Genomic DNA, 72,089 nt, shown 5'->3' with positions numbered 1-72,089 from the left:
ATGTTTATGTAAATTTACTCATAAACAAAAAGAAAATTTTATCTCATCTACTCACGACCACGTACAACTACACTATATTATATGGAAACCCACTCACGAGGACCTGTTGGGAATGCCATAAAACTCATAACATTCAAAAATTACACTAAGAAATATTGCAAGAGTTATCAACCGTCTAAAATATAGGTGGGCAAATAAACGGTTAATCGAACCAACCCGAAAATTGAACCGAAACCGAACCGGTTTGAAACCGATTATGTAGAAACCAGTTTGGAACCGACTGAAACCGTAGGTTCGGAACCGGCTTGTAATTTTCTCCACCAAAACTGGTTCTAAACCGGTTAACTGAACCGAAACCGGCAAAAACCGGTCAAAACCCGAACCAAAACCGATCAAAATCCAAATCGAAACCGATCGTAACTTGGTCAAGAAACCGGTTTCAACTCGAACCGAAACTATCATAAACCAGTTTTGATTTTGTTAACCAAACTAAACCGATTTCAACCCAAACCAGTTTTGAGTTTTAAACCGATTTGTGCACCTCTAGTCTAAAATAGGGATGAGCAAATTCCGGACCGGTACCAAAATCGGTACCAAAGTTTTGAGTTTCGAGATTGGTACGGTACCGGTATTTTCCAAACTTTTACCTTCAATACATGTACCGTCCCGGTACGTACCGAACATTTCAGTACCGATGCCGGTACCAAAATTTTGTGATTTTCATAATCGGTACCGTACCGGGCTCATTACTGGTCTAAAATGATGTTTGTAAGAAAATGGAAATTATATGCATTACCCTTATCTAAGAGCACTCTCAACCCATCCCCTATAATTTTGAAAGGGGAATTTGTAAATTATAGGGTATGGCTGTAAACGAACCGAACGAACACGAACAAGGTCTTGTTCATGTTCGTTCGTTAAGTAAATAATGTGTTCACGAATGGTTCACGAACACTTACCGAACGAGATTTTATGTTCGTGTTCGTTCATTAAGGAAATTAATATGTTCACGAACGGTTCACGAACACAAATAAAATCGGCAGAGCCTAGAGATTGAGACCGATGTATTCATCAATGTGAATAATAAAAGCCTGTAAACGAATTGAATGAACACGAACAAGGGCATGCTCGTGTTCGTTCATTTAACTTTAAAAAAACACTGACACTTAATCGAATAAATATTTATGTTCATGTTCTTAGTGGACATTTGTGTTCGCTTGTTTAAAATCAAAACTAACATAACTGAATAAAGATAAACGAACATGTATGAACAAACGTAAATGAACACAAATATAAACGAACTTAAATGAAAAAACTCTTAAATGAACACAAATTAACAAATATAAAACCTTTAAGAAAATCACCTATCCAGATAATATTTAATTATTTTCTATTAATTATTAATATTAATACATAAATGAACATAAATAAACAGAAATAAACGAACATAAACGAACGTTCATGAACATAAATGAACGAATGGAACATGTGTTCACGTTCGTTCGTTTAATTAAACGAACACAAATTTTTTGTTCATATTCGTTCGTTTATTAAATAAACGACCATAAACGAACTTCCTGCCGAACGGTTCACGATAGTTCACCGAACGTTCGGTTCGTTTACAGGCCTATTATAGGGTGGGGTTATGAGTGGTTGTGAGAGTAAATTATAGGGTGGAGAGAGAAAAGATAGTGGTTTTTTGTAAATTTGGGGGAAATGTAGTGATTTTTTGTAAATTATAGGGTAGAGAGAGAAAATTGTAATTATAAAAGTATAAAAAAAATACTATTTAATTAAACTTTATAGAGAGATATGTTGTTATATAGTGTAATTATAGAGATGAGGATAGAGGACGGTATGGGAATGCTCTAAATCAACATTAACAATAATGAAAGTGGGAGCTTTATTTAAATACTATTTATATTATTAATTGTTAAACAAATCCACGTGTGTGGTTCACATGACCGGCTCAGGTGGCCGCTAAATGTAGAACATATCTCAATAGTCTCCAATCTCCCACGTCACTGCTGATCCAAATCCCCTCATTTCCCACTCCAAAAGCCACAACTCACATGGGCTTTCTCGTCATTCCACCATTATCACTTTTTTTTTAACTACGTTAGAAACTAACCCAGTATTCGAGTCCGTCTCCCTAAAACAAGATAACAATCGTTAATACTGATTAGACCTGAGTCATCCATAAACATTATACCGGTACAAGAAAACTCCCTGAATACACGTTTCGAACCCGGTCCATAATAGCATTCTCAACCCATTTTCTATCATATCATATAATTACATTAAAATTTATTATTTTTATTATATTTTTTTAATTATATGCATTTATCATTACTTTTTCTCAATCCACTTTAAAAAAATATTAAAAATTTTTACGGTGTGAACAGTAAAATGTCAAATTTAACATTCTCATGTAATATTTTGTTTCATCTACTCGCAACCACTTATAACTATAAAATATAATTTATAAAATTCACTTACATATATATAAAAAACGGGCTGAAAATGTTCTAAGGCCACAAACCTTGACTATCATCGTAGTATGTAGGGATGAACTCGGTACCGTATCGATATGGTACCGATATTGAAGGTAAAAATTCAGAAAATACCGGTACCAATATCATACCAATCTCGAAACTTAAAACTTTGTCGATACCGAATCGATACTGATTTTGATACCCGTACCAATCGGTAGCAATACCAAATTTGCTCATCTCTAATAACATGTCATTGAACCAGAAGACTAATTATGTTTATCATCATAACCTTTGATACGCGTTCCAATACTACCCCTCCCCCCCCCCACCCCACCATTATCCACCACTTCTTCACAAACCTTTTTTTATTATTAGTAATATTATTATTACTCAATTATTCTCTCTCTAAATACACACCTTTTGTTCTCTTGTTATCTCTCTCTCTAAACACGCCACTTTCGCTTTCCGGTCGCCAGAAAATCAACGCTCGTATTCATATGGCTCAAAATAGAGACAAAGAGGAGACGGAGCTCAAGGTTCCCGAAACATTAACGTTGCGCACGCCTTCAATTTCGGCAACCACATCGAATATCTCCGGCGCTGATGAGCTCAGATCGTCGCCAGAGATATCCGATACGAAGATTCCGGCAACCACATCGAAAAACTCCGGCGCCAATGAGCTCAGATCGTCTCCGGAGTTTTTTGATACGTCGCTGGAGTTTTTCGATACGGAAATTCCGTCTACCACATCAAAAAACCCCGGAGCCGATGAGCTCAGTTCGTCGCCGGAGTTTTCCGATGTAAAGATTCCGGCAACCACATCAAAAAACTACAGTGCCGGTGAGCTCAGATTGTCGCCGGAGATATCCGATACGAAGACTCCGGCAACCGCATCGAATAACTCGGGCGCCGATGAGCTCAGATCGTCGCCGGAGTTATCCGATACGAACAAGCTGAAGAAGCGCGAGATTAACCGGTGCTCCGGCTGCCGGAAAAAGGTCGGATTAACCGGATTCCGGTGCCGGTGCGGCGAGATGTTCTGCTCCGATCACCGGTACTCCGATCGGCATGACTGCAGCTACGATTACAAGGCTGCCGGACGAGAAGCAATCGCTCGTGAGAATCCGGTGGTTCGAGCTGCGAAGATACTTAAGGTTTGAAGAAAATGAAGAAACATAAATCGATCCGGTTCGGATATAAGTAAATGTTAATTCCGACTGAAGAAACATAAATCGATCCGGGTCGAATATGAGTAAATGCTCTTTCTGTTAATCAATCAATTAATTAATTAATCAATCAATCATCTTCTTCTTGTTGCGGTTAAATATGGCGCCAAGGGAAAAAAAGGTTGCTTACGTCACGTATTTGACTAGTGTTTGTTAGGTTTGGTTTAATTTCCGGTGGGGATGAATGGTATGATTTGTGGAAATTGATAAAACGGTTAAGGGTATTGTTGTCAATTTGATCAATGATGGTAGTGACACTTTTTTTTTTTTTTTAATATTTTCTATTTTGGTGTGCTTTCTTTGTTATTTTTATATTCATTAGAGAAATGTGCTTAAATAGTACCTATAGTTTGATGATATTGTAAATTTGGTCCGTAGATTTTAATATTAACAAATTTAGTTGAAAGATTTGGTTACACATTTAGTCACCACGGTTAATTATTGTTGGTTTTTAATGGAAAAGTGACGTAATGTACCATTCATGAGGCGGTGATTATGCCTTTACTCTGGAACTAAAGTCGATTTCAACATCTTTAACCAGTGCAAAGTTCAAAGGTTTAGTGCAGGATTAAAGGTGATAGGGTTGATGTTAGGAGTTCAAAAGTTTGAAAGTTTTCCTTTTAAGTAGAATTCAAAGGTTTAGTGCATAATTCAAAGGCCTAATACAGAACTAGTACAGAATTAAAGTCTAGTACAAAATTAAAGGTGACGAGGTCGATGTTAGGAGTTTTAAAATTTGAAAGTTTATTGCTTTAGTGCAGAATTGAAGGTGATGAGGTCAATGTTAGGAGTATTAGGAGTTATACTCCTAACGTTGATTTCATCACCTTCAATCATTGCAAAGTTCAAAGGTTTAGTGTAGAATTGAAGGTAATGAGGTCAGTGTTAGGAGTTATAAAGTTTGAAAGTTTATCGGTTTAGTGCAGAATTGAAGGTGATGAGGTCGATGTTAGGAGTTCTAAAGTTTAAAAGTTTATCTTATCAGAGTTTCAATATTAAAAGACACAGTTATCCTCACAACATTGAAAGACACAGTTATCCTCATGTTAATAACACATTTACATCAATTATATTAAAACTAAAGGATAAGCCATGAGGACTAAACGTGCAACACTATCATAAACGCATAAACATATAAATGTTTGGACTAAGTTTGCTATTTTAAAAACTCAAGGATTAAACTTGCAACATATAGACAATTCACATGGACATATTTATGTGACTTTCTCTATTCTTTATTTCGCTTTCATTTCCAGGGTGGCAGGTACAAGAAAATGGAAAAAGATATAAAATACATGCAAAAAATAAAAGTAAATAAAGAGCGAATAATATCGTAATATTCGATGGAAATTATGGGGTGGGATTTCAGTACACGTAGTGGCCCATGTGAACATCACATGCGGTCACGTAGCAATTCTTAAATTTCGGTTTGTATTATTTAAATAAATTAAATAAATCTCTTTTAAATGTTTGTTGAAATGATGTAATAGTTGATTGATATACTAACGGTGTAAATTTGTCACCTATATGGACAACATAATGTATAATATATTTGGTATTGAACATGTATAAGATTATGTCAAACTTGTTTATCATTTAATAAACAATTACAACATAAGAGTTTAGATTCACAGTCAAAGCGGTAAAGAATAGACGCTCAAGCTAAATTAAAGACAATAAAAGAAAAAAAAACATGAACAAAGAATAATGTTTAAAGAAAAATAACGAATATTAAACTCAGTTCTTAACATGTCCAAAGTTCCGTCAAAATCCACAATCTTGTTGTGGATCAGGCTGCGTTGAAGGTTGAATTGGGCGAAGTTGTTAAACAATTTTTAACTTGTTTAGAGAATCAACACGTGTTTCTCCCATTCCCATTGCTTTTGATACATTTAATTTTCTGCCCCCTGAAGGCTGTGAATTTTCTGAATAGGTTTCAGCGTGTCGTGCATGGTGCCAAACCTTCGTTTTTAATAGGATTCTTTGCTACTTAAAAGAGGGTTCTGGCACAGCTTGTTGCACGTTTGTCTGTCACTTGTAATCATTTTGTATTAATGAGAAATCTTTATTACTAAAAAAAATAACCATGTTGTTCAATGTTAGTGATCATATACTTCCAAAATTGACATGATCGGCTTGCCACTATTTATGGATTTACACTTTTACAGGAGACAAAAGAAGGTCCAAATAGGGCAATCACCAATCTGAATAGTGTACTATTAACAAATATTGGGCTTAATAAAAGAAAATTAAAGTTAGCCCGATTGTTGTCAAAGGCCCAAAGTGTACCAGACCAAATTCGAAGACTTCCCAAGGCCCAGCCCTAGCAACTCTCCAATAGTCCAGTCCATTTACTCGTTTTCTTGCCCAAGAGGGAAGATTACAGTTTTTTTTTTTCCGAATAGTGTTTAGAACTACCTCCAAATCTCCAATACCTTAGTAAGTTTTCATAAGATAGATGTCAATCATCCATACTGATTTTGATGATTCATGCCTGACTCATCCAAGAACGCAATCAAGAAGGAAACCTATCCATACTGATTTTGACGCTTCAGGTCTGACTCATCCAAGGACACAATTAAGAAGGAAACCCACCGTTGTAGGAAAACCCTTGAGTCAGGTTTCTAGCTTGACACCTCAAGGATCCCAAAATTGCATATTTGTATTGCTTTTAAAAGGTGTTTGTGATGGAATGCCCAAATAACTTGCGTCTTGTAGCTCATTTGAAAAAAATACTCGTTTGAAATTGACTTGATTTGTAAGTGAATTGTGCAGAGCTGACTCGGTTTATAAACAAGCTAAGCATAAGTCAAGGCTGACTCGCTCATTCTAACTTTATACCATAAGTTTTGCGTAAATTTCGATGACAAAATTTACTTTTTCATAAATCGTTATTCGTTTTACTTCCTAACTCCGTCCAATACCGAATTCTATTTTTAAATTTTGGTTATAAATTGTAGGTATATTGGATTTTAATAATCCAAACTTTGGCCTATTGGCCGATATTAATCTCAACTTAAGAAATTCCCTATATTAATCCCAACTTGCACTCTATTGGCCTCCACTGAGCCTTTTTCTAGCGGGAACTAACTCGGTTAGTTTTAGAGCAAAATATATCATTTATCTAAGTTGAAGGAGATAAATAAAAAATATAATTTAACTTAATAACTCACACCCACGACCGCCGCCGCCGCCACCACCACCACCACTACCGCCGCCGCCACCACCACGATTGCCGCCACCACATCCGTCTCCGCCACCACCTTTTTCTCCAAAGTTGAGGGAGAAACGAAAAATGTAATTCAACTTAAAAACTCACCACAACGGCCGTCGCCGCCACCACCACCAACACCCCATTTTCAAACCCTCCCTTTAGAGGTGGTGGCGGCGGAGACAAAGGTGGTGGTGGTGTCGACAGCGGTGCGGTGTCGGCGATGGCGGTGTCGACGGTAGTGCGGTGCAGGCGATGGCGGTGGTGGTGTCGGCGATGGCGGTGGCTATGGTGGTGAGTGTTTAAGTTAAATTGCATTTTTCATTTATCTCTCTTAACTTAGAAAAATGACATATTTTGCTCTAAAACTAACCGGGTTAGTTTTCGTTAAGAAAAGACTCAGTGGAGGCCAATAGAGTGCAAGTTGGGATTAATGTAGGGAATTTCTTAAGTTGGAATTAATATCGGCCAATAGGCCAAAGCTTGGATTATTAAAATCCAATATAATTAAATTGTATGATCAGATGTTATAAACTGTGTAAATGTACATCAAATTCATTAATACATGGTAATTGGTAAATGTATGACTTTATATTGGCACATCACAATTATGATGTTTATTTTATTACATATAATGAACGATAATGGAAAATTATTTGACGCTTTTCTGAAAAAGAAATCATATACTATTTCTATTATAGTAACACATGAACATCCACATAACTTTTGGCTTAAATATATGTTAAAAAGGAATAAAGTTACTTTTTTATTTACTCTTTTAAAATATTATTCCAATGTTTTCTTAATACGTAAAATTAGGTCATAAATTTATGTAACTTATTTTCCTCTAGCCTATATTAGAGTGAAATGTGTTAATTTTTTAGCCTAAAAATGGAACTTTTGCACAAATGAATCCTTGATGTTTAAATTTGATTGCGGTTATGGCTTCTTAAACTAACTCCATCCATTATCTCCTGGTTATGACAAAATTACCGCACAAAAAGAAAAGAAAAAAAAGTGTTTAAAAGGCAATTTACTCTCATATTTTTTTTTTATTTTCCTTTTTGCTATTTTATTTACTTTTATTTATTTATTCTGTTTTTATTCCTCTTTAAATTAACTCACATATTTAACTAACCAATTAACCAAGCAGGCCATATATTTTGAAGTTGTTTTTAGTTTGGTATCCACAGTAACGTTGTGTAGCGTGAGTTTGTACGTTGCGCTAAATAATACAAAAACATGAAACGAACATGTTTTGATACCTTTATGCTTACACTACGACTATACTTTTGAGTTTTATCTTTTGTTTGCATAGCGAAAATGTCAAAACAAAAAATCTATACACCCGTCGCAACGCGCGTGTTTGATATCGCTAGTTTATATTATAACTAAATTATAATAATAAAAAAAACTCCATGAATGGGCTATGAGATAAAGTTTAGAAGATACTTCTGAGCTTAAAAATCTACTTACGAGCCGAATCGAGCTTGGCTCGGCTCGTTTGCACCCATTAAAACGATTGGTAAGGGTTTTAGAGGAAACCTTATCAATCAACAATGGTTATGAAACTTTGTCCTAAAATATTAAAACACTTCTTTTTTAATTTTATTAAAACCAACTGGTTCATTTGTGTCGTACGAGTCTAAGAGATCATCCAAATTTATAATAATGATTAAGCAAAGTGCTATACTGTTATTTGTTAAAATATATGAAGTGGTGAAACGATGGCCGACAGAAACATCATCAAATTGTTCATAACTTTTACCTTTTAACATTTCATTCAACTCCTAACTTAAATTTTTTAATCCTTGGACCACTTATGGTATCACATGTATCAATTCTCTACATATATTTTAAAAAAATAGTTTATGGATAAATAAATTCATTTAGATTTAGTTTTCATATGTTTTGAATAAGGGTGTGTTTGTTTGATATCTGAATGAGTTTGAAAGTCTGATTCGCTCAGCTCTCTGACTGTTTGTTTCATTCCAAGATCACATCTGAATGCTGAATGGGCCTCTTACCCATTCAGTTTTAAAACACCGCTGAATGAGAACTGAATGAGAAGATGACCTAATTGCCCACACATTCGTTCATTCTTTCTTTTCCTCTGGGTGATCGACCAACGCACACCACCACCATAATCGCTCTATTTCTGCCTGCTTTCAATCACAACCAGGTACGATTTCTGTCTCCCTACACTCTTCGATTTTTGTTTCCTGGCCTCTTCGGTTATCGATATGGTTCGAACGGCTAGGCATAGAAGCTAGGGTTTAGTTCAATTTATGGTAAATCCCATCAATATATTCGTTTGCTTTTGTCTTGAAAATATATGCTAATTGATATTCAGGTTATGCCAATTGATTTTTATTCAGATTTATAGAGTAATTGGTCAATTAGGGTTAAAAATTGAAACACTTTTGTGCTAGAAATCTGGTTCAGGTTTTGGAGTTATTGTGATTACTATTTAAGATTAGTTGGTTCTTCTTTCCATTTGAGACTTCTTTTGAATTTCTTGATTGTGTACAAAGCTTTTGAGTTTTCATATTAAGGGACTTTACATGATTAGTATGTAGATGAGTGTGTAATCTGTGCATTTTGCAATATGTGTAATCTCTTATATTTTAAATTGTCTATTAGTTAGAAACTGTGATTGATGAGTGTGCAATTTGTGCATCATGTTGAAATATGCGTTATAGCAAGAAATATGTGATTGATGAGTGTGCAATTTGTGCATCGCGAACTTCTCGTTGCAGTTTCTATGTCATTTTGTATTTGTTTTTGTAAGTTATCTTTTTTTTTGTTCTCTTTGTACTTTTGGACGTCTCGTTACTTGCTTGAGGTTCCCTTTCTTGGTTTTTTATAAAAGTTTGGCCTTTAAAAAAAAACAAACTGATACAAAAAAGACTTGAAAGATGCACCTGCATTGACCTGCACATATTTAGCTATTAACGAATGTTATTTCCTGATATAATGGTTTTATGAACGCGTACAAGTGGTTAATTTTTCTAAAAAAAACTTGTTTATGAGGATAAAGAGATTCAAATGGGTAGATTCTTTATAAATATCTTAAAAGGATAAAAGGTTACATGGAAACTTTGCTTATTATTAGCGCTCAAAGCCTCAAAGGGCCTAAGAAATGCATAAATAGTATGTTCTACTGTTGATTTGCTGCTCCTAATTTGACTTCTCGAGAGATATTTGTTGCAATCTTGGAATAGCTTCATCCTTCCGGTACCAATTAGTCCGGCTTCTTACAATGTGTTCCCAAATTGCATCACATTAGTTGGGCCTTTCATATTTGATCAAGCCTTTTAAGACTACCTGTTGACCACCTTATGACTTTTTGGTTAGCTTTGACAATCCAAAAGTTAACCACATCTTAACAATCAAAAGTTAACTAAAAATTCATCTTTGACTACCAATTATGCGTTGACCAAAACTTGCAGCATGTAGACCATGATGCACTTTAATGTAAAAACCGTTACTAACGGTTTGGTTCACGGTTTTTTTTACTTAATTTACTTAATGACAAATGGATACAACAACTTATTACTTGCTATATTTGATCAGTACACAATAACACAAATGACCAACACAACTGCATGTTTTATCAATGACAGTAAAAAGTTAGAAACTTACATAGAAATCCATTTGATACATGTATATACTTTTAGCTTTTAAGTGTTGTATTGTTCATATTCCTCATTTGGCCCGTTAATTATGTTCATTTTTGTGCTTGTAATATCCCATAAGTTGTTGGTTGTTCATTTTTAGAAATGGCCCAAAAAGAAATGACACAAAAAAAGGGTAGGACCCGTTGGAGTTACGAGGGTATTGACAAAACATTTCTTGAAGCATGTCTTCATGAAATAACACTCCATGGAGTTCAAGGAAGTAGCCTTAAACCAACATCATGGAAGAATGTAGCGGAGAAACTGAAAATAGAACACAACTTTATTGTGGATAAAAAACAAATGAAGAATCATTATGATTATTTTAAATCAAAATTTGTTGCTTGGTCAAAGTTAAAAAACAAAACCGGCAACGTTTATGATCCCGTAACAACCAGTTTTAACTTGTCGGAAGAAGAATGGCAAATTGAGAAAAAGGTATTTCCTTTGTATAAATAATAATTATTATTACATTTCTATTAATCTTAACTTTTTATAATATTTTTCACACAGACCAACAAAGTCGTAGAATCGTTGAGAAGTGTGCCACTTCTTTATCCCGAGCTTTGTATTCAGTTGTTTGAGGGCTCTACTTCAAATGGCTTTGACAGTTGGGGGCCATCTTCTACACTTCCTCGTCCTTCTTAGGAAGTGTCTAACCAAAATTTAAATGATCTTGAGGATTTCGAATTCACTCAAATGGAACCCCCGACTCAAGGTGTTAGTGAGGAGTCATCCGGTCGGTCTAGGGAAAAACGTAAAGTTAAGGAAACATTTAATTCAAAGCTAATAGAAGTTGGGGACCATATTACCAAGGTGGAAAAGATGTTGATTGAAAAGCACAATCTTTCTAATGACATGGATGCATGCATGGAGAAGTTGGAGACATTGGGATGGGGAGAGCTTGATGCCAAATATCAAACGGCGCTTTTGCTTTTTGGTGAAAGTGCTGATTTGAGGAAAGTGTGGCTACGAATTCCTCCACATGTTTGTGAGCTATGGGTTAAGAATGCGGGATCAAAGCATGGATTGTTTTAATTTCATGTGTCATGGACGGGCTTTTTTTTGGATGTTTTTGTGGAATTTATGTTATGTGTGATTTTCTTTGGATGTTATGTCATGTAATTTAGGATTTTCTTTGGATATTATGTCATATTATGTAGGATTTTCTTTGGATGTTATAGCATGTTATGTAGGATTTTGTAATGTGATGTTGATGTTATGTTTGGATTATTTAGATGTTATCTTATGGATTTCACGCAAATGTTGGTAATTTTTATGACAGGTTGCTTTATGGATTCGGACGATGAGATTATGGTGTTCATATTCCTTTGTTGGCAATGGCTAGGGTTAGCTTCAAGAAAAATTGAAAGGATAAGAGACCTGAATTCGGCATTGACCGGTCATGCATACACACAAGAATTGTTGCATGGATCTTCTACACAATGTTATGAGATGATGCGTCTTTCACGTGATGCATTTGTACTATTGTGCAATCATTTTAAGCAAAGAAATTGATTGCAACATAGTAGGTCAATAAGTTTGGAAGAAAAGGTGGCTATGTTTTTGATGGTTATAGGACATAATGAGCGTTTTCGAGTGGTTAACGAAGGTTTCAACACTCAACGGAAACGATCCATAGATGTTTTCATGAAGTCCTAAATGCAATGATGAATTTCGCAAGAGAAGTTATAATCCCAACATCTTCTAATGAATTCGAAAATACCTCAGAGCGACATAGAAAGCTAAAACAAATATTTCCTGGAGCAATAGGTGCGTTAGATGGAACTCTTATACATGCGGTCGTGCCTGCTGATCAACAAACCCGTTATAGGGGAAGAGGAAAAGGTGAATGCTTTCAAAATGTCTTAGCAATTTGTGATTTTGATATGATATTCACATTTGTATGGGCCGGATGGGAGGGCATTGCACATGATTCACGAGTTTTAAAAGAAGTTGCATTTAACCCAAATTCCGGCTTCCCTTTCCCCCCACCAGGTTATTAATCATTCTTCAACTTTTATTATTAAATGCACTATATATATATTTTTTTGTAATAGTTTGATACCAACGTTATAGATAAATACTACCTTTGCGACGCTGCATACACACACACTCTGGTGGATTTATGGCACCCTATCGTAATACAAGGTATTGGTCAGCCGATTTTCGACGGCAACGTGCGTTAACTAAGGAAGAAAGATTCAATCATGCTCACGCACAACTCAGAAATGTTATTGAGCGCGCGTATGGTATTTTGAAGGCTAGATTTCCAATTCTAAAGCAAATGGCTCCCTTTTCTTTCCCAATACAAAGAGACATAGTGATTGCTTGTTTCGCTGTCCATAATTTTATAAGGAAATGCAATATTCATGATCAGTTATTTATGGACTACGATGAGAACACTATCTTGTTTGATATACAAGGTGGAGAAAGTGATGGCCAGTTCGTTCACGACATAGAATGGGGTTCACAAGGCATTGAGTATATGACTACTTTGCGTGACGAAATAGCTACTCAACTAGTTTCAAATTAATAAAATTAATTTTGTATGCGAAGTATTTACTTCTATTTATATTTTCATGGATTTTGAAGTAATAATGTGTAATTTGGATTTTCTATGATGTTTTGTATTTCCTTTTTATACTCTATTTATCGTTCGGGCTTCTAAACAAACAGATACATTTTATTCAGCATAAATTAGTTCAGAGGGTAAAATAGTTATCTTGTATAGTTATTCAGATATCCAACCAAACAGACTTTAACTTGTTCAGATCTTATTGGTTCAGACTCTCTTAACCATTCAGACCTCTTTATGATTCAGTACTTAATAATTCAGCCATTGCCAAACAGCCTCTAAGTGTTGGATGATTTAGATGTGATAATAACTTAAGATTTATGTGTGCATACATAAAGTTTTGTAGGGTTTAAATAGAGGTATGTGGTAAAACACATGAAATAAATAACATGAAATGTAGTTTTATTATGAGACATTAATTTTGGGTTGACTTAAAAACACCTTCTGTTTGCTAATAGTTTTAATATAGTTATAAATGCTTATTTATTAAAATTAGTAATTCGTTTAAATAAATTTATAAGGATGTAAGTATTAAATTGAAAGCACTTTATGCAGGTTTCTTGTTTCAATCAGATGCCTAACATAACTTTCTGAACCGCGTTGTCACTTCCAAATTAATTTATTTGTTGGTAGACGCAAAACTAAATGTTTATGCAAATAACAAGTTCTTTTATGTGAGATCGAAGTAGAAAGCGATACATTCATCTTAAGGAGGAACTGTAGGGCTTAGGACAGCTAGTGAGCCTCTAATTTTTCTTTAATAGCTCAAGGGGTGGTTGAAGTAAAATTATTTGATTCCTTTATATAAGGGTTTAACCATCTCATTTACCTTTTAGAAGTTTAAACCTTTAAAATACAGTATCCAAAACTAACTTGTATATGTAATATTCGAGTCTAATATGTTGTTTCATCTTCAACTTGTATTGTATAACATATATTAACATATAATGTGTATTTGTATATTATACAACATAAATCTATTGTAATTGTGAGATGAGAATAATCAATATTCATATAGTAACCACCACAAGGTGGCACACAAGAACAAATATATGCAACATGAAAAGTTATTTGATGGGCCAAACATGCACTAAAAAGATGACCTTAAAATAATCGGTCTAAAAGATTTTGTGACCTAAATATTTTTCTTATTATTTGGCTTGATTGGTCTCTTATTGATACATATTATTATTTTACATGTCAACTTCACTCCTTTCTTTGCTTCTAGAGTATTAATGTTAATATATTATGTTGCTTTCCTAAAATTATTGGATTAAAGATAACAGCTTAGCAAGTAAATGATCATATCTTGAATTTAAGGATCAATGATAGCATAATTGGACATAAGCTTAGCATTTAGGGAATATATTTTATTAAAGCTGTAATCTATTTATATTTAAAAATGTAATCTTAGAAATAAATAATTGACTAGTGTTCCAAGAAAGTTGAACAACAGACAACCCATATGATAAAATAATTAACTAGGTATTGCTAAATGTTTATGCTCAATAATCGCTCAAGATCCTTCCAAAAGCAATATTTCCTCACCTTCTATATTATATATATATATATATATATATATATGTTAATTATTTTTATATGTACATAAAATATCCAGTTATGTGTAAGAAGTTAAAAAAATAAACCACTAATAAAAAATTAAACGATTTATATTGATTATTTTTGTTCTCATAAACTTATGTTATGTGTTTTGTAATAAATCTCATAAATTTGATGTTTTGAAGTTTATTTTTTTTTGAATTGCGGGTTTATATTAACAAACGAAAACTAGCAATTGACTAGATCCAAATAAACACTAAGAGATAGTTTATGACTTACATATATAATACATCGAACTTACACCAATTGAATCAACCACTCGACATTAATATCCTTTGATCTTGAGACTACCTATAGAAAACTTAAAAAAACTTTATGTCATCCACGATTTTGTTTGGGCTGTATTGATTCCAATTAATGTTTTGTAGTTAAAAAAAGGGTTCTACTCCCCCTATACGCCCCGTATAAAGCTATACGGGGCGTATATGGCCTCATATAGCCCCCGTATAGTTTTATACGGGGCATATAGAGTCCCGTATAGGACTGACTATACGGGGTGTAAAGGGTGTGGGGGGGGGGGGGGGGGTGTCAACCAAAAATAATAAGTCATGGAGAAAATAAAGGGTGCCAGGAGCTAGTGGAGCTAGTGAAAAGCCAATTTGGACAGTTCGCTCAAGAAAGATTCATGAGATAGCCATATGAGGAGTGATACATTCCCCTAACTAATTTTTAAAGTGGGTTTATGGGAGTTTTAAATGACAACATTATTTTAGTCAAGGTGGGTAGTTACAAGATAAGCACAATAGAGGTGGTAACTTAGGTTACATAACATAAATTCATAAGTTATGAGAAAATGACCTTTTTGTTCTTTTGATACTCATGCATGTTGCATTATGTTGATTTTTAGATTGACCTATGATTAATTTTAATAAAATTAGAGTGCGATTTGAAATTTTAATCAGATAGTTGATCAAACTGGAACAAAGATGAATGGATCTTCAGTTTTCGCAAACAATCAATGGCCATTGAGTCCGAATATAATCTTCAAAAACGTGTGGTCAAAAGTATCGAATTCAAAGAAACTTTTGTTGGGCTATATATTGTGTGGAGGCCGGTGGGAAATGTGGGAAAAAGATTGTCCTATAGATAATGGAGGCTTTCATATTTTACACCCAGCAGCATATGCTACAAATATGTGAAATGTGAATCGTGGACGTTATTGTATGATATGTAAAATTACTAAATTAGGATAAATATTTTCATAGCCCTCAATATCTCAGAAGTCATCTTCTCAACCGCCCTCACACCCCAACGTTTGGACAACGACGAAGGTGGTCGTATTTAGTTCATACAACGACATATGGTGGTCGGTTTTGATTTAGATGACCGTGGATGGTGGTCGGATATAGTATATGTTAATGGTAAGTATGAATATTAAGTTGGAAACCTGATAAATAGATAACTAAAGTTCGGGTTATAAAGAATTTATTGTACTTCGAAATATCATTATAAATTGTGCCCAAGATAATATTCTATTCGGCTCAATACCATCCGTTTATTATACTTTTAAGAATTATTAAGAATATAGTTCTCAAATAAACAAAAAAAAAAAAACGTTTTCCACAACTAGAATAAATTTTAACGTTGGAAAATAAAATTCATATTCCCTCAAATGGTAGGAAAAAAACAAAACATAATAATATATTCCTCTATTATTTGAAAGAAAAATAATATTACACAAGAAATATAAATAGTTATATAAGTTATCATGTAAATGTATATGAATAATCAGCATATAAATAGTTATGTACGATATCACGCAATGTGTAGATGAATAATCATGTGTGTGTATATATACATATATATATGTATATATATATATATAGGGAAGGGTTCAAATGAGAACTCATAGTTATGTAAAAACTTTGAAAACTCATTTAAACCAATCACATAATTTTATTATTTTTCATTTTTAATTTTCTTTTAAAGGGTAGTGTCGAAGCATGAAATGAATCTGACCTGATCCATGACGATGTTTCCACGGATTTTCGAGATGAACGAACCACGTCTTGATCTTCTTCTCCGGTTGCTTGAGACCTGCAATGGTTTTTCGGGGGTGTGGAGGTGACTGCTAAGAAATCCTGATGATCTCTTGTTTACAGACACAAAAAAGTGGTGGTGGCTCTTATTGAGCATGACCCTTTAATAAGGAGGTGGAGACCTCCTTATATAGAGAGCCTCATGGCCACCATCATGGTACCCTAATGGGCCTAGCCCAGTTAGGGTTACCTCCACAAAACCCCCTCAGCCCAATAACATTGTATTAGTCCATATAATAAAATAAGTCAAACATAATAAATTTAGGGTCGTAAAACCGGGTTTAATACCATACCCCTACAAATATCATACTATGATACGATGAAAAAGGTCATACGGGTCGTATGACTTGTCAATGATCAAATCAGTTTTTTATCTGTCCAATTGTCATATGGTGTGTTTGTTCACTTTTCAGCCGATCATAGGACATGTATGACACGTTAGTGGTGTCCAGATAACTTGTCAGTGGTGTCTGTTTAGCTCGTTCTGTATATGACAAATAACGGTAGGACGTTAAGTAGATGAGGTGTATTTTACTAATTATGATACAAAGGTATGTAATTGTGATCTTTATTATTGTAGTGGGGCATAAAGGTGCTTAGATTATGGCTTTCTTTTAACTAATTTTCATTAGGTGTTGTTTAGAAGAAACTCCAATAATTAAACGCAGTAACTTTTGTTGTTGATAATTGCTTAATGTGGTTGTCTTATATTTCACTTGCATAAATACAAAATTGTCTATTATTTTGATATTTGTTTATTATATTATTATACCTAATTTGTAGTGAAATTATTTTCAATCTTTTTTTAACGGATTTACTCTGTGCAACTGGTTGCCGGGATCCTGAAAGGCTTACCACTTGCATATAATTCACTATATCCGAGTCCGAATTCTAGAACAACAGTGTTCTACCCTATTAAAAGCATACATTTGTTGGAATCAAACCGGGACTTCGAGAAGGTTACTGTAAATTTTTCTGTCACATGCGTGGTTAGAAAAACCTTGGTACACCCTCATTGTCTTACACTTAACAAAGCTAACATATGCTAAAATTCATTAGCACAATTCTTTTTAATCTGACATGTTATATGCCTATAATATCTATTTAAATAATAAAACAATTAATAAATATAATAGTTATGTACTTAACTACTTAAGTCTCATGAATAAAGGTCCTTTTTTTAATTATAATGTTTGCTCATTGTCAACAATTTTATGTTCTAAATAATAAAATAGTTATTAATTAAAAAATCATACACTATTATCTTGTCTATAGAATTAACTGCAAATAATACACGAATAATGAAAAGCAATTCAATCATATTATCTTGTCTTGATTTTTAATGAATTTTACAATCAATGTAGATAGTAAACTATGGTGACAAAATAAGTGCTAGTTATTATAAGATTAAAAGGAGGTATAGGTGTGTTAAATAATTAATAATATTGTGTGTGGTGCATAAAATTTACCAAACGGTTCAATTTATTTACCATCACTATCACTCTCTACCATCCTAGTGTTTGTATTAGAACAAATTTTTAAAAGAAATTATGCGTGGCTAATATGAGCTTTGTGTTACCGGTGGAGTTTGTGGTTTATAACTATGCATACACATAGATGTTATATTAAAAAATAAAATAAAATGTACAATAACTTTCGTTCACGAAAAATGACTAGTCACATAATCTGCTTTAGAACACTAAAATGGTTAACCTGCCTTGATTTTGTTAATATTGTCTTTACACATGTTTCACTATCTACAGTTAGAATCAATGTGAAACTACACATATGATACATCTTAATTAATCTTTGTAGATTATCATGACCAACATGTCTATATATAGCATATATCATAGACTAAAAACCGAACATATAAAAAGAAGAAACATTGTTAGCTTCATTTGCAACTTTGTTCTTACTTCTTACTATACATAACATTAAGCTTTACATACCATTAATTACCTACTGTTGGATCACAAATGTACCCTCTTTTGACAACAAAAGTTTTCACTCATTCCTCATCAAAACAATAACTTCTTTCAACATTATCATTCTTATATATAATGTGCATAACACGGCTATGAACTAGCGATCATTGATTTTAATAAACATATATTGATTACGACGTTATCCAACCTCCTAAATTAAGGTAACCTAATCAAGCATTTTGTCTTTAGATTTATGAACCTTATGCAAGTAATCCGGATTATGGTTCTTTTCAATGATTATAAAGAAAGACTCATATTTTCAAATTAATCCATTATGCAACTCTATTTCTTTTTCGACAAATTCGAAATAGATAATCCCAGCTTTTGTGTATTAGTCGATAAAAATCCCAACTTTAAGATCACTACCAGTGGTCCCACATTCAACTATTTTTGTCTCAATAGACCTCCGTTAAAAACACTTAACGCCGTTAAGTTTTTTCCCAAGTTTCAAACCGATGTTTTAGGTATTTTGATCGAAAGAACGATACGAGCCAACCGATGTAAAACTTATCTCGAAACGTGATCTAAGCGACGAAATAATGTTTCAATTCGGGTGTTTGAATTTTCAATTAACAAAAATCAAGTCATTTGAATTACGGTTTCGAAATAAGTTTTAAATCAATCGAATCGTATCGTTCCTCCGATCAAAATCCCTAAAACATCGGTTTGAATATTGAGAAAAAACTTAACGGTGTTAAGTGTTTTTTTAACGGAAGTCCATTGAGACAAAAATAGTTGCAAGTTGAGACCGTTGGTAGTGATTTTTTAAGTTGAAATTATTATCGAACAATACAGAAAAGTTGACGTTATTTATTTCAAATTTGCCTTCTTTTTTTAATCGATTATTTCACATAAACAAGCTACAAAAAGTAGAACTAAAAATGATTAGAAATAGACAAAATGTTCTGAAATTACGGGACTGAATCCTGATGTACTTTGTGTGTTAATCTTCCCCACAATGTTGACTTAAGCCGTGCAATATATATGTACTAACTAGTTATGTTTAAAAAGCATATAAAATATTCGTCATGAGTGATATGTCGTTATTATAGTTTCGCGGCGCTATTTTAATAGAAAAATTAGTTTATACATCAAACTTAGATAACTTGGACACATTGTGGTAATTAGTTTTAGAGAGAGGCGGATCTACCTTACGTTGAGGAGTACCCTCCATCACCCCTCAATTTTCTTGACGACGTTTTATGTGTCGCTACTTGTTTTAGGGTTGGATCGAGGGCATCCAAGCCTTGGTTTTGGGGGGGGGGGGGGGGGTTATATCAAAAGGGATAATCCCAATATTAGTGATCGTTTGGTTGTTCAAATAACAACCTAATGGGTCTCAGCTAATAACAAAACAATTAAACAAGAGGCACAAAAAATTGGTTTGTTTGCTTTTTTATATTTGAGAAGATCGTAAGTTTGTTTTGTTTATTATTTAACAATGGTTTGTATATATATTGTTATCATAATTATTTTTGATTTTTAAAAAGAAAAAAAAACTTACATACAAAGGCCCGTTTTTTTTATTCGTCTTTGACATCGAAAATCTTGAAGACGGCCTAATTAGTTTAAAAATAGTTAATACAAATAATATATTTGATGCACTGTTACACAACTTATACTCAAGTATGATTTATGACAAAAGTTTTATTGTGTTTTTTAAAAACTTTTTAGAAAAAAAAATGGGTGCAAAAGAGTTGGAAATGGGACAATGGTATATTATATTTGAACTTTGAAGTCACCTTTTTCAATTTAATCTTTATTTTCACTTCAAAGGTAGTTTGGGCTCCAAATCAATAATACATACTTCAGACAGACTCATTGCCACGTTTGGGTTATGTCCAAAGACAATACTAGTAAGGTAATCATAGGGTTAAAATGTCATCGTACCTTTTAAGCCAATCCAATACTAATCGAATGTAACTTCACATTCTTAACTTTGATTTCCTAAGTTGCGGGGATGGTTTAACAACTTTTTTACTTTTTTCACTTCCACTTTTTAGATCATAAATAGTCAAACTCTACACCCCAGACGTTTATGCCATGTGACGCATAGTCAACGTTGGCCCAACAAAGTTGTGTACAAACGCAAAATGCCTGCCAAAACTAGGGGGTGGTGTGCATGGCATTTTGGAAGAGTTTCGGCCTCAAAACGTCTCCCAAAATGTTCCGCAATGCTAGGCTGCATTTGAGATAGTACCCTCACGCCAACAATACATGTTGTGCAATTCTATCATGAGATGTGGTGTTATGTGATTGGTTTGTGTCTTACAACACAACATTTCATTTTTCTCGCTAAAAATAGACATAAAAGTTTTCCATGATAAACCGGAAAATATTTGTCTCTGGACTCAAAAGTACCTTTATGAGTCGCATGTTATTTGTTTATTATTTTAAAATTATCATTTGTAAGAGCAACAACAACGAGTCGGCTTCTCAAGAACTCCACCTCTCTAATTACTCTGTCTAGTGAAAGCCATCATAGACTGGCCCACCTTTTTCTCTTACATTTTCTCACATTTATCGCTCTCCCAAAGTTATATGAGCATGCCATCTTCTCTCTAAGTACCATATGTTTTTCACCATAAGAGTTTTTGAACATAAACGAGGCCTTATAATGGGTATGAACGTGCCAGCTTCTCCTAAATGTCCGATCTAAGGTTACAAAGATGTTGGGGACGAAAACGTTGAGTTTTCCGGAAAAAATGTGAGTTTTCCGGAAAAAATGTGAGTTTTCGGGCAAAACCGTTTTCCCGGCGACCTACAACTAACATCGTTTGCATTCTATTAGTCGTGAACCGTTTGGAACAAATATGATAAAATGTGAGATCGTTATCAGCCAATTCATTAATTGGAACCGGCAACAACCAAAAGATAATAATCAGAAGTCACGACAAATAAAACCAACAAACCTAAATTAATTAGGTCACACTTAGTTGAGCACACCAATACAAAGCATTTTGAAGCTATTTTTGAGTCATGTAAATGTTAATGGAGGTGCATGTGCATTGCTTTAATCTCGTGACTAGTTAATGTTCCCGTACGAACACTAGCATCCAAAACACCAAGTTATTGAACCATAACTGGCACATGGTTCAAACCCACAATCTTAGGACCATTTGGATTCTTCCTTTTGTTCACTTAAGTTCTTGCATACACAATAAAAACCAACTGTTGTTTTCACCATGTCTTCCAAAACATGATCCATCGATGCCCAATATGAGAACAAAAACTTTGCCTTTTGACGTCAAACAGTGGTTGTTATGAAAAACAATCACGTATATAACAGGACGAATTCACATTGTTATGGATGTTTATATTTGGTTTTAACTATAAATACCTAGCTAGCTACAATCGGGTCGGGACTTAAACCGAGTATATTCCCAAATCATAACTACTCCAAAGACTTTGTTGGGTTAAAATATAATTCAATACGGGTGTGCATGGGTCAGTTTGGATGGGTTTGGGCTAAAACCAAACCAAAACCAAAATTTTGGCTTTTAAAAACAGTACGACTTGTGCTTGAAAGTTTTGGGCCGAAATTAATAAATCTGGGCCTAATTGTTTTATTAGTTAATAGTTAATCGAATATTAACATTTTTACTAAACTATTTGGGTTGAACTTTATATTAAATTATTATAAGCTACTTAAAATTCAAAATAAAATTGTATTAAAACATATTTAATTGTATTAACTATTATAAATTTCCTTTTGATAAAACATTTTAATTATATTATAGATTAGATTATTAGTTAAACACTAATATAATGCAAACCAACTAATTTACGTTAAACAATTGTTGTTGAAACTAAAAAGTCATACCTCCAAAATTAAAGGAGATGACTAATTTAGATTTTAGTCCTAACTCGTGATTCACGATGAAAGAGGTAATCTGATTAACTAATATATTGGTCCCCATTATATTAACTTAATCCGTATATATGTATAAAAATATTATTTATATCATGTCATTGTATTATATATATATATATATATATTTTCTGTTGTCTGTTATTGTTTTGATAAATATCTAGCCATGTTATCAACCAGTGTTGTAAAGGTTGTATTCTAAGCAGGGCCGTCTTCGAGGATTTAAATACTTCGGCCGAGCCGAAAAAAAAGACCCATAGCCTTAACGAGCAACGAAATATATAATCTATTTTTTTTAAACGAGGCTTAATGTTATAACAATAAACATAGAAAAATATATTATTAAAATCAAATACCGTAATAATTAACGATTAACCAATGATTCATGAAACTCTCCTAAGTCCTAACATTGGAAAAAAAATAGCTTGGTCATTAGTGGCTCGCTTGGTCAACCGTGGAGGAGCCTGGTGGTTAACAACGAACCAACAGTGGTGGTCGGCTAGGTTGGTCGTTATTCAGCATTCGCAAAGAAGGAAAGAACCAAAGAGAAATTTCATCGATCACTATTTCTTTTATTTTGCATCGGGTTTTTATTTAATTTTTTTTTAGTTTTTAGTTTTAGTTTGGGCCCAATGATTTAAGCTTAATTAAATGGATTGTGGATAAAAAATAATTTCGAGCCCAATAATTATAAGATGATAAAGAGCAATTCATATTTTATAAGTTTTATATTTTTAAATGTATATATAAAAACTATAGATAAAAAAATTTTGGCCCCTAAAAATTACATGCCCCGGCCGGCGGTCCAACCGGCGCCACCCTCCAGCCGGCCCTGATTCTAAGTTTGAGTATTCCTCGACTATTTGGTCAAAGCTGTCTCCGAGAATCGTGAAAAGTTGTTGATCGAAGGTGAAAACAATTTGGGCCTTAAATTAGTTGAGTAATTATAATATATATTAAATAGCAGATTTTAGTTGTGAGATAAATTTGCTATTCAATTTGATTGACTTTTGTTCGATAGAAGAGCATTCTCAACATATCCTTTATCTCTATCTCTATGACTATATTAATAAACATTAAATATTTTTTTCCTGTTCAATTAAATAATACATTTCTATAAATTTATCATTACAATTTTCTCTCCTCTACTCACATGCAATTCAACAAATATTAAAAAATAAATGAGGGCAAACTTTGTTTTTCAAAATTTATAAAAAATCATTACATTTTCTCTCTTTACCCTATTATTTACATTCACATCCACTCAAAACCCCACCCTATAATTTACAAATTTTCTTCACGTAATTTGAAAGATTGTATGAGGATGCTAACAACTATGAATTGGTTCATGCACATAAGGTTAAGGGCTCGCCCCTGAGCTTTTCCTATTATTATTATTATTATTATTATTATAGAACACAATGATGCAATTTTTTTGTCTTTATTTTACTATGAGAGGATGCTTGTGATGCATTATTTGATATTTTTATAAATATGTAGTTAATAAATGTGAAGGTCACTAGGCTATTGATTATTCCTAAAAGTATACGATTTAGTTTTCCGATATAATCAAAAGAAACTATGTATAATTAGATCATATCATGAAAATAAAATTAGAAATCTTAGACTAAATTGTTAAGAAGACTATTATTATCTATAGGTTAGATAAATTAAACATGTACCGAAGTTTAGAACGAAAAAGATGATAACAAGCCAATAAACATCCTGCCTATTATAAAGACGACACTAACCATTTAAATTATATTTTTCTCTTGCATACATCTAACGATTTGTATGTATATTCATGTTGCCCCGCCGCAAAGCGCGGGTCAAATTTACTAGTTTAGTTTAAACATTAGGAATACATATTTTTTTCAAAAAAATATATATAATTTAAAAAAAATATATGCATATCGAGGTGTTGGGCCGGATCAATCCACTACCTGGCCCTACCTCATAGCCGGCCTTGTACTCGGTCCTCAAACCCAAACCGAGCTGTCTTTATTCAAGTTGGCCAAATATAGTTGACCGCGGTCAAAAGTCGGACTACTCGGTCAAAAGTCGACGTACTCGGCCAAGTTGGCTCCTAGCCGTCGTACTCAGTGTAGTAACTTAATTATGTACTCGGCTCCTAATTAGCATACTTGCCCTAGTATTGGCTAGTATAGTAAGATAATACATTTATACTGAATAGTAGAGTACGTGGTTCATTTATTAATTAGGGGACGTGGAGGTCTATAAATATAGAAGATATAAACAAGTAATTCTCATCCCCGTGTACAAGTTCTATATATATATATATAGAGAGAGAGAGAGAGAGAGAGAGAGAGAGAGATGGCATTGAGTGGTAAAAGAGTTGCTCAGATCGAGATCAAGTCGGATGGTGATGTTTTTCACGAGTTATGGAAGGGGAATCCACACCAAGTTCCGAACCTGACCCCGAACACCATCAAAAATTGTAAAACCCATGAAGGTGAAGTTGGAACCGCAGGCTCAGTTCTCATCTGGAACTATTTCCATGGTATGGTATTATATATACGTCTTAATTTCCTTAACTGCTAGTTTTCTTGAAATCAAAGGTTTGGATGATAATATATATATATATATATATATATATAATATTTGTGGTTGCAGATGGAAAAGACAGTGTTGCCAAAACACTAATCAAGGACATCAATGAAGAGAAAAAGTCGGTCACCTTTGAGGTTCTTGAAGGAGATCTCCTAGAACCATATAAGACATGTGTTGTACACGTTCACGTAGACAAGCATGGTACAAACCACCTGGTCACATGGACCATCGAGTATGAGAAGCGGAACCCTGATGTTCCTGATCCGGATACCCTCATGGACCTTTATAGGAAGATCACCAAAGACATCGAATCTCACCATCTTCAACAGAACTAAATAATTCAAAATCAAACTCAAATCATGTATGTCACCGGTGGTTATAAGGTGATCTAAATAATTGATTTTGATTATGTTGTCGTGTTTGGAATTTGTGTACGGTTTTAATAAAGTGTTATATTATTAGACCATGTGTAGTCAAAACGCCTCACCCTTAGGCGTTATGCGCCGTGTGGCATTCCCGTCATCAATTGAGGGTTATGCAAAAAGTGGCGTAGTAGCAAAACGCCATAACTCTCCTTCAAATTTTTAACTTGTGATGAAAATTACCAAACCTGAAATAATGATCAACGAACGTCCCGCTAGAAGACATGATCACCGATATGAACACGGACACGAAACTCTTTCACGAGATCCCACGGTCAACTACATTAAGTTTAGATTATTAAAATCCAACATGCTTATGTTAAAAGAACTATCAATCCAGATAATGACTTGTACATAGCGTTTAAAGGTAATACATTATTTTGTCCCATTATGATCATCATATACGTGGGTATCATACGGTTTTCATAGTTCTCAACATTTGTTCCATAAACAAAACAACTCAAAACATCCTTTTATCTAGATAACTTAACCAACTCAAACTCTCCGCTAATTATCTTTTTTTTTCCTTTTCAATTATCAGCTCCTCCTTTGTATAGTCAAATCCCTCACACCCTTTTGTTACGATTCAACATGTGCACTCGGTTAGGAGTGTAAATATGTGATAAGTCTATAGGTAAAAGTGTGAGAGGTTTACCTCAAAACGGTATGTAAACTTTTAATTAACAAAAATCAAGCTGTTTGGAGCACCGTTTCGAGTTAAGTTTTACATCAATCGATTCCTATTCTCATTCCGATTAAAAGCCCTAAACTATCAATTTGAAATTTGGAAAAAACATAACACCGTTAATTTGTTTTAACGGGGGTCCAATGAAAACAAATAGTATGAAACTTGAGACCGATGACAGCTACTTTCTAAGCTTGAATTATTATCGGCCAACTGTGTTAAGTTGAGGATTATTAAAATCCAATTTGCCTTTAACAATATTATGTTCAGAAATGAACACCTTAATTTCTACCATGTTGAGTAAAAAACAATTGATAGTAGTTAGTTAGGTACATATAGTTAGTTTGTGTTACTGTTAGCTATAAGGTGTTAAGAGTAAATAAACAGTTATAGTACTTGGTTAGTTAGGTACACTTGGTTTGTCACAGTAAGCCAAGGTTAGTCAAATCTAATATGATATGAAAACGATATAGAAAAGATTTGTCTCTTCGTTTTAAGACAAAACAAATGACTAAATACGTCATTTTAATATCTTAGAGAGGACGGAGCACCCATATTAATAGGGTGTAAGACTTTCAAATCATATGACAAAATCGTCACTATATTATGTGAGTATGGTGCATGGCTTCATTTTATGGTAAAGGTTTACCTTGAAATCAATTCTTTTTTGAGTATTAAAATGAATTAATAATTAATTTATTACACATTATTATCGCACATAAATACAACCAACCCTTCATCATTTTTATTCATTAAGACCTTTCACCATTTTTATTCATTCAAATCGTCGATGCTAATTTCTTAAACGATGATCCATGGATATTGATCAAACCGCCAAACAATTCCGATTATTATATCTTTTCAAAAGATAGTAGCATACATTTTTTCAAAGATCTAATCTAGCAAGTCAGAGAGTAAGAGCGTTCCTAAAAAACGTTTGACGTGATCGTGAAAAAGGTCATTTAGTTTAAAATTTTGTATTTTAATTTTTTGGCTTGAATTGTTATATTTTATTTTTCTGGTTTTCAGTTCTAGGGTATTGTATTTGTAGATAGGTGCTGCTAATGCTTTCATAGTTTGTAGATACATAAGAATATAAATGAAGTGACGGTGTAAAATTATTCAGTGCATAAGTAGTATTGTAGTACACATGGGTGTAAAATTATTTAGGGTTGAACAAAAAAATTTTTGTTTTTGGTTTAGGTAAAATATTAGACAATACCCTATACAATTAAAAAGATATTTACTATATCATAACATTTTTCGTTTTAATTTTATATTCTGTTTTGTGATTTCTCCCGAAACACATACATACCTCTAAAGGATCTTCAACCTTATCGGTTGAAGTGTGAGGTCCAAAATCTAAGTTAAGTGTCGGGTTGTTTAAAAAATCAATACATTTTAAAACTTCAACATGAGTTAATTATTTCATTATCTATTTAAGGATTTAATCTATTAGAATAATTTAAAATATTTAGAGCATTCGTAACAGCAAACCTTTATAAACTGTCACATCAAATTTCAAACTTTTCTATAGAAAAAAAACCCACCTTTTAATACAACAACAAACCTCTACAAACCTATTAAAGTTAATTATATACATGTGTGTGTGTGTGTGTGTATGTGTATGAGAGATACAGAGAGAAAGAGTGTGTCGCATCATGTTTGTTTGCTGAGGCAAACTTCTCACCCAAGGACTTATCTCCACAATGATAGACTTTGCTTGTCTTGGGTTTGCTGTCCATCACATAGATCCGAACCTACAGAGATGGAGCTTGTTGCGGACGCACTTAGTATCAAGACTGTCGATATAAGCGTAAAGTGTCATTCTTGATATTTTGTCACTGTTTCTTGAAACACTGAGGTTTCATGATTCTAGTCAATTTCATTCAAATCGTTAGCTAAGTTTATATTTTAATGTTAAGTTAGCAGTATTTTGTTTTTCAGCTACTTTTATATGGAAGTGCATAAATATCGGTTCTAGAAACCGATTTGAGAGAAATTGGTTTATTTATTTGTTACAACTTGTATTATTTGATAAACTTGTGTTACATGAAGATTTAAATGAAATAATGTTATTATGGTCACCTAATAGTGTCACGTGTGTTTGAGCAATCTGTACGTCACACTTGGGCGTTTCCGCTTTAGCCGGGGTGTTACAGCTACCACCTCGTTCTGCCACCAACCAACCTCCAGCAACCACCACCATCTACGCCTATCACCACCACCACGCCTATCACAACCACCCTGTAGATCCAGATCCGTGAAGATTCAGTTTGTTTTTTTCGGGGACTTGGCAGGTTTATTGTTTTGCGGTGGCAACCATACATAAGATATTAAGGACAACGATGGCAACCACGGCCTCCCCTGCATCTTAATCAGATCTAGGGTTTATCTTCTTGTTGTATGACGACTCAAAACAAATGACTTATGAGATGAAATTGGGGGGTTTAATAAAATCGAGCCATGGTACCATTGAAGGTGAAGGATTAGGAATGATGTGAAGAGTGGACAGTGCTTTGAATGAGATAAGTTTAGGTTTGTGTTGCAGACGAGGGATGAAATCTGGAGGTGATTCGAGACACCATTTATTGGAATTGATTTAAATAGGGAGAGGTTGTGTAGGAGCTGATAGTGTTGGTCACTGTGCTGTTGCGGAGACGGTGGTGATAGGCGGAGGCGGCGGCGGTTAGCCGGAGACGGTGGTGATAGGCGGAGGCGCCGGTGGTTTGCAGGAAACGGTGGTGATAGGCGGAGGCGCCGGTGGTTAGCCGGAGACGGTGGGGGTTTCCAAAGACAAGGGTGGTCGGTGAAAGAGAGTTCGGTGAGAGAGAGTTTGAGAGAGAGAGAGAGTTATATATATTTTTATTATTTTACTTTTAAGTATTAAATAAATTGTAAAATTACAATACTACCCTCACATGCCTTGCACATGACAATATTTAACAAAAAAAAATTAACTTAGTTAGTACCAAAGGACGTAACATGAAAGGAATTTGAAACATGAGTTATGTCTTTTGCTATTTCTTTTATTAAATGACGTCTAATGAAAATTAGGTCAAACGTAAAGGACGTCTTTTGCCATTTTGTCTATCAATAATATTCAACAACTCTTTAAAACAAGTCCAAATCGATCTCTCCCATTTTGAAAAGGATCCAAAAGAGATACAATTCTAATTGAGAAAAACAATGATAATAATAATAATAATTAAAGATAAAACTAAGAAAATAAACAAACAATGATAGAAAATATACAAATTTCAAATCTTTCAACTCGATACACTTATCTAACTATATCAAATTCCAGTTGATCCCATTCTAGAACGGGTTGTGCTCATGAGTCTTCATACGGGCCACTCTCTTTCCTCTCACACATATCATCTCTTTTGCTCTAAAAATCGGTTTTTCGTCAAGAACCAAGTCCCCCATCTCTCGTAACGATAAAGTTTTCAATAACAAAGGTTACTACAGAAATATAGAGATTGGAGACATTGATGTAGTTTTTTTATTCATGATAATGTTATGATGTACTTAGGGCGTTGTTTTCTTGAAGCTAGCTTCTTCCTAGTCTCTGTCTTTTTGTCCCGTTCAAAGAAATAAAAAAGGGTTAGATCACTATCAATCCCGAGAACTTTATGAACCTACCATCTCAAGTTTATGGTTTAGCAATTTATCTGCCGCGTACCTACATTAAATAAAACATGTTTAATTGTATTAACTATTATAAATTTCCTTTTGATAAAACATTTTAATTATATTATAGATTAGATTATTAGTTAAACACTAATATAATGCAAACCAACTAATTTACGTTAAACAATTGTTGTTGAAACTAAAAAGTCATACCTCCAAAATTAAGGAGATGACTAATTTAGATTTTAGTCCTAACTCGTGATTCACGATGAAAGAGGTAATCTGATTAACTAATATATTGGTCCCCATTATATTAACTTAATCCGTATATATGTATAAAAATATTATTTATATCATGTCATTGTATTATATATATATATATATTTTTTTTCTGTTGTCTGTTATTGTTTTGATAAATATCTAGCCATGTTATCAACCAGTGTTGTAAAGGTTGTATTCTAAGCAGGGCCGTCTTCGAGGATTTAAATACTTCGGCCGAGCCGAAAAAAAAGACCCATAGCCTTAACGAGCAACGAAATATATAATCTATTTTTTTTAAACGAGGCTTAATGTTATAACAATAAACATAGAAAAATATATTATTAAAATCAAATACCGTAATAATTAACGATTAACCAATGATTCATGAAACTCTCCTAAGTCCTAACATTGGAAAAAAAATAGCTTGGTCATTAGTGGCTAGCTTGGTCAACCGTGGAGGAGCCTGGTGGTTAACAACGAACCAACAGTGGTGGTCGGCTAGGTTGGTCGTTATTCAGCATTCGCAAAGAAGGAAAGAACCAAAGAGAAATTTCATCGATCACTATTTCTTTTATTTTGCATCGGGTTTTTATTTAATTTTTTTTTAGTTTTTAGTTTTAGTTTGGGCCCAATGATTTAAGCTTAATTAAATGGATTGTGGATAAAAAATAATTTCGAGCCCAATAATTATAAGATGATAAAGAGCAATTCATATTTTATAAGTTTTATATTTTTAAATGTATATATAAAAACTATAGATAAAAAAATTTTGGCCCCTAAAAATTACATGCCCCGGCCGGCGGTCCAACCGGCGCTCCAACCGGCGCCACCCTCCAGCCGGCCCTGATTCTAAGTTTGAGTATTCCTCGACTATTTGGTCAAAGCTGTCTTCGAGAATCGTGAAAAGTTGTTGACCGAAGGTGAAAACAATTTGGGCCTTAAATTAGTTGAGTAATTATAATATATATTAAATAGCAGATTTTAGTTGTGAGATAAATTTGCTATTCAATTTGATTGACTTTTGTTCGATAGAAGAGCATTCTCAAAATATCCTTTATCTCTATCTCTATAACTATATTAATAAACATTAAATATTTTTTTCCTGTTCAATTAAATAAAACATTTCTATAAATTTATCATTACAATTTTCTCTTCTCTACTCACATGCAATTCAATAAATATTAAAAAATAAATGAGGGCAAACTTTGTTTTCCAAAATTTATAAAAAATCATTACATTTTCTCTCTTTACCCTATTATTTACATTCACATCCAATTAAAACTCCACCCTATAATTTACAAACTTTCTTCACGTAATTTGAAAGATTGTATGAGGATGCTAACAACTATGAATTGGTTCATGCACATAAGGTTAAGGGCTCGCCCCTGAGCTTTCCTATTATTATTATTATAGAACACAATGATGCAATTTTTTTGTCTTTATTTTACTATGAGAGGATACTTGTGATGCATTATTTGATATTTTTATAAATATGTAGTTAATAAATGTGAAGGTCACTAGGCTATTGATTATTCCTAAAAGTATACGATTTAGTTTTCCGATATAATCAAAAGAAACTAATAGTTATCCAATCTATTTTTCATGTATAATTAGATCATATCATGAAAATAAAATTAGAAATCTTAGACTAAATTGTTAAGAAGACTATTATTATCTATAGGTTAGATAAATTAAACATGTACCGAAGTTTAGAACGAAAAAGATGATAACAAGCCAATAAACATCCTGCCTATTATAAAGACGACACTAACCATTTAAATTATATTTTTCTCTCGCATACATCTAACGATTTGTATGTATATTCATGTTGCCCCGCCGCAAAGCGCGTGTCAAATTTACTAGTTTAGTTTAAACATTAGGAATACATATTTTTTTCAAAAAAATATATATAATTTAAAAAAAATATATGCATATCGAGGTGTTGGGCCGGGTCAATCCACTACCTGGCCCTACCTCATAGCCGGCCTTGTACTCGGTCCTCAAACCCAAACCGAGCTGTCTTTATTCAAGTTGGCCAAATATAGTTGACCGCGGTCAAAAGTCGGACTACTCGGTCAAAAGTCGACGTACTCGGCCAAGTTGGCTCCTAGCCGTCGTACTCAGTGTAGTAACTTAATTATGTACTCGGCTCCTAATTAGCATACTTGCCCTAGTATTGGCTAGTATAGTAAGATAATACATTTATACTGAATAGTAGAGTACGTGGTTCATTTATTAATTAGGGGACGTGGAGGTCTATAAATATAGAAGATATAAACAAGTAATTCTCATCCCCGTGTACAAGTTCTATATATATATATATAGAGAGAGAGAGAGAGAGAGAGAGAGAGAGAGAGAGAGAGATGGCATTGAGTGGTAAAAGAGTTGCTCAGATCGAGATCAAGTCGGATGGTGATGTTTTTCACGAGTTATGGAAGGGGAATCCACACCAAGTTCCGAACCTGACCCCGAACACCATCAAAAATTGTAAAACCCATGAAGGTGAAGTTGGAACCGCAGGCTCAGTTCTCATCTGGAACTATTTCCATGGTATGGTATTATATATACGTCTTAATTTCCTTAACTGCTAGTTTTCTTGAAATCAAAGGTTTGGATGATATATATATATATATATATATATATAATATTTGTGGTTGCAGATGGAAAAGACAGTGTTGCCAAAACACTAATCAAGGACATCAATGAAGAGAAAAAGTCGGTCACCTTTGAGGTTCTTGAAGGAGATCTCCTAGAACCATATAAGACATGTGTTGTACACGTTCACGTAGACAAGCATGGTACAAACCACCTGGTCACATGGACCGTCGAGTATGAGAAGCGGAACCCTGATGTTCCTGATCCGGATACCCTCATGGACCTTTATAGGAAGATCACCAAAGACATCGAATCTCACCATCTTCAACAGAACTAAATAATTCAAAATCAAACTCAAATCATGTATGTCACCGGTGGTTATAAGGTGATCTAAATAATTGATTTTGATTATGTTGTCGTGTTTGGAATTTGTGTACGGTTTTAATAAAGTGTTATATTATTAGACCATGTGTAGTCAAAACGCCTCACCCTTAGGCGTTATGCGCCGTGTGGCATTCCCGTCATCAATTGAGGGTTATGCAAAAAGTGGCGTAGTAGCAAAACGCCATAACTCTCCTTCAAATTTTTAACTTGTGATGAAAATTACCAAACCTGAAATAATGATCAACGAACGTCCCGCTAGAAGACATGATCACCGATATGAACACGGACACGAAACTCTTTCACGAGATCCCACGGTCAACTACATTAAGTTTAGATTATTAAAATCCAACATGCTTATGTTAAAAGAACTATCAATCCAGATAATGACTTGTACATAGCGTTTAAAGGTAATACATTATTTTGTCCCATTATGATCATCATATACGTGGGTATCATACGGTTTTCATAGTTCTCAACATTTGTTCCATAAACAAAACAACTCAAAACATCCTTTTATCTAGATAACTTAACCAACTCAAACTCTCCGCTAATTATCTTTTTTTTTTCTTTTTCAATTATCAGCTCCTCCTTTGTATAGTCAAATCCCTCACACCCTTTTGTTACGATTCAACATGTGCACTCGGTTAGGAGTGTAAATATGTGATAAGTCTATAGGTAAAAGTGTGAGAGGTTTACCTCAAAACGGTATGTAAACTTTTAATTAACAAAAATCAAGCTGTTTGGAGCACCGTTTCGAGTTAAGTTTTACATCAATCGATTCCTATTCTCATTCCGATTAAAAGCCCTAAACTATCAATTTGAAATTTGGAAAAAACATAACACCGTTAAGTTGTTTTAACGGGGGTCCAATGAAAACAAATAGTATGAAACTTGAGACCGATGACAGCTACTTTCTAAGCTTGAATTATTATCGGCCAACTGTGTTAAGTTGAGGATTATTAAAATCCAATTTGCCTTTAACAATATTATGTTCAGAAATGAACACCTTAATTTCTACCATGTTGAGTAAAAAACAATTGATAGTAGTTAGTTAGGTACATATAGTTAGTTTGTGTTACTGTTAGCTATAAGGTGTTAAGAGTAAATAAACAGTTATAGTACTTGGTTAGTTAGGTACACTTGGTTTGTTACAGTAAGCCAAGGTTAGTCAAATCTAATATGATATGAAAACGAAATAGAAAAGATTTGTCTCTTCGTTTTAAGACAAAACAAATGACTAAATACGTCATTTTAATATCTTAGAGAGGACGGAGCACCCATATTAATAGGGTGTAAGACTTTCAAATCATATGACAAAATCGTCACTATATTATGTGAGTATGGTGCATGGCTTCATTTTATGATAAACGTTTACCTTGAAATCAATTCTTTTTTGAGTATTAAAATGAATTAATAATTAATTTATTACACATTATTATCGCACATAAATACAACCAACCCTTCATCATTTTTATTCATTAAGACCTTTCACCATTTTTATTCATTCAAATCGTCGATGCTAATTTCTTAAACGATGATCCATGGATATTGATCAAACCGCCAAACAATTCCGATTATTATATCTTTTCAAAAGATAGTAGCATACATTTTTTCAAAGATCTAATCTAGCAAGTCAGAGAGTAAGAGCGTTCCTAAAAAACGTTTGACGTGATCGTGAAAAAGGTCATTTAGTTTAAAATTTTGTATTTTAATTTTTTGGCTTGAATTGTTATATTTTATTTTTCTGGTTTTCAGTTCTAGGGTATTGTATTTGTAGATAGGTGCTGCTAATGCTTTCATAGTTTGTAGATACATAAGAATATAAATGAAGTGACGGTGTAAAATTATTCAGTGCATAAGTAGTATTGTAGTACACATGGGTGTAAAATTATTTAGGGTTGAACAAAAAAATTTTTGTTTTTGGTTTAGGTAAAATATTAGACAATACCCTATACAATTAAAAAGATATTTACTATATCATAACATTTTTCGTTTTAATTTTATATTCTGTTTTGTGATTTCTCCCGATACACATACATACCTCTAAAGGATCTTCAACCTTATCGGTTGAAGTGTGAGGTCCAAAATCTAAGTTAAGTGTCGGGTTGTTTAAAAAATCAATACATTTTAAAACTTCAACATGAGTTAATTATTTCATTATCTATTTAAGGATTTAATCTATTAGAATAATTTAAAATATTTAGAGCATTCGTAACAGCAAACCTTTATAAACTGTCACATCAAATTTCAAACTTTTCTATAGAAAAAAAACCCACCTTTTAATACAACAACAAACCTCTACAAACCTATTAAAGTTAATTATATACATGTGTGTGTATGTGTATGAGAGATACAGAGAGAAAGAGTGTGTCGCATCATGTTTGTTTGCTGAGGCAAACTTCTCACCCAAGGACTTATCTCCACAATGATAGACTTTGCTTGTCTTGGGTTTGCTGTCCATCACATAGATCCGAACCTACAGAGATGGAGCTTGTTGCGGACGCACTTAGTATCAAGACTGTCGATATAAGCGTAAAGTGTCATTCTTGATATTTTGTCACTGTTTCTTGAAACACTGAGGTTTCATGATTCTAGTCAATTTCATTCAAATCGTTAGCTAAGTTTATATTTTAATGTTAAGTTAGCAGTATTTTGTTTTTCAGCTACTTTTATATGGAAGTGCATAAATATCGGTTCTAGAAACCGATTTGAGAGAAATTGGTTTATTTATTTGTTACAACTTGTATTATTTGATAAACTTGTGTTACATGAAGATTTAAATGAAATAATGTTATTATGGTCACCTAATAGTGTCACGTGTGTTTGAGCAATCTGTACGTCACACTTGGGCGTTTCCGCTTTAGCCGGGGTGTTACAGCTACCACCTCGTTCTGCCACCAACCAACCTCCAGCAACCACCACCATCTACGCCTATCACCACCACCACGCCTATCACAACCACCCTGTAGATCCAGATCCGTGAAGATTCAGTTTGTTTTTTTCGGGGACTTGGCAGGTTTATTGTTTTGCGGTGGCAACCATACATAAGATATTAAGGACAACGATGGCAACCACGGCCTCCCCTGCATCTTAATCAGATCTAGGGTTTATCTTCTTGTTGTATGACGACTCAAAACAAATGACTTATGAGATGAAATTGGGGGGTTTAATAAAATCGAGCCATGGTACCATTGAAGGTGAAGGATTAGGAATGATGAGAAGAGTGGACAGTGCTTTGAATGAGATAAGTTTAGGTTTGTGTTGCAGACGAGGGATGAAATCTGGAGGTGATTCGAGACACCATTTATTGGAATTGATTTAAATAGGGAGAGGTTGTGTAGGAGCTGATAGTGTTGGTCACTGTGCTGTTGCGGAGACGGTGGTGATAGGCGGAGGCGGCGGCGGTTAGCCGGAGACGGTGGTGATAGGCGGAGGCGCCGGTGGTTTGCAGGAAACGGTGGTGATAGGCGGAGGCGCCGGTGGTTAGCCGGAGACGGTGGGGGTTTCCAAAGACAAGGGTGGTCGGTGAAAGAGAGTTCGGTGAGAGAGAGTTTGAGAGAGAGAGAGAGAGTTATATATATTTTTATTATTTTACTTTTAAGTATTAAATAAATTGTAAAATTACAATACTACCCTCACATGCCTTGCACATGACAATATTTAACAAAAAAAAATTAACTTAGTTAGTACCAAAGGACGTAACATGAAAGGAATTTGAAACATGAGTTATGTCTTTTGCTATTTCTTTTATTAAATGACGTCTAATGAAAATTAGGTCAAACGTAAAGGACGTCTTTTGCCATTTTGTCTATCAATAATATTCAACAACTCTTTAAAACAAGTCCAAATCGATCTCTCCCATTTTGAAAAGGATCCAAAAGAGATACAATTCTAATTGAGAAAAACAATGATAATAATAATAATAATTAAAGATAAAACTAAGAAAATAAACAAACAATGATAGAAAATATACAAATTTCAAATCTTTCAACTCGATACACTTATCTAACTATATCAAATTCCAGTTGATCCCATTCTAGAACGGGTTGTGCTCATGAGTCTTCATACGGGCCACTCTCTTTCCTCTCACACATATCATCTCTTTTGCTCTAAAAATCGGTTTTTCGTCAAGAACCAAGTCCCCCATCTCTCGTAACGATAAAGTTTTCAATAACAAAGGTTACTACAGAAATATAGAGATTGGAGACATTGATGTAGTTTTTTTATTCATGATAATGTTATGATGTACTTAGGGCGTTGTTTTCTTGAAGCTAGCTTCTTCCTAGTCTCTGTCTTTTTGTCCCGTTCAAAGAAATAAAAAAGGGTTAGATCACTATCAATCCCGAGAACTTTATGAACCTACCATCTCAAGTTTATGGTTTAGCAATTTATCTGCCGCGTACCTACATTAAATAAAACATGTTTAATTGTATTAACTATTATAAATTTCCTTTTGATAAAACATTTTAATTATATTATAGATTAGATTATTAGTTAAACACTAATATAATGCAAACCAACTAATTTACGTTAAACAATTGTTGTTGAAACTAAAAAGTCATACCTCCAAAATTAAGGAGATGACTAATTTAGATTTTAGTCCTAACTCGTGATTCACGATGAAAGAGGTAATCTGATTAACTAATATATTGGTCCCCATTATATTAACTTAATCCGTATATATGTATAAAAATATTATTTATATCATGTCATTGTATATATATATATATATATATATATATATATATATATATATATATATATATATTTTCTGTTGTCTGTTATTGTTTTGATAAATATCTAGCCATGTTATCAACCAGTGTTGTAAAGGTTGTATTCTAAGCAGGGCCGTCTTCGAGGATTTAAATACTTCGGCCGAGCCGAAAAAAAAGACCCATAGCCTTAACGAGCAACGAAATATATAATCTATATTTTTTAAACGAGGCTTAATGTTATAACAATAAACATAGAAAAATATATTATTAAAATCAAATACCGTAATAATTAACGATTAACCAATGATTCATGAAACTCTCCTAAGTCCTAACATTGGAAAAAAAATAGCTTGGTCATTAGTGGCTAGCTTGGTCAACCGTGGAGGAGCCTGGTGGTTAACAACGAACCAACAGTGGTGGTCGGCTAGGTTGGTCGTTATTCAGCATTCGCAAAGAAGGAAAGAACCAAAGAGAAATTTCATCGATCACTATTTCTTTTATTTTGCATCGGGTTTTTATTTAATTTTTTTTTAGTTTTTAGTTTTAGTTTGGGCCCAATGATTTAAGCTTAATTAAATGGATTGTGGATAAAAAATAATTTCGAGCCCAATAATTATAAGATGATAAAGAGCAATTCATATTTTATAAGTTTTATATTTTTAAATGTATATATAAAAACTATAGATAAAAAAATTTTGGCCCCTAAAAATTACATGCCCCGGCCGGCGGTCCTACCGGCGCTCCAACCGGCGCCACCCTCCAGCCGGCCCTGATTCTAAGTTTGAGTATTCCTCGACTATTTGGTCAAAGCTGTCTTCGAGAATCGTGAAAAGTTGTTGACCGAAGGTGAAAACAATTTAGGCCTTAAATTAGTTGAGTAATTATAATATATATTAAATAGCAGATTTTAGTTGTGAGATAAATTTGCTATTCAATTTGATTGACTTTTGTTCGATAGAAGAGCATTCTCAAAATATCCTTTATCTCTATCTCTATAACTATATTAATAAACATTAAATATTTTTTTCCTGTTCAATTAAATAAAACATTTCTATAAATTTATCATTACAATTTTCTCTCCTCTACTCACATGCAATTCAATAAATATTAAAAAATAAATGAGGGCAAACTTTGTTTTCCAAAATTTATAAAAAATCATTACATTTTCTCTCTTTACCCTATTATTTACATTCACATCCAATTAAAACTCCACCCTATAATTTACAAACTTTCTTCACGTAATTTGAAAGATTGTATGAGGATGCTAACAACTATGAATTGGTTCATGCACATAAGGTTAAGGGCTCGCCCCTGAGCTTTCCTATTATTATTATTATAGAACACAATGATGCAATTTTTTTGTCTTTATTTTACTATGAGAGGATACTTGTGATGCATTATTTGATATTTTTATAAATATGTAGTTAATAAATGTGAAGGTCACTAGGCTATTGATTATTCCTAAAAGTATACGATTTAGTTTTCCGATATAATCAAAAGAAACTAATAGTTATCCAATCTATTTTTCATGTATAATTAGATCATATCATGAAAATAAAATTAGAAATCTAAGACTAAATTGTTAAGAAGACTATTATTATCTATAGGTTAGATAAATTAAACATGTACCGAAGTTTAGAACGAAAAAGATGATAACAAGCCAATAAACATCCTGCCTATTATAAAGACGACACTAACCATTTAAATTATATTTTTCTCTCGCATACATCTAACGATTTGTATGTATATTCATGTTGCCCCGCCGCAAAGCGCGGGTCAAATTTACTAGTTTAGTTTAAACATTAGGAATACATATTTTTTTCAAAAAAATATATATAATTTAAAAAAAATATATGCATATCGAGGTGTTGGGCCGGGTCAATCCACTACCTGGCCCTACCTCATAGCCGGCCTTGTACTCGGTCCTCAAACCCAAACCGAGCTGTCTTTATTCAAGTTGGCCAAATATAGTTGACCGCGGTCAAAAGTCGGACTACTCGGTCAAAAGTCGACGTACTCGGCCAAGTTGGCTCCTAGCCGTCGTACTCAGTGTAGTAACTTAATTATGTACTCGGCTCCTAATTAGCATACTTGCCCTAGTATTGGCTAGTATAGTAAGATAATACATTTATACTGAATAGTAGAGTACGTGGTTCATTTATTAATTAGGGGACGTGGAGGTCTATAAATATAGAAGATATAAACAAGTAATTCTCATCCCCGTGTACAAGTTCTATATATATATATATATATATATAGAGAGAGAGAGAGAGAGAGAGAGAGATGGCATTGAGTGGTAAAAGAGTTGCTCAGATCGAGATCAAGTCGGATGGTGATGTTTTTCACGAGTTATGGAAGGGGAATCCACACCAAGTTCCGAACCTGACCCCGAACACCATCAAAAATTGTAAAACCCATGAAGGTGAAGTTGGAACCGCAGGCTCAGTTCTCATCTGGAACTATTTCCATGGTATGGTATTATATATACGTCTTAATTTCCTTAACTGCTAGTTTTCTTGAAATCAAAGGTTTGGATGATAATATATATATATATATATATATATAATATTTGTGGTTGCAGATGGAAAAGACAGTGTTGCCAAAACACTAATCAAGGACATCAATGAAGAGAAAAAGTCGGTCACCTTTGAGGTTCTTGAAGGAGATCTCCTAGAACCATATAAGACATGTGTTGTACACGTTCACGTAGACAAGCATGGTACAAACCACCTGGTCACATGGACCATCGAGTATGAGAAGCGGAACCCTGATGTTCCTGATCCGGATACCCTCATGGACCTTTATAGGAAGATCACCAAAGACATCGAATCTCACCATCTTCAACAGAACTAAATAATTCAAAATCAAACTCAAATCATGTATGTCACCGGTGGTTATAAGGTGATCTAAATAATTGATTTTGATTATGTTGTCGTGTTTGGAATTTGTGTACGCTTTTAATAAAGTGTTATATTATTAGACCATGTGTAGTCAAAACGCCTCACCCTTAGGCGTTATGCGCCGTGTGGCATTCCCGTCATCAATTGAGGGTTATGCAAAAAGTGGCGTAGTAGCAAAACGCCATAACTCTCCTTCAAATTTTTAACTTGTGATGAAAATTACCAAACCTGAAATAATGATCAACGAACGTCCCGCTAGAAGACATGATCACCGATATGAACACGGACACGAAACTCTTTCACGAGATCCCACGGTCAACTACATTAAGTTTAGATTATTAAAATCCAACATGCTTATGTTAAAAGAACTATCAATCCAGATAATGACTTGTACATAGCGTTTAAAGGTAATACATTATTTTGTCCCATTATGATCATCATATACGTGGGTATCATACGGTTTTCATAGTTCTCAACATTTGTTCCATAAACAAAACAACTCAAAACATCCTTTTATCTAGATAACTTAACCAACTCAAACTCTCCGCTAATTATCTTTTTTTTTTTCCTTTTCAATTATCAGCTCCTCCTTTGTATAGTCAAATCCCTCACACCCTTTTGTTACGATTCAACATGTGCACTCGGTTAGGAGTGTAAATATGTGATAAGTCTATAGGTAAAAGTGTGAGAGGTTTACCTCAAAACGGTATGTAAACTTTTAATTAACAAAAATCAAGCTGTTTGGAGCACCGTTTCGAGTTAAGTTTTACATCAATCGATTCCTATTCTCATTCCGATTAAAAGCCCTAAACTATCAATTTGAAATTTGGAAAAAACATAACACCGTTAAGTTGTTTTAACGGGGGTCCAATGAAAACAAATAGTATGAAACTTGAGACCGATGACAGCTACTTTCTAAGCTTGAATTATTATCGGCCAACTGTGTTAAGTTGAGGATTATTAAAATCCAATTTGCCTTTAACAATATTATGTTCAGAAATGAACACCTTAATTTCTACCATGTTGAGTAAAAAACAATTGATAGTAGTTAGTTAGGTACATATAGTTAGTTTGTGTTACTGTTAGCTATAAGGTGTTAAGAGTAAATAAACAGTTATAGTACTTGGTTAGTTAGGTACACTTGGTTTGTCACAGTAAGCCAAGGTTAGTCAAATCTAATATGATATGAAAACGAAATAGAAAAGATTTGTCTCTTCGTTTTAAGACAAAACAAATGACTAAATACGTCATTTTAATATCTTAGAGAGGACGGAGCACCCATATTAATAGGGTGTAAGACTTTCAAATCATATGACAAAATCGTCACTATATTATGTGAGTATGGTGCATGGCTTCATTTTATGGTAAAGGTTTACCTTGAAATCAATTCTTTTTTGAGTATTAAAATGAATTAATAATTAATTTATTACACATTATTATCGCACATAAATACAACCAACCCTTCATCATTTTTATTCATTAAGACCTTTCACCATTTTTATTCATTCAAATCGTCGATGCTAATTTCTTAAACGATGATCCATGGATATTGATCAAACCGCCAAACAATTCCGATTATTATATCTTTTCAAAAGATAGTAGCATAAATTTTTTCAAAGATCTAATCTAGCAAGTCAGAGAGTAAGAGCGTTCCTAAAAAACGTTTGACGTGATCGTGAAAAAGGTCATTTAGTTTAAAATTTTGTATTTAAATTTTTTGGCTTGAATTGTTATATTTTATTTTTCTGGTTTTCAGTTCTAGGGTTTTGTATTTGTAGATAGGTGCTGCTAATGCTTTCATAGTTTGTAGATACATAAGAATATAAATGAAGTGACGGTGTAAAATTATTCAGTGCATAAGTAGTATTGTAGTACACATGGGTGTAAAATTATTTAGGGTTGAACAAAAAAATTTTTGTTTTTGGTTTAGGTAAAATATTAGACAATACCCTATACAATTAAAAAGATATTTACTATATCATAACATTTTTCGTTTTAATTTTATATTCTGTTTTGTGATTTCTCCCGATACACATACATACCTCTAAAGGATCTTCAACCTTATCGGTTGAAGTGTGAGGTCCAAAATCTAAGTTAAGTGTCGGGTTGTTTAAAAAATCAATACATTTTAAAACTTCAACATGAGTTAATTATTTCATTATCTATTTAAGGATTTAATCTATTAGAATAATTTAAAATATTTAGAGCATTCGTAACAGCAAACCTTTATAAACTGTCACATCAAATTTCAAACTTTTCTATAGAAAAAAAAACCCACCTTTTAATACAACAACAAACCTCTACAAACCTATTAAAGTTAATTATATACATGTGTGTGTGTATGTGTATGAGAGATACAGAGAGAAAGAGTGTGTCGCATCATGTTTGTTTGCTGAGGCAAACTTCTCACCCAAGGACTTATCTCCACAATGATAGACTTTGCTTGTCTTGGGTTTGCTGTCCATCACATAGATCCGAACCTACAGAGATGGAGCTTGTTGCGGACGCACTTAGTATCAAGACTGTCGATATAAGCGTAAAGTGTCATTCTTGATATTTTGTCACTGTTTCTTGAAACACTGAGGTTTCATGATTCTAGTCAATTTCATTCAAATCGTTAGCTAAGTTTATATTTTAATGTTAAGTTAGCAGTATTTTGTTTTTCAGCTACTTTTATATGGAAGTGCATAAATATCGGTTCTAGAAACCGATTTGAGAGAAATTGGTTTATTTATTTGTTACAACTTGTATTATTTGATAAACTTGTGTTACATGAAGATTTAAATGAAATAATGTTATTATGGTCACCTAATAGTGTCACGTGTGTTTGAGCAATCTGTACGTCACACTTGGGCGTTTCCGCTTTAGCCGGGGTGTTACAGCTACCACCTCGTTCTGCCACCAACCAACCTCCAGCAACCACCACCATCTACGCCTATCACCACCACCACGCCTATCACAACCACCCTGTAGATCCAGATCCGTGAAGATTCAGTTTGTTTTTTTCGGGTACTTGGCAGGTTTATTGTTTTGCGGTGGCAACCATACATAAGATATTAAGGACAACGATGGCAACCACGGCCTCCCCTGCATCTTAATCAGATCTAGGGTTTATCTTCTTGTTGTATGACGACTCAAAACAAATGACTTATGAGATGAAATTGGGGGGTTTAATAAAATCGAGCCATGGTACCATTGAAGGTGAAGGATTAGGAATGATGTGAAGAGTGGACAGTGCTTTGAATGAGATAAGTTTAGGTTTGTGTTGCAGACGAGGGATGAAATCTGGAGGTGATTCGAGACACCATTTATTGGAATTGATTTAAATAGGGAGAGGTTGTGTAGGAGCTGATAGTGTTGGTCACTGTGCTGTTGCGGAGACGGTGGTGATAGGCGGAGGCGGCGGCGGTTAGCCGGAGACGGTGGTGATAGGCGGAGGCGCCGGTGGTTTGCAGGAAACGGTGGTGATAGGCGGAGGCGCCGGTGGTTAGCCGGAGACGGTGGGGGTTTCCAAAGACAAGGGTGGTCGGTGAAAGAGAGTTCGGTGAGAGAGAGTTTGAGAGAGAGAGAGAGTTATATATATTTTTATTATTTTACTTTTAAGTATTAAATAAATTGTAAAATTACAATACTACCCTCACATGCCTTGCACATGACAATATTTAACAAAAAAAAATTAACTTAGTTAGTACCAAAGGACGTAACATGAAAGGAATTTGAAACATAAGTTATGTCTTTTGCTATTTCTTTTATTAAATGACGTCTAATGAAAATTAGGTCAAACGTAAAGGACGTCTTTTGCCATTTTGTCTATCAATAATATTCAACAACTCTTTAAAACAAGTCCAAATCGATCTCTCCGATTTTGAAAAGGATCCAAAATAGATACAATTCTAATTGAGAAAAACAATGATAATAATAATAATTAAAGATAAAACTAAGAAAATAAACAAACAATGATAGAAAATATACAAATTTCAAATCTTTCAACTCGATACACTTATCTAACTATATCAAATTCCAGTTGATCCCATTCTAGAACGGGTTGTGCTCATGAGTCTTCATACGGGCCACTCTCTTTCCTCTCACACATATCATCTCTTTTGCTCTAAAAATCGGTTTTTCGTCAAGAACCAAGTCCCCCATCTCTCGTAACGATAAAGTTTTCAATAACAAAGGTTACTATAGAAATATAGAGATTGGAGACATTGATGTAGTTTTTTTTATTCATGATAATGTTATGATGTACTTAGGGCGTTGTTTTCTTGAAGCTAGCTTCTTCCTAGTCTCTGTCTTTTTGTCCCGTTCAAAGAAATAAAAAAGGGTTAGATCACTATCAATCCCGAGAACTTTATGAACCTACCATCTCAAGTTTATGGTTTAGCAATTTATCTGCCGCGTACCTACATTAACTAAAACATGTTTAATTGTATTAACTGTTATAAATTTCCTTTTGATAAAACATTTTAATTATATTATAGATTAGATTATTAGTTAAACACTAATATAATGCAAACCAACTAATTTACGTTAAACAATTGTTGTTGAAACTAAAAAGTCATACCTCCAAAATTAAGGAGATGACTAATTTAGATTTTAGTCCTAACTCGTGATTCACGATGAAAGAGGTAATCTGATTAACTAATATATTGGTCCCCATTATATTAACTTAATCCGTATATATGTATAAAAATATTATTTATATCATGTCATTGTATATATATATATATATATATATATATATATATATATATATATTTTCTGTTGTCTGTTATTGTTTTGATAAATATCTAGCCATGTTATCAACCAGTGTTGTAAAGGTTGTATTCTAAGCAGGGCCGTCTTCGAGGATTTAAATACTTCGGCCGAGCCGAAAAAAAAGACCCATAGCCTTAACGAGCAACGAAATATATAATCTATTTTTTTTAAACGAGGCTTAATGTTATAACAATAAACATAGAAAAATATATTATTAAAATCAAATACCGTAATAATTAACGATTAACCAATGATTCATGAAACTCTCCTAAGTCCTAACATTGGAAAAAAAATAGCTTGGTCATTAGTGGCTAGCTTGGTCAACCGTGGAGGAGCCTGGTGGTTAACAACGAACCAACAGTGGTGGTCGGCTAGGTTGGTCGTTATTCAGCATTCGCAAAGAAGGAAAGAACCAAAGAGAAATTTCATCGATCACTATTTCTTTTATTTTGCATCGGGTTTTTATTTAATTTTTTTTTAGTTTTTAGTTTTAGTTTGGGCCCAATGATTTAAGCTTAATTAAATGGATTGTGGATAAAAAATAATTTCGAGCCCAATAATTATAAGATGATAAAGAGCAATTCATATTTTATAAGTTTTATATTTTTAAATGTATATATAAAAACTATAGATAGAAAAATTTTGGCCCCTAAAATTTACATGCCCCGGCCGGCGGTCCAACCGGCGCCACCCTCCAGCCGGCCCTGATTCTAAGTTTGAGTATTCCTCGACTATTTGGTCAAAGCTGTCTTCGAGAATCGTGAAAAGTTGTTGACCGAAGGTGAAAACAATTTGGGCCTTAAATTAGTTGAGTAATTATAATATATATTAAATAGCAGATTTTAGTTGTGAGATAAATTTGTTATTCAATTTGATTGACTTTTGTTCGATAGAAGAGCATTCTCAAAATATCCTTTATCTCTATCTCTATAACTATATTAATAAACATTAAATATTTTTTTCCTGTTCAATTAAATAAAACATTTCTATAAATTTATCATTACAATTTTCTCTCCTCTACTCACATGCAATTCAACAAATATTAAAAGATAAATGAGGGCAAACTTTGTTTTCCAAAATTTATAAAAAATCATTACATTTTCTCTCTTTACCCTATTATTTACATTCACATCCACTCAAAACTCCACCCTATAATTTACAAACTTTCTTCACGTAATTTGAAAGATTGTATGAGGATGCTAACAACTATGAATTGGTTCATGCACATAAGGTTAAGGGCTCGCCCCTGAGCTTTTCCTATTATTATTATTATAGAACACAATGATGCAATTTTTTTGTCTTTATTTTACTATGAGAGGATACTTGTGATGCATTATTTGATATTTTTATAAATATGTAGTTAATAAATGTGAAGGTCACTAGGCTATTGATTATTCCTAAAAGTATACGATTTAGTTTTCCGATATAATCAAAAGAAACTAATAGTTATCCAATCTATTTTTCATGTATAATTAGATCATATCATGAAAATAAAATTAGAAATCTTAGACTAAATTGTTAAGAAGACTATTATTATCTATAGGTTAGATAAATTAAACATGTACCGAAGTTTAGAACGAAAAAGATGATAACAAGCCAATAAACATCCTGCCTATTATAAAGACGACACTAACCATTTAAATTATATTTTTCTCTCGCATACATCTAACGATTTGTATGTATATTCATGTTGCCCCGCCGCAAAGCGCGGGTCAAATTTACTAGTTTAGTTTAAACATTAGGAATACATATTTTTTTCAAAAAAATATATATAATTTAAAAAAAATATATGCATATCGAGGTGTTGGGCCGGGTCAATCCACTACCTGGCCCTACCTCATAGCCGGCCTTGTACTCGGTCCTCAAACCCAAACCGAGATCAAGTCGGATGGTGATGTTTTTCACGAGTTATGGAAGGGGAATCCACACCAAGTTCCGAACCTGACCCCGAACACCATCAAAAATTGTAAAACCCATGAAGGTGAAGTTGGAACCGCAGGCTCAGTTCTCATCTGGAACTATTTCCATGGTATGGTATTATATATACGTCTTAATTTCCTTAACTGCTAGTTTTCTTGAAATCAAAGGTTTGGATGATAATATATATATATATATATATATAATATTTGTGGTTGCAGATGGAAAAGACAGTGTTGCCAAAACACTAATCAAGGACATCAATGAAGAGAAAAAGTCGGTCACCTTTGAGGTTCTTGAAGGAGATCTCCTAGAACCATATAAGACATGTGTTGTACACGTTCACGTAGACAAGCATGGTACAAACCACCTGGTCACATGGACCATCGAGTATGAGAAGCGGAACCCTGATGTTCCTGATCCGGATACCCTCATGGACCTTTATAGGAAGATCACCAAAGACATCGAATCTCACCATCTTCAACAGAACTAAATAATTCAAAATCAAACTCAAATCATGTATGTCACCGGTGGTTATAAGGTGATCTAAATAATTGATTTTGATTATGTTGTCGTGTTTGGAATTTGTGTACGGTTTTAATAAAGTGTTATATTATTAGACCATGTGTAGTCAAAACGCCTCACCCTTAGGCGTTATGCGCCGTGTGGCATTCCCGTCGTCAATTGAGGGTTATGCAAAAAGTGGCGTAGTAGCAAAACGCCATAACTCTCCTTCAAATTTTTAACTTGTGATGAAAATTACCAAACCTGAAATAATGATCAACGAACGTCCCGCTAGAAGACATGATCACCGATATGAACACGGACACGAAACTCTTTCACGAGATCCCACGGTCAACTACATTAAGTTTAGATTATTAAAATCCAACATGCTTATGTTAAAAGAACTATCAATCCAGATAATGACTTGTTCCCATTATGATCATCATATACGTGGGTATCATACGGTTTTCATAGTTCTCAACATTTGTTCCATAAACAAAACAACTCAAAACATCCTTTTATCTAGATAACTTAACCAACTCAAACTCTCCGCTAATTATCTTTTTTTTTCCTTTTCAATTATCAGCTCCTCCTTTGTATAGTCAAATCCCTCACACCCTTTTGTTACGATTCAACATGTGCACTCGGTTAGGAGTGTAAATATGTGATAAGTCTATAGGTAAAAGTGTGAGAGGTTTACCTCAAAACGGTATGTAAACTTTTAATTAACAAAAATCAAGCTGTTTGGAGCACCGTTTCGAGTTAAGTTTTACATCAATCGATTCCTATTCTCATTCCGATTAAAAGCCCTAAACTATCAATTTGAAATTTGGAAAAAACATAACACCGTTAAGTTGTTTTAACGGGGGTCCAATGAAAACAAATAGTATGAAACTTGAGACCGATGACAGCTACTTTCTAAGCTTGAATTATTATCGGCCAACTGTGTTAAGTTGAGGATTATTAAAATCCAATTTGCCTTTAACAATATTATGTTCAGAAATGAACACCTTAATTTCTACCATGTTGAGTAAAAAACAATTGATAGTAGTTAGTTAGGTACATATAGTTAGTTTGTGTTACTGTTAGCTATAAGGTGTTAAGAGTAAATAAACAGTTATAGTACTTGGTTAGTTAGGTACACTTGGTTTGTTACAGTAAGCCAAGGTTAGTCAAATCTAATATGATATGAAAACGAAATAGAAAAGATTTGTCTCTTCGTTTTAAGACAAAACAAATGACTAAATACGTCATTTTAATATCTTAGAGAGGACGGAGCACCCATATTAATAGGGTGTAAGACTTTCAAATCATATGACAAAATCGTCACTATATTATGTGAGTATGGTGCATGGCTTCATTTTATGGTAAAGGTTTACCTTGAAATCAATTCTTTTTTGAGTATTAAAATGAATTAATAATTAATTTATTACACATTATTATCGCACATAAATACAACCAACCCTTCATCATTTTTATTCATTAAGACCTTTCACCATTTTTATTCATTCAAATCGTCGATGCTAATTTCTTAAACGATGATCCATGGATATTGATCAAACCGCCAAACAATTCCGATTATTATATCTTTTCAAAAGATAGTAGCATACATTTTTTCAAAGATCTAATCTAGCAAGTCAGAGAGTAAGAGCGTTCCTAAAAAACGTTTGACGTGATCGTGAAAAAGGTCATTTAGTTTAAAATTTTGTATTTTAACTTTTTGGCTTGAATTGTTATATTTTATTTTTCTGGTTTTCAGTTCTAGGGTATTGTATTTGTAGATAGGTGCTGCTAATGCTTTCATAGTTTGTAGATACATAAGAATATAAATGAAGTGACGGTGTAAAATTATTCAGTGCATAAGTAGTATTGTAGTACACATGGGTGTAAAATTATTTAGGGTTGAACAAAAAAAATTTTGTTTTTGGTTTAGGTAAAATATTAGACAATACCCTATACAATTAAAAAGATATTTACTATATCATAACATTTTTCGTTTTAATTTTATATTCTGTTTTGTGATTTCTCCCGATACACATACATACCTCTAAAGGATCTTCAACCTTATCGGTTGAAGTGTGAGGTCCAAAATCTAAGTTAAGTGTCGGGTTGTTTAAAAAATCAATACATTTTAAAACTTCAACATGAGTTAATTATTTCATTATCTATTTAAGGATTTAATCTATTAGAATAATTTAAAATATTTAGAGCATTCGTAACAGCAAACCTTTATAAACTGTCACATCAAATTTCAAACTTTTCTATAGAAAAAAAACCCACCTTTTAATACAACAACAAACCTCTACAAACCTATTAAAGTTAATTATATACATGTGTGTGTGTATGTGTATGAGAGATACAGAGAGAAAGAGTGTGTCGCATCATGTTTGTTTGCTGAGGCAAACTTCTCACCCAAGGACTTATCTCCACAATGATAGACTTTGCTTGTCTTGGGTTTGCTGTCCATCACATAGATCCGAACCTACAGAGATGGAGCTTGTTGCGGACGCACTTAGTATCAAGACTGTCGATATAAGCGTAAAGTGTCATTCTTGATATTTTGTCACTGTTTCTTGAAACACTGAGGTTTCATGATTCTAGTCAATTTCATTCAAATCGTTAGCTAAGTTTATATTTTAATGTTAAGTTAGCAGTATTTTGTTTTTCAGCTACTTTTATATGGAAGTGCATAAATATCGGTTCTAGAAACCGATTTGAGAGAAATTGGTTTATTTATTTGTTACAACTTGTATTATTTGATAAACTTGTGTTACATGAAGATTTAAATGAAATAATGTTATTATGGTCACCTAATAGTGTCACGTGTGTTTGAGCAATCTGTACGTCACACTTGGGCGTTTCCGCTTTAGCCGGGGTGTTACAGCTACCACCTCGTTCTGCCACCAACCAACCTCCAGCAACCACCACCATCTACGCCTATCACCACCACCACGCCTATCACAACCACCCTGTAGATCCAGATCCGTGAAGATTCAGTTTGTTTTTTTCGGGGACTTGGCAGATTTATTGTTTTGCGGTGGCAACCATACATAAGATATTAAGGACAACGATGGCAACCACGGCCTCCCCTGCATCTTAATCAGATCTAGGGTTTATCTTCTTGTTGTATGACGACTCAAAACAAATGACTTATGAGATGAAATTGGGGGGTTTAATAAAATCGAGCCATGGTACCATTGAAGGTGAAGGATTAGGAATGATGTGAAGAGTGGACAGTGCTTTGAATGAGATAAGTTTAGGTTTGTGTTGCAGACGAGGGATGAAATCTGGAGGTGATTCGAGACACCATTTATTGGAATTGATTTAAATAGGGAGAGGTTGTGTAGGAGCTGATAGTGTTGGTCACTGTGCTGTTGCGGAGACGGTGGTGATAGGCGGAGGCGGCGGCGGTTAGCCGGAGACGGTGGTGATAGGCGGAGGCGCCGGTGGTTTGCATGAAACGGTGGTGATAGGCGGAGGCGCCGGTGGTTAGCCGGAGACGGTGGGGGTTTCCAAAGACAAGGGTGGTCGGTGAAAGAGAGTTCGGTGAGAGAGAGTTTGAGAGAGAGAGAGAGTTATATATATTTTTATTATTTTACTTTTAAGTATTAAATAAATTGTAAAATTACAATACTACCCTCACATGCCTTGCACATGACAATATTTAACAAAAAAAAATTAACTTAGTTAGTACCAAAGGACGTAACATGAAAGGAATTTGAAACATGAGTTATGTCTTTTGCTATTTCTTTTATTAAAAGACGTCTAATGAAAATTAGGTCAAACGTAAAGGACGTCTTTTGCCATTTTGTCTATCAATAATATTCAACAACTCTTTAAAACAAGTCCAAATCGATCTCTCCCATTTTGAAAAGGATCCAAAAGAGATACAATTCTAATTGAGAAAAACAATGATAATAATAATAATAATTAAAGATAAAACTAAGAAAATAAACAAACAATGATAGAAAATATACAAATTTCAAATCTTTCAACTCGATACACTTATCTAACTATATCAAATTCCAGTTGATCCCATTCTAGAACGGGTTGTGCTCATGAGTCTTCATACGGGCCACTCTCTTTCCTCTCACACATATCATCTCTTTTGCTCTAAAAATCGGTTTTTCGTCAAGAACCAAGTCCCCCATCTCTCGTAACGATAAAGTTTTCAATAACAAAGGTTACTACAGAAATATAGAGATTGGAGACATTGATGTAGTTTTTTTATTCATGATAATGTTATGATGTACTTAGGGCGTTGTTTTCTTGAAGCTAGCTTCTTCCTAGTCTCTGTCTTTTTGTCCCGTTCAAAGAAATAAAAAAGGGTTAGATCACTATCAATCCCGAGAACTTTATGAACCTACCATCTCAAGTTTATGGTTTAGCAATTTATCTGCCGCGTACCTACATTAACTAAAACATGTTTAATTGTATTAACTATTATAAATTTCCTTTTGATAAAACATTTTAATTATATTATAGATTAGATTATTAGTTAAACACTAATATAATGCAAACCAACTAATTTACGTTAAACAATTGTTGTTGAAACTAAAAAGTCATACCTCCAAAATTAAGGAGATGACTAATTTAGATTTTAGTCCTAACTCGTGATTCACGATGAAAGAGGTAATCTGATTAACTAATATATTGGTCCCCATTATATTAACTTAATCCGTATATATGTATAAAAATATTATTTATATCATGTCATTGTATTATATATATATATATATATATATATATATATATATATATATATATATATATATATATATATATATTTTCTGTTGTCTGTTATTGTTTTGATAAATATCTAGCCATGTTATCAACCAGTGTTGTAAAGGTTGTATTCTAAGCAGGGCCGTCTTCGAGGATTTAAATACTTCGGCCGAGCCGAAAAAAAAGACCCATAGCCTTAACGAGCAACGAAATATATAATCTATTTTTTTTAAACGAGGCTTAATGTTATAACAATAAACATAGAAAAATATATTATTAAAATCAAATACCGTAATAATTAACGATTAACCAATGATTCATGAAACTCTCCTAAGTCCTAACATTGGAAAAAAAATAGCTTGGTCATTAGTGGCTAGCTTGGTCAACCGTGGAGGAGCCTGGTGGTTAACAACGAACCAACAGTGGTGGTCGGCTAGGTTGGTCGTTATTCAGCATTCGCAAAGAAGGAAAGAACCAAAGAGAAATTTCATCGATCACTATTTCTTTTATTTTGCATCGGGTTTTTATTTAATTTTTTTTTAGTTTTTAGTTTTAGTTTGGGCCCAATGATTTAAGCTTAATTAAATGGATTGTGGATAAAAAATAATTTCGAGCCCAATAATTATAAGATGATAAAGAGCAATTCATATTTTATAAGTTTTATATTTTTAAATGTATATATAAAAACTATAGATAAAAAAATTTTGGCCCCTAAAAATTACATGCCCCGGCCGGCGGTCCAACCGGCGCCACCCTCCAGCCGGCCCTGATTCTAAGTTTGAGTATTCCTCGACTATTCGGTCAAAGCTGTCTTCGAGAATCGTGAAAAGTTGTTGACCGAAGGTGAAAACAATTTGGGCCTTAAATTAGTTGAGTAATTATAAAATATATTAAATAGCAGATTTTAGTTGTGAGATAAATTTGCTATTCAATTTGATTGACTTTTGTTCGATAGAAGAGCATTCTCAAAATATCCTTTATCTCTATCTCTATAACTATATTAATAAACATTAAATATTTTTTTCCTGTTCAATTAAATAAAACATTTCTATAAATTTATCATTACAATTTTCTCTCCTCTACTCACATGCAATTCAACAAATATTAAAAGATAAATGAGGGCAAACTTTGTTTTCCAAAATTTATAAAAAATCATTACATTTTCTCTCTTTACCCTATTATTTACATTCACATCCACTCAAAACTCCACCCTATAATTTACAAACTTTCTTCACGTAATTTGAAAGATTGTATGAGGATGCTAACAACTATGAATTGGTTCATGCACATAAGGTTAAGGGCTCGCCCCTGAGCTTTTCCTATTATTATTATTATAGAACACAATGATGCAATTTTTTTGTCTTTATTTTACTATGAGAGGATACTTGTGATGCATTATTTGATATTTTTATAAATATGTAGTTAATAAATGTGAAGGTCACTAGGCTATTGATTATTCCTAAAAGTATACGATTTAGTTTTCCGATATAATCAAAAGAAACTAATAGTTATCCAATCTATTTTTCATGTATAATTAGATCATATCATGAAAATAAAATTAGAAATCTTAGACTAAATTGTTAAGAAGACTATTATTATCTATAGGTTAGATAAATTAAACATGTACCGAAGTTTAGAACGAAAAAGATGATAACAAGCCAATAAACATCCTGCCTATTATAAAGACGACACTAACCATTTAAATTATATTTTTCTCTCGCATACATCTAACGATTTGTATGTATATTCATGTTGCCCCGCCGCAAAGCGCGGGTCAAATTTACTAGTTTAGTTTAAACATTAGGAATACATATTTTTTTCAAAAAAATATATATAATTTAAAAAAAATATATGCATATCGAGGTGTTGGGCCGGGTCAATCCACTACCTGGCAGTACCTCATAGCCGGCCTTGTGCTCGGTCCTCAAACCCAAACCGAGCTGTCTTTATTCAAGTTGGCCAAATATAGTTGACCGCGGTCAAAAGTCGGACTACTCGGTCAAAAGTCGACGTACTCGGCCAAGTTGGCTCCTAGCCGTCGTACTCAGTGTAGTAACTTAATTATGTACTCGGCTCCTAATTAGCATACTTGCCCTAGTATTGGCTAGTATAGTAAGATAATACATTTATACTGAATAGTAGAGTACGTGGTTCATTTATTAATTAGGGGACGTGGAGGTCTATAAATATAGAAGATATAAACAAGTAATTCTCATCCCCGTGTACAAGTTCTATATATATATATATATATATATAGAGAGAGAGAGAGAGAGAGAGAGAGAGATGGCATTGAGTGGTAAAAGAGTTGCTCAGATCGAGATCAAGTCGGATGGTGATGTTTTTCACGAGTTATGGAAGGGGAATCCACACCAAGTTCCGAACCTGACCCCGAACACCATCAAAAATTGTAAAACCCATGAAGGTGAAGTTGGAACCGCAGGCTCAGTTCTCATCTGGAACTATTTCCATGGTATGGTATTATATATACGTCTTAATTTCCTTAACTGCTAGTTTTCTTGAAATCAAAGGTTTGGATGATAATATATATATATATATATATAATATTTGTGGTTGCAGATGGAAAAGACAGTGTTGCCAAAACACTAATCAAGGACATCAATGAAGAGAAAAAGTCGGTCACCTTTGAGGTTCTTGAAGGAGATCTCCTAGAACCATATAAGACATGTGTTGTACACGTTCACGTAGACAAGCATGGTACAAACCACCTGGTCACATGGACCATCGAGTATGAGAAGCGGAACCCTGATGTTCCTGATCCGGATACCCTCATGGACCTTTATAGGAAGATCACCAAAGACATCGAATCTCACCATCTTCAACAGAACTAAATAATTCAAAATCAAACTCAAATCATGTATGTCACCGGTGGTTATAAGGTGATCTAAATAATTGATTTTGATTATGTTGTCGTGTTTGGAATTTGTGTACGGTTTTAATAAAGTGTTATATTATTAGACCATGTGTAGTCAAAACGCCTCACCCTTAGGCGTTATGCGCCGTGTGGCATTCCCGTCGTCAATTGAGGGTTATGCAAAAAGTGGCGTAGTAGCAAAACGCCATAACTCTCCTTCAAATTTTTAACTTGTGATGAAAATTACCAAACCTGAAATAATGATCAACGAACGTCCCGCTAGAAGACATGATCACCGATATGAACACGGACACGAAACTCTTTCACGAGATCCCACGGTCAACTACATTAAGTTTAGATTATTAAAATCCAACATGCTTATGTTAAAAGAACTATCAATCCAGATAATGACTTGTACATAACGTTTAAAGGTAATACATTATTTTGTCCCATTATGATCATCATATACGTGGGTATCATACGGTTTTCATAGTTCTCAACATTTGTTCCATAAACAAAACAACTCAAAACATCCTTTTATCTAGATAACTTAACCAACTCAAACTCTCCGCTAATTATCTTTTTTTTTTCCTTTTCAATTATCAGCTCCTCCTTTGTATAGTCAAATCCCTCACACCCTTTTGTTACGATTCAACATGTGCACTCGGTTAGGAGTGTAAATATGTGATAAGTCTATAGGTAAAAGTGTGAGAGGTTTACCTCAAAACGGTATGTAAACTTTTAATTAACAAAAATCAAGCTGTTTGGAGCACCGTTTCGAGTTAAGTTTTACATCAATCGATTCCTATTCTCATTCCGATTAAAAGCCCTAAACTATCAATTTGAAATTTGGAAAAAACATAACACCGTTAAGTTGTTTTAACGGGGGTCCAATGAAAACAAATAGTATGAAACTTGAGACCGATGACAGCTACTTTCTAAGCTTGAATTATTATCGGCCAACTGTGTTAAGTTGAGGATTATTAAAATCCAATTTGCCTTTAACAATATTATGTTCAGAAATGAACACCTTAATTTCTACCATGTTGAGTAAAAAACAATTGATAGTAGTTAGTTAGGTACATATAGTTAGTTTGTGTTACTGTTAGCTATAAGGTGTTAAGAGTAAATAAACAGTTATAGTACTTGGTTAGTTAGGTACACTTGGTTTGTTACAGTAAGCCAAGGTTAGTCAAATCTAATATGATATGAAAACGAAATAGAAAAGATTTGTCTCTTCGTTTTAAGACAAAACAAATGACTAAATACGTCATTTTAATATCTTAGAGAGGACGGAGCACCCATATTAATAGGGTGTAAGACTTTCAAATCATATGACAAAATCGTCACTATATTATGTGAGTATGGTGCATGGCTTCATTTTATGGTAAAGGTTTACCTTGAAATCAATTCTTTTTTGAGTATTAAAATGAATTAATAATTAATTTATTACACATTATTATCGCACATAAATACAACCAACCCTTCATCATTTTTATTCATTAAGACCTTTCACCATTTTTATTCATTCAAATCGTCGATGCTAATTTCTTAAACGATGATCCATGGATATTGATCAAACCGCCAAACAATTCCGATTATTATATCTTTTCAAAAGATAGTAGCATACATTTTTTCAAAGATCTAATCTAGCAAGTCAGAGAGTAAGAGCGTTCCTAAAAAACGTTTGACGTGATCGTGAAAAAGGTCATTTAGTTTAAAATTTTGTATTTTAATTTTTTGGCTTGAATTGTTATATTTTATTTTTCTGGTTTTCAGTTCTAGGGTATTGTATTTGTAGATAGGTGCTGCTAATGCTTTCATAGTTTGTAGATACATAAGAATATAAATGAAGTGACGGTGTAAAATTATTCAGTGCATAAGTAGTATTGTAGTACACATGGGTGTAAAATTATTTAGGGTTGAACAAAAAAAATTTTGTTTTTGGTTTAGGTAAAATATTAGACAATACCCTATACAATTAAAAAGATATTTACTATATCATAACATTTTTCGTTTTAATTTTATATTCTGTTTTGTGATTTCTCCCGATACACATACATACCTCTAAAGGATCTTCAACCTTATCGGTTGAAGTGTGAGGTCCAAAATCTAAGTTAAGTGTCGGGTTGTTTAAAAAATCAATACATTTTAAAACTTCAACATGAGTTAATTATTTCATTATCTATTTAAGGATTTAATCTATTAGAATAATTTAAAATATTTAGAGCATTCGTAACAGCAAACCTTTATAAACTGTCACATCAAATTTCAAACTTTTCTATAGAAAAAAAACCCACCTTTTAATACAACAACAAACCTCTACAAACCTATTAAAGTTAATTATATACATGTGTGTGTGTGTGTATGTGTATGAGAGATACAGAGAGAAAGAGTGTGTCGCATCATGTTTGTTTGCTGAGGCAAACTTCTCACCCAAGGACTTATCTCCACAATGATAGACTTTGCTTGTCTTGGGTTTGCTGTCCATCACATAGATCCGAACCTACAGAGATGGAGCTTGTTGCGGACGCACTTAGTATCAAGACTGTCGATATAAGCGTAAAGTGTCATTCTTGATATTTTGTCACTGTTTCTTGAAACACTGAGGTTTCATGATTCTAGTCAATTTCATTCAAATCGTTAGCTAAGTTTATATTTTAATGTTAAGTTAGCAGTATTTTGTTTTTCAGCTACTTTTATATGGAAGTGCATAAATATCGGTTCTAGAAACCGATTTGAGAGAAATTGGTTTATTTATTTGTTACAACTTGTATTATTTGATAAACTTGTGTTACATGAAGATTTAAATGAAATAATGTTATTATGGTCACCTAATAGTGTCACGTGTGTTTGAGCAATCTGTACGTCACACTTGGGCGTTTCCGCTTTAGCCGGGGTGTTACAGCTACCACCTCGTTCTGCCACCAACCAACCTCCAGCAACCACCACCATCTACACCTATCACCACCACCACGCCTATCACAACCACCCTGTAGATCCAGATCCGTGAAGATTCAGTTTGTTTTTTTCGGGGACTTGGCAGATTTATTGTTTTGCGGTGGCAACCATACATAAGATATTAAGGACAACGATGGCAACCACGGCCTCCCCTGCATCTTAATCAGATCTAGGGTTTATCTTCTTGTTGTATGACGACTCAAAACAAATGACTTATGAGATGAAATTGGGGGGTTTAATAAAATCGAGCCATGGTACCATTGAAGGTGAAGGATTAGGAATGATGTGAAGAGTGGACAGTGCTTTGAATGAGATAAGTTTAGGTTTGTGTTGCAGACGAGGGATGAAATCTGGAGGTGATTCGAGACACCATTTATTGGAATTGATTTAAATAGGGAGAGGTTGTGTAGGAGCTGATAGTGTTGGTCACTGTGCTGTTGCGGAGACGGTGGTGATAGGCGGAGGCGGCGGCGGTTAGCCGGAGACGGTGGTGATAGGCGGAGGCGCCGGTGGTTTGCAGGAAACGGTGGTGATAGGCGGAGGCGCCGGTGGTTAGCCGGAGACGGTGGGGGTTTCCAAAGACAAGGGTGGTCGGTGAAAGAGAGTTCGGTGAGAGAGAGAGTTATATATATTTTTATTATTTTACTTTTAAGTATTAAATAAATTGTAAAATTACAATACTACCCTCACATGCCTTGCACATGACAATATTTAACAAAAAAAATTAACTTAGTTAGTACCAAAGGACGTAACATGAAAGGAATTTGAAACATGAGTTATGTCTTTTGCTATTTCTTTTATTAAAGGACGTCTAATGAAAATTAGGTCAAACGTAAAGGACGTCTTTTGCCATTTTGTCTATCAATAATATTCAACAACTCTTTAAAACAAGTCCAAATCGATCTCTCCCATTTTGAAAAGGATCCAAAAGAGATACAATTCTAATTGAGAAAAACAATGATAATAATAATAATAATTAAAGATAAAACTAAGAAAATAAACAAACAATGATAGAAAATATACAAATTTCAAATCTTTCAACTCGATACACTTATCTAACTATATCAAATTCCAGTTGATCCCATTCTAGAAAGGGTTGTGCTCATGAGTCTTCATACGGGCCACTCTCTTTCCTCTCACACATATCATCTCTTTTGCTCTAAAAATCGGTTTTTCGTCAAGAACCAAGTCCCCCATCTCTCGTAACGATAAAGTTTTCAATAACAAAGGTTACTACAGAAATATAGAGATTGGAGACATTGATGTAGTTTTTTTATTAATGATAATGTTATGATGTACTTAGGGAGTTGTTTTCTTGAAGCTAGCTTCTTCCTAGTCTCTGTCTTTTTGTCCCGTTCAAAGAAATAAAAAAGGGTTAGATCACTATCAATCCCGAGAACTTTATGAACCTACCATCTCAAGTTTATGGTTTAGCAATTTATCTGCCGCGTACCTACATTAAATAAAACATGTTTAATTGTATTAACTATTATAAATTTCCTTTTGATAAAACATTTTAATTATATTATAGATTAGATTATTAGTTAAACACTAATATAATGCAAACCAACTAATTTACGTTAAACAATTGTTGTTGAAACTAAAAAGTCATACCTCCAAAATTAAGGAGATGACTAATTTAGATTTTAGTCCTAACTCGTGATTCACGATGAAAGAGGTAATCTGATTAACTAATATATTGGTCCCCATTATATTAACTTAATCCGTATATATGTATAAAAATATTATTTATATCATGTCATTGTATTATATATATATATATATATATATATATATATATATATATATATATATATATATATATATTTTCTGTTGTCTGTTATTGTTTTGATAAATATCTAGCCATGTTATCAACCAGTGTTGTAAAGGTTGTATTCTAAGCAGGGCCGTCTTCGAGGATTTAAATACTTCGGCCGAGCCGAAAAAAAAGACCCATAGCCTTAACGAGCAACGAAATATATAATCTATTTTTTTTAAACGAGGCTTAATGTTATAACAATAAACATAGAAAAATATATTATTAAAATCAAATACCGTAATAATTAACGATTAACCAATGATTCATGAAACTCTCCTAAGTCCTAACATTGGAAAAAAAATAGCTTGGTCATTAGTGGCTAGCTTGGTCAACCGTGGAGGAGCCTGGTGGTTAACAACGAACCAACAGTGGTGGTCGGCTAGGTTGGTCGTTATTCAGCATTCGCAAAGAAGGAAAGAACCAAAGAGAAATTTCATCGATCACTATTTCTTTTATTTTGCATCGGGTTTTTATTTAATTTTTTTTTAGTTTTTAGTTTTAGTTTGGGCCCAATGATTTAAGCTTAATTAAATGGATTGTGGATAAAAAATAATTTCGAGCCCAATAATTATAAGATGATAAAGAGCAATTCATATTTTATAAGTTTTATATTTTTAAATGTATATATAAAAACTATAGATAAAAAAATTTTGGCCCCTAAAAATTACATGCCCCGGCCGGCGGTCCAACCGGCGCCACCCTCCAGCCGGCCCTGATTCTAAGTTTGAGTATTCCTCGACTATTTGGTCAAAGCTGTCTTCGAGAATCGTGAAAAGTTGTTGACCGAAGGTGAAAACAATTTGGGCCTTAAATTAGTTGAGTAATTATAATATATATTAAATAGCAGATTTTAGTTGTGAGATAAATTTGCTATTCAATTTGATTGACTTTTGTTCGATAGAAGAGCATTCTCAAAATATCCTTTATCTCTATCTCTATAACTATATTAATAAACATTAAATATTTTTTTCCTGTTCAATTAAATAAAACATTTCTATAAATTTATCATTACAATTTTCTCTCCTCTACTCACATGCAATTCAACAAATATTAAAAGATAAATGAGGGCAAACTTTGTTTTCCAAAATTTATAAAAAATCATTACATTTTCTCTCTTTACCCTATTATTTACATTCACATCCACTCAAAACTCCACCCTATAATTTACAAACTTTCTTCACGTAATTTGAAAGATTGTATGAGGATGCTAACAACTATGAATTGGTTCATGCACATAAGGTTAAGGGCTCGCCCCTGAGCTTTTCCTATTATTATTATTATAGAACACAATGATGCAATTTTTTTGTCTTTATTTTACTATGAGAGGATACTTGTGATGCATTATTTGATATTTTTATAAATATGTAGTTAATAAATGTGAAGGTCACTAGGCTATTGATTATTCCTAAAAGTATACGATTTAGTTTTCCGATATAATCAAAAGAAACTAATAGTTATCCAATCTATTTTTCATGTATAATTAGATCATATCATGAAAATAAAATTAGAAATCTTAGACTAAATTGTTAAGAAGACTATTATTATCTATAGGTTAGATAAATTAAACATGTACCGAAGTTTAGAACGAAAAAGATGATAACAAGCCAATAAACATCCTGCCTATTATAAAGACGACACTAACCATTTAAATTATATTTTTCTCTCGCATACATCTAACGATTTGTATGTATATTCATGTTGCCCCGCCGCAAAGCGCGGGTCAAATTTACTAGTTTAGTTTAAACATTAGGAATACATATTTTTTTCAAAAAAATATATATAATTTAAAAAAAATATATGCATATCGAGGTGTTGGGCCGGGTCAATCCACTACCTGGCCCTACCTCATAGCCGGCCTTGTACTCGGTCCTCAAACCCAAACCGAGATCAAGTCGGATGGTGATGTTTTTCACGAGTTATGGAAGGGGAATCCACACCAAGTTCCGAACCTGACCCCGAACACCATCAAAAATTGTAAAACCCATGAAGGTGAAGTTGGAACCGCAGGCTCAGTTCTCATCTGGAACTATTTCCATGGTATGGTATTATATATACGTCTTAATTTCCTTAACTGCTAGTTTTCTTGAAATCAAAGGTTTGGATGATAATATATATATATATATATAATATTTGTGGTTGCAGATGGAAAAGACAGTGTTGCCAAAACACTAATCAAGGACATCAATGAAGAGAAAAAGTCGGTCACCTTTGAGGTTCTTGAAGGAGATCTCCTAGAACCATATAAGACATGTGTTGTACACGTTCACGTAGACAAGCATGGTACAAACCACCTGGTCACATGGACCATCGAGTATGAGAAGCGGAACCCTGATGTTCCTGATCCGGATACCCTCATGGACCTTTATAGGAAGATCACCAAAGACATCGAATCTCACCATCTTCAACAGAACTAAATAATTCAAAATCAAACTCAAATCATGTATGTCACCGGTGGTTATAAGGTGATCTAAATAATTGATTTTGATTATGTTGTCGTGTTTGGAATTTGTGTACGGTTTTAATAAAGTGTTATATTATTAGACCATGTGTAGTCAAAACGCCTCACCCTTAGGCGTTATGCGCCGTGTGGCATTCCCGTCGTCAATTGAGGGTTATGCAAAAAGTGGCGTAGTAGCAAAACGCCATAACTCTCCTTCAAATTTTTAACTTGTGATGAAAATTACCAAACCTGAAATAATGATCAACGAACGTCCCGCTAGAAGACATGATCACCGATATGAACACGGACACGAAACTCTTTCACGAGATCCCACGGTCAACTACATTAAGTTTAGATTATTAAAATCCAACATGCTTATGTTAAAAGAACTATCAATCCAGATAATGACTTGTTCCCATTATGATCATCATATACGTGGGTATCATACGGTTTTCATAGTTCTCAACATTTGTTCCATAAACAAAACAACTCAAAACATCCTTTTATCTAGATAACTTAACCAACTCAAACTCTCCGCTAATTATCTTTTTTTTTTCCTTTTCAATTATCAGCTCCTCCTTTGTATAGTCAAATCCCTCACACCCTTTTGTTACGATTCAACATGTGCACTCGGTTAGGAGTGTAAATATGTGATAAGTCTATAGGTAAAAGTGTGAGAGGTTTACCTCAAAACGGTATGTAAACTTTTAATTAACAAAAATCAAGCTGTTTGGAGCACCGTTTCGAGTTAAGTTTTACATCAATCGATTCCTATTCTCATTCCGATTAAAAGCCCTAAACTATCAATTTGAAATTTGGAAAAAACATAACACCGTTAAGTTGTTTTAACGGGGGTCCAATGAAAACAAATAGTATGAAACTTGAGACCGATGACAGCTACTTTCTAAGCTTGAATTATTATCGGCCAACTGTGTTAAGTTGAGGATTATTAAAATCCAATTTGCCTTTAACAATATTATGTTCAGAAATGAACACCTTAATTTCTACCATGTTGAGTAAAAAACAATTGATAGTAGTTAGTTAGGTACATATAGTTAGTTTGTGTTACTGTTAGCTATAAGGTGTTAAGAGTAAATAAACAGTTATAGTACTTGGTTAGTTAGGTACACTTGGTTTGTTACAGTAAGCCAAGGTTAGTCAAATCTAATATGATATGAAAACGAAATAGAAAAGATTTGTCTCTTCGTTTTAAGACAAAACAAATGACTAAATACGTCATTTTAATATCTTAGAGAGGACGGAGCACCCATATTAATAGGGTGTAAGACTTTCAAATCATATGACAAAATCGTCACTATATTATGTGAGTATGGTGCATGGCTTCATTTTATGGTAAAGGTTTACCTTGAAATCAATTCTTTTTTGAGTATTAAAATGAATTAATAATTAATTTATTACACATTATTATCGCACATAAATACAACCAACCCTTCATCCTTTTTATTCATTAAGACCTTTCACCATTTTTATTCATTCAAATCGTCGATGCTAATTTCTTAAACGATGATCCATGGATATTGATCAAACCGCCAAACAATTCCGATTATTATATCTTTTCAAAAGATAGTAGCATACATTTTTTCAAAGATCTAATCTAGCAAGTCAAAGAGTAAGAGCGTTCCTAAAAAACGTTTGACGTGATCGTGAAAAAGGTCATTTAGTTTAAAATTTTGTATTTTAATTTTTTGGCTTGAATTGTTATATTTTATTTTTCTGGTTTTCAGTTCTAGGGTATTGTATTTGTAGATAGGTGCTGCTAATGCTTTCATAGTTTGTAGATACATAAGAATATAAATGAAGTGACGGTGTAAAATTATTCAGTGCATAAGTAGTATTGTAGAACACATGGGTGTAAAATTATTTAGGGTTGAACAAAAAAATTTTTGTTTTTGGTTTAGGTAAAATATTAGACAATACCCTATACAATTAAAAAGATATTTACTATATCATAACATTTTTCGTTTTAATTTTATATTCTGTTTTGTGATTTCTCCCGATACACATACATACCTCTAAAGGATCTTCAACCTTATCGGTTGAAGTGTGAGGTCCAAAATCTAAGTTAAGTGTCGGGTTGTTTAAAAAATCAATACATTTTAAAACTTCAACATGAGTTAATTATTTCATTATCTATTTAAGGATTTAATCTATTAGAATAATTTAAAATATTTAGAGCATTCGTAACAGCAAACCTTTATAAACTGTCACATCAAATTTCAAACTTTTCTATAGAAAAAAAACCCACCTTTTAATACAACAACAAACCTCTACAAACCTATTAAAGTTAATTATATACATGTGTGTGTGTATGTGTATGAGAGATACAGAGAGAAAGAGTGTGTCGCATCATGTTTGTTTGCTGAGGCAAACTTCTCACCCAAGGACTTATCTCCACAATGATAGACTTTGCTTGTCTTGGGTTTGCTGTCCATCACATAGATCCGAACCTACAGAGATGGAGCTTGTTGCGGACGCACTTAGTATCAAGACTGTCGATATAAGCGTAAAGTGTCATTCTTGATATTTTGTCACTGTTTCTTGAAACACTGAGGTTTCATGATTCTAGTCAATTTCATTCAAATCGTTAGCTAAGTTTATATTTTAATGTTAAGTTAGCAGTATTTTGTTTTTCAGCTACTTTTATATGGAAGTGCATAAATATCGGTTCTAGAAACCGATTTGAGAGAAATTGGTTTATTTATTTGTTACAACTTGTATTATTTGATAAACTTGTGTTACATGAAGATTTAAATGAAATAATGTTATTATGGTCACCTAATAGTGTCACGTGTGTTTGAGCAATCTGTACGTCACACTTGGGCGTTTCCGCTTTAGCCGGGGTGTTACAGCTACCACCTCGTTCTGCCACCAACCAACCTCCAGCAACCACCACCATTTACGCCTATCACCACCACCACGCCTATCACAACCACCCTGTAGATCCAGATCCGTGAAGATTCAGTTTGTTTTTATCGGGGACTTGGCAGATTTATTGTTTTGCGGTGGCAACCATACATAAGATATTAAGGACAACGATGGCAACCACGGCCTCCCCTGCATCTTAATCAGATCTAGGGTTTATCTTCTTGTTGTATGACGACTCAAAACAAATGACTTATGAGATGAAATTGGGGGGTTTAATAAAATCGAGCCATGGTACCATTGAAGGTGAAAGATTAGGAATGATGTGAAGAGTGGACAGTGCTTTGAATGAGATAAGTTTAGGTTTGTGTTGCAGACGAGGGATGAAATCTGGAGGTGATTCGAGACACCATTTATTGGAATTGATTTAAATAGGGAGAGGTTGTGTAGGAGCTGATAGTGTTGGTCACTGTGCTGTTGCGGAGACGGTGGTGATAGGCGGAGGCGGCGGCGGTTAGCCGGAGACGGTGGTGATAGGCGGAGGCGCCGGTGGTTTGCATGAAACGGTGGTGATAGGCGGAGGCGCCGGTGGTTAGCCGGAGACGGTGGGGGTTTCCAAAGACAAGGGTGGTCGGTGAAAGAGAGTTCGGTGAGAGAGAGTTTGAGAGAGAGAGAGAGTTATATATATTTTTATTATTTTACTTTTAAGTATTAAATAAATTGTAAAATTACAATACTACCCTCACATGCCTTGCACATGACAATATTTAACAAAAAAAAATTAACTTAGTTAGTACCAAAGGACGTAACATGAAAGGAATTTGAAACATGAGTTATGTCTTTTGCTATTTCTTTTATTAAAGGACGTCTAATGAAAATTAGGTCAAACGTAAAGGACGTCTTTTGCCATTTTGTCTATCAATAATATTCAACAACTCTTTAAAACAAGTCCAAATCGATCTCTCCCATTTTGAAAAGGATCCAAAAGAGATACAATTCTAATTGAGAAAAACAATGATAATAATAATAATAATTAAAGATAAAACTAAGAAAATAAACAAACAATGATAGAAAATATACAAATTTCAAATCTTTCAACTCGATACACTTATCTAACTATATCAAATTCCAGTTGATCCCATTCTAGAACGGGTTGTGCTCATGAGTCTTCATACGGGCCACTCTCTTTCCTCTCACACATATCATCTCTTTTGCTCTAAAAATCGGTTTTTCGTCAAGAACCAAGTCCCCCATCTCTCGTAACGATAAAGTTTTCAATAACAAAGGTTACTACAGAAATATAGAGATTGGAGACATTGATGTAGTTTTTTTATTCATGATAATGTTATGATGTACTTAGGGCGTTGTTTTCTTGAAGCTAGCTTCTTCCTAGTCTCTGTCTTTTTGTCCCGTTCAAAGAAATAAAAAAGGGTTAGATCACTATCAATCCCGAGAACTTTATGAACCTACCATCTCAAGTTTATGGTTTAGCAATTTATCTGCCGCGTACCTACATTAACTAAAACATGTTTAATTGTATTAACTATTATAAATTTCCTTTTGATAAAACATTTTAATTATATTATAGATTAGATTATTAGTTAAACACTAATATAATGCAAACCAACTAATTTACGTTAAACAATTGTTGTTGAAACTAAAAAGTCATACCTCCAAAATTAAGGAGATGACTAATTTAGATTTTAGTCCTAACTCGTGATTCACGATGAAAGAGGTAATCTGATTAACTAATATATTGGTCCCCATTATATTAACTTAATCCGTATATATGTATAAAAATATTATTTATATCATGTCATTGTATTATATATATATATATATATATATATACATATATTTTCTGTTGTCTGTTATTGTTTTGATAAATATCTAGCCATGTTATCAACCAGTGTTGTAAAGGTTGTATTCTAAGCAGGGCCGTCTTCGAGGATTTAAATACTTCGGCCGAGCAAAAAAAAAAGACCCATAGCCTTAACGAGCAACGAAATATATAATCTATATTTTTTAAACGAGGCTTAATGTTATAACAATAAACATAGAAAAATATATTATTAAAATCAAATACCGTAATAATTAACGATTAACCAATGATTCATGAAACTCTCCTAAGTCCTAACATTGGAAAAAAAATAGCTTGGTCATTAGTGGCTAGCTTGGTCAACCGTGGAGGAGCCTGGTGGTTAACAACGAACCAACAGTGGTGGTCGGCTAGGTTGGTCGTTATTCAGCATTCGCAAAGAAGGAAAGAACCAAAGAGAAATTTCATCGATCACTATTTCTTTTATTTTGCATCGGGTTTTTATTTAATTTTTTTTTAGTTTTTAGTTTTAGTTTGGGCCCAATGATTTAAGCTTAATTAAATGGATTGTGGATAAAAAATAATTTCGAGCCCAATAATTATAAGATGATAAAGAGCAATTCATATTTTATAAGTTTTATATTTTTAAATGTATATATAAAAACTATAGATAAAAAAATTTTGGCCCCTAAAAATTACATGCCCCGGCCGGCGGTCCAACCGGCGCCACCCTCCAGCCGGCCCTGATTCTAAGTTTGAGTATTCCTCGACTATTTGGTCAAAGCTGTCTTCGAGAATCGTGAAAAGTTGTTGACCGAAGGTGAAAACAATTTGGGCCTTAAATTAGTTGAGTAATTATAAAATATATTAAATAGCAGATTTTAGTTGTGAGATAAATTTGCTATTCAATTTGATTGACTTTTGTTCGATAGAAGAGCATTCTCAAAATATCCTTTATCTCTATCTTTATAACTATATTAATAAACATTAAATATTTTTTTCCTGTTCAATTAAATAAAACATTTCTATAAATTTATCATTACAATTTTCTCTCCTCTACTCACATGCAATTCAACAAATATTAAAAGATAAATGAGGGCAAACTTTGTTTTCCAAAATTTATAAAAAATCATTACATTTTCTCTCTTTACCCTATTATTTACATTCACATCCACTCAAAACTCCACCCTATAATTTACAAACTTTCTTCACGTAATTTGAAAGATTGTATGAGGATGCTAACAACTATGAATTGGTTCATGCACATAAGGTTAAGGGCTCGCCCCTGAGCTTTTCCTATTATTATTATTATAGAACACAATGATGCAATTTTTTTGTCTTTATTTTACTATGAGAGGATACTTGTGATGCATTATTTGATATTTTTATAAATATGTAGTTAATAAATGTGAAGGTCACTAGGCTATTGATTATTCCTAAAAGTATACGATTTAGTTTTCCGATATAATCAAAAGAAACTAATAGTTATCCAATCTATTTTTCATGTATAATTAGATCATATCATGAAAATAAAATTAGAAATCTTAGACTAAATTGTTAAGAAGACTATTATTATCTATAGGTTAGATAAATTAAACATGTACCGAAGTTTAGAACGAAAAAGATGATAACAAGCCAATAAACATCCTGCCTATTATAAAGACGACACTAACCATTTAAATTATATTTTTCTCTCGCATACATCTAACGATTTGTATGTATATTCATGTTGCCCCGCCGCAAAGCGCGGGTCAAATTTACTAGTTTAGTTTAAACATTAGGAATACATATTTTTTTCAAAAAAATATATATAATTTAAAAAAAATATATGCATATCGAGGTGTTGGGCCGGGTCAATCCACTACCTGGCAGTACCTCATAGCCGGCCTTGTGCTCGGTCCTCAAACCCAAACCGAGCTGTCTTTATTCAAGTTGGCCAAATATAGTTGACCGCGGTCAAAAGTCGGACTACTCGGTCAAAAGTCGACGTACTCGGCCAAGTTGGCTCCTAGCCGTCGTACTCAGTGTAGTAACTTAATTATGTACTCGGCTCCTAATTAGCATACTTGCCCTAGTATTGGCTAGTATAGTAAGATAATACATTTATACTGAATAGTAGAGTACGTGGTTCATTTATTAATTAGGGGACGTGGAGGTCTATAAATATAGAAGATATAAACAAGTAATTCTCATCCCCGTGTACAAGTTCTATATATATATATATATATAGAGAGAGAGAGAGAGAGAGAGAGAGAGATGGCATTGAGTGGTAAAAGAGTTGCTCAGATCGAGATCAAGTCGGATGGTGATGTTTTTCACGAGTTATGGAAGGGGAATCCACACCAAGTTCCGAACCTGACCCCGAACACCATCAAAAATTGTAAAACCCATGAAGGTGAAGTTGGAACCGCAGGCTCAGTTCTCATCTGGAACTATTTCCATGGTATGGTATTATATATACGTCTTAATTTCCTTAACTGCTAGTTTTCTTGAAATCAAAGGTTTGGATGATAATATATATATATATATATATATATATATATAATATTTGTGGTTGCAGATGGAAAAGACAGTGTTGCCAAAACACTAATCAAGGACATCAATGAAGAGAAAAAGTCGGTCACCTTTGAGGTTCTTGAAGGAGATCTCCTAGAACCATATAAGACATGTGTTGTACACGTTCACGTAGACAAGCATGGTACAAACCACCTGGTCACATGGACCATCGAGTATGAGAAGCGGAACCCTGATGTTCCTGATCCGGATACCCTCATGGACCTTTATAGGAAGATCACCAAAGACATCGAATCTCACCATCTTCAACAGAACTAAATAATTCAAAATCAAACTCAAATCATGTATGTCACCGGTGGTTATAAGGTGATCTAAATAATTGATTTTGATTATGTTGTCGTGTTTGGAATTTGTGTACGGTTTTAATAAAGTGTTATATTATTAGACCATGTGTAGTCAAAACGCCTCACCCTTAGGCGTTATGCGCCGTGTGGCATTCCCGTCGTCAATTGAGGGTTATGCAAAAAGTGGCGTAGTAGCAAAACGCCATAACTCTCCTTCAAATTTTTAACTTGTGATGAAAATTACCAAACCTGAAATAATGATCAACGAACGTCCCGCTAGAAGACATGATCACCGATATGAACACGGACACGAAACTCTTTCACGAGATCCCACGGTCAACTACATTAAGTTTAGATTATTAAAATCCAACATGCTTATGTTAAAAGAACTATCAATCCAGATAATGACTTGTACATAACGTTTAAAGGTAATACATTATTTTGTCCCATTATGATCATCATATACGTGGGTATCATACGGTTTTCATAGTTCTCAACATTTGTTCCATAAACAAAACAACTCAAAACATCCTTTTATCTAGATAACTTAACCAACTCAAACTCTCCGCTAATTATCTTTTTTTTTTCCTTTTCAATTATCAGCTCCTCCTTTGTATAGTCAAATCCCTCACACCCTTTTGTTACGATTCAACATGTGCACTCGGTTAGGAGTGTAAATATGTGATAAGTCTATAGGTAAAAGTGTGAGAGGTTTACCTCAAAACGGTATGTAAACTTTTAATTAACAAAAATCAAGCTGTTTGGAGCACCGTTTCGAGTTAAGTTTTACATCAATCGATTCCTATTCTCATTCCGATTAAAAGCCCTAAACTATCAATTTGAAATTTGGAAAAAACATAACACCGTTAAGTTGTTTTAACGGGGTCCAATGAAAACAAATAGTATGAAACTTGAGACCGATGACAGCTACTTTCTAAGCTTGAATTATTATCGGCCAACTGTGTTAAGTTGAGGATTATTAAAATCCAATTTGCCTTTAACAATATTATGTTCAGAAATGAACACCTTAATTTCTACCATGTTGAGTAAAAAACAATTGATAGTAGTTAGTTAGGTACATATAGTTAGTTTGTGTTACTGTTAGCTATAAGGTGTTAAGAGTAAATAAACAGTTATAGTACTTGGTTAGTTAGGTACACTTGGTTTGTTACAGTAAGCCAAGGTTAGTCAAATCTAATATGATATGAAAACGAAATAGAAAAGATTTGTCTCTTCGTTTTAAGACAAAACAAATGACTAAATACGTCATTTTAATATCTTAGAGAGGACGGAGCACCCATATTAATAGGGTGTAAGACTTTCAAATCATATGACAAAATCGTCACTATATTATGTGAGTATGGTGCATGGCTTCATTTTATGGTAAAGGTTTACCTTGAAATCAATTCTTTTTTGAGTATTAAAATGAATTAATAATTAATTTATTACACATTATTATCGCACATAAATACAACCAACCCTTCATCATTTTTATTCATTAAGACCTTTCACCATTTTTATTCATTCAAATCGTCGATGCTAATTTCTTAAACGATGATCCATGGATATTGATCAAACCGCCAAACAATTCCGATTATTATATCTTTTCAAAAGATAGTAGCATACATTTTTTCAAAGATCTAATCTAGCAAGTCAGAGAGT

General features: G+C 33.5%; 1 protein-coding gene and 5 pseudogenes across 1 annotated transcript; all 6 read left to right on the top strand.

Moving 5' to 3' along the window:
* The first annotated feature begins 2,992 nt into the window (after window positions 1–2,992).
* LOC143557941 (zinc finger A20 and AN1 domain-containing stress-associated protein 5-like) lies at window positions 2,993–3,696 on the top strand. Its single transcript, XM_077046893.1, has 2 exons — window positions 2,993–3,111; window positions 3,274–3,696. Exons 1-2 carry the CDS (start codon window positions 2,993–2,995, stop codon window positions 3,653–3,655), a joined length of 501 nt encoding a protein of 166 aa, XP_076903008.1. The 3' UTR covers window positions 3,656–3,696.
* Window positions 3,697–25,039: 21,343 nt separating this feature from the next.
* Window positions 25,040–25,611, top strand: LOC143557961 (kirola pseudogene; annotated as a pseudogene).
* A 7,029-nt stretch (window positions 25,612–32,640) lies between these two features.
* Window positions 32,641–33,209, top strand: LOC143557960 (kirola pseudogene; annotated as a pseudogene).
* Window positions 33,210–40,254: 7,045 nt separating this feature from the next.
* On the top strand, window positions 40,255–40,824 carry LOC143557959 (kirola pseudogene; annotated as a pseudogene).
* Window positions 40,825–55,058: 14,234 nt separating this feature from the next.
* Window positions 55,059–55,624, top strand: LOC143557958 (kirola pseudogene; annotated as a pseudogene).
* A 14,201-nt stretch (window positions 55,625–69,825) lies between these two features.
* Window positions 69,826–70,401, top strand: LOC143557952 (kirola pseudogene; annotated as a pseudogene).
* The last annotated feature ends 1,688 nt before the right edge of the window (window positions 70,402–72,089 follow it).

This window comes from Bidens hawaiensis, unplaced genomic scaffold (assembly GCF_021521415.1).
Source record: "Bidens hawaiensis isolate Kalapana, Puna unplaced genomic scaffold, B.hawaiensis_p1.1 tig00019292_1, whole genome shotgun sequence".
NCBI lineage: Eukaryota > Viridiplantae > Streptophyta > Magnoliopsida > Asterales > Asteraceae > Bidens > Bidens hawaiensis.
This window is presented reverse-complemented; position numbering and strand designations above follow the sequence as displayed.

Bases quoted from the DNA above. Each gene is read 5' to 3' on its own strand.
- LOC143557941 (XM_077046893.1), top strand. From the start codon at position 2,993: ATGGCTCAAAATAGAGACAAAGAGGAGACGGAGCTCAAGGTTCCCGAA. The intron at 3,112-3,273 runs GTCGCCAGAGAT...CGATGAGCTCAG, and splicing joins GGCGCTGATGAGCTCAGATC to TTCGTCGCCGGAGTTTTCCG.